Here is a 72,089-nt window from a genome sequence, read left to right as displayed (position 1 = left end):
AAGGCATCAACAGTTAAGATGCCTTTCTATTTTTATATTTAAAAGAGACATTTATTGTGAAAGGTTGTCTGCCGCTTATACCTACGAGTAATATGATCTCAAGAAAAAAAAAATTTTCTTTCATGTTATCTTCTTCTCTCCCACCTTTTCTTTCTCGAGCGACAGGAATCTAGATCTGAGGATGGAGCGCATCGGCGTGGTTCGCACATAGAACCACCCCTCTCCTAAGAATCTGCCTCGCCTGCAAAAACTTTTTTTCATTTTCAAGCCAACATTGTAAGTGCACTATACTTCTTAAATAAATTATATATTTAGGTTACAATTCTTCTCTTTTCTAAAAACTTTTTATATCTCTCTGTATTTTTTATATTTATTTACATTTTCTTCTATATCATATTATTATTGAAATATTTTAAAGTTTCTTTTACATATAACTTTTATTCAATATCGTGTAATTATTACATGAAAGAGTTTCTTTATAAAACTATCTCTATCTTTCTATGTACATACATTTTTGTCGTTGCTTCGTAATAAGTTGACAACACTGCCAATAGTAGATAGAGTCAATGTTGCGATTTTTTATTTATAGATAACAATTTATGATTATGATATAATTTTAGTGTTTACAATTATTTGTAATTTTTTTTATTTTGAAGTATCGTACAAGAAATGTTTTAATTTAAAATGTAACTGTTCAATTTACATTACTTTCAGAGTGACAGATATCATAAAAACACAATTAAAATAAGTGTTTCAATTGAAAAAGGTCACTAACTCATTATTTGGTTGTTCATAATTAATCAATTTTATAAATGACCTACCAGGTAACAAAAAAGCACATGTAAAATAACTAAAATTATAATTAAAACATTGATAAAATAGTCAAACACTGAACGGACTGCGTAGATAGAGAAAAAAACTTTTGAAAATTCAATTTCTTTTGTGATGAGTTGTGTATTTTAGATTTTTTTTTTAAACAAGATATATTTGTGTAATTTATGATGTTATACTAAATTTTTGAATTCATGGAATATGGTAAGGGGAGGTGGGGTTCCCATTTTTCTTAGAAGTATGAAACCTTCTTTGCTATTCAATTTGAATTTTTCTCCTTCTTTAGTTTGTCATAATATCACCTGGAGTATTGCTGCGATGTTTTTGTGATAATAATAATTAATAATTTCCATCCAACTTTTTTTAGCTAAGTCGCACTTGGTACGCATTTGTCCCAATTGGCATGTTGCACATGTTCCTTGCATCATTTATGTGGTAGACCTACGTATTAATAAATTCTTCAAACTATACATAATAAGTACTATTAATAAAGGTGGTGATATATGATAATTATACTATGCAATATTAAGATTCTACATAGTTATTGATAAACACTATTTTTACCTAATGTTATCTTTTTAGATATGCATGTTTTCTTTAGTAATCCATTCTTTCTTTATTATAATGTGTTCTAAATATTTTCTTGATTAGCTACGGTTTAGTGGCATTACCACAGACAAACTAAGGAAAACTTCTTGGTTAAATAAAAAGATTTCTTCTCTTCTAAAGCTTTGGGCATTTGATATTTATATCTAAGACCTTGGAATTCATGCTATGGGCTTTTTATGATGTCTATGATCATATTTTGGATGCTGAACTTTTTTCACTATAAATTTCTATGTATTTTTTTTCACTATACTGATCAAAAAATTTCTATGCATTTTTTTCTTTCTCATGTATCAATAATTATATACTGACTCTCTTTATCACTTCAAAGTTTTATTTTTTAAGTTATTTATTATTGATTGTTTACGTAACTTAAAAAATATATATATAAAAATAAAATAAAATTAATGAGTTACAGTCTTAACAACAAACACACATTTTAAAAGTCATCTCCTTAATGTAAAACACTTCTAATATTTTAATAATTAGACAGAAAGATGATTAAGATCCTCATATAAATCATGTTGACTTTTTAAAATTCTTTATATTAATAGTTATCACTCAAAAAATTAATAATACTTCTAATTAAATTATTTTCTATTTGTATACAATTTTATTAATTAAATATTAACTTAAATAAGTTAATAAAAAATAATTAAAGAGATTTTAAATTTACATTATTATTATTAATAAGTTTAATCCGAAACAACACATCAATTATTGAAGGACACAAACGTTCATGTAAATAACACAACCTTTCACAAAGGACACATATGTCGAATAAAATAGTAAAATAACAATTGTCCAACATATTCAATACAACAACTAAAACTAAATGATCATGAAGTAAATAACAAGATTAACATAAATATTAGCAAAGGATAAATTAAAAAAAGTCGCATCACCATTCGGTAAAAATCAACCAAAAAAAATTAAATACCAATTAAAAATGATTTTTCTGCTAAAAGGAGTCATTGTGATATAAAAATATTATTAGTTAGTCAATATTCCGTGATAAAAAATACTTTCTTCTTTCATTTTTTGGTTTGGAAGATTCAAAATTAAAGTCAATTTTATTTTATTTTGAGATAAAATAATATATAAAATACAATTATTTATCCAATATAGATTTTTATTTACGTGCATTGCACGTGTCCATTTTCTAGTATATATATATATATATATATATATATATATATATATATATATATTAGTAGGCAAAAATATTTTACTATTTATTATTATATTGATACAAAAATACATCTATCTAAACTTTTACCAATTTATTTAAATAAAAATAAAAACTAGCTATATAAAGAAACTTTTTATCAAAAATTCTGAACAAAATACAAATAAGATTTATGCCAAAATTATAAAAAAATTTAATTAAACAATTAGATTTTAATTTATAAAAAAATAAGAAATTAATGTAATCCTTGCACAAATTAATAATCATTCCACAATATATCAATAAAAAACAAACAACAATAAGTCAATTTTGACTAACTTAAATCAAAGAATATTGGCAAATGAAAAGAAAAAAAAAAGTGATAAATAAACATTGTTACTTTTTTAGAAACTTATTTGAGATGCAAAACAAAACTATACTACAGTATTAATATTAAAAAATGCATATATTGGATCAGGAAAGAATGCTATGTATTCTTATAAACTAAAGATCAATACAATAATATACCAAGTAAAATTTCTCAAAATTCAACTTTTGTAGAGATTAAAAAAAATCATAACTAATTAGTCTAATCCAATCCAAATTTAAGAAAGCTAAAAAAAAAAACAGACACATACCCACACAAAAATACATATATACATACAAAATTTATATAGAGAGAGGAACAAAAAAAACTTTGAGCTTAACCTGGAATGCAGTGGATATAAAAATCATCTACATCAATAAGAAAGAAGTGATTTCTTTGTGTGTGGTGAAACTTGTCTCTCTACACTTTCTTTTTCTCCGGAGAAAAAGGGCAAACAAATTCAAGTGGGGAACTAGACAAAATAAAAAGGTCAAAAGTGTGGATGAAAAGCATTAAATAACAGTGTGAAAATAAGTAATTTAAAACCAAAATACAAAATGCATTTCAAAACAAAAACTCTCAAAAAATAAATTAACAAAAATAACTCTCGTTATTTACCGAAAAGAAAAGCAAAGAAAAAAAACAAAAATAACTTTTAAAAAAAAAAGTAACAATTGAAAATTTAACAAAACAATAACAATGATAAAAAGACACAAACAAATTATTAAAATAGGAATTTAGATTCTTCAATTATTGATTTTTGTTGATATTCAAAACTTCAAATGAAATTTTTGTTCTAGATTTGGTAAAAATTAATTTCTTATAGAATTCTTATAAAAGTATTCCAACAAAAATAAATAAAAAGAAAAAGAAAAAAGTGATAGAAAGAATCATGTATGAGATGGAATTTTAGGATAATAAGGTTATGGAAAGATGAGTTGAAAGGATTTTAAGATAATCACATTATGGACAGAACGTTGTTTGACTTAAAATTTTAAGATAGCCCCCATTAAATTTTTATGTGAGCCAGTTTTTATCGGGGTTATATAGCCGTCAATCAAATCACTTTCTTTTAGATTATATATAAACTATTTTTTGTTAAATGCTAATTAAAGAAAGAAAAAAGAAATTCTTAAGGGGGGTATAGATTTTATACCATACATGCTATATTATTTTTATTTTTACCTATACTGAAAAAAAATCCAAAAAATTAGACGGGCCATGGCCACCCCCAGCTCCCCCTTCTCTCCGCCCGTGTCTTGAGGTGAATTGTAAATTCAGACGTAATGTATCGATTCTCACAAGGGCATTCTCACAAGGGCATACAAAAACTCCTCTACATAATATTTGTGGTTTGTGGAATTTATGCTTCTTATGTAGCTGTCAACTAGTTGCTCATAATACCAAATCTAATACAAAACCCACCTAGTCCACTTCTTCTTTAATTTGAAGGAATAATATCATAATGTATAATATGAGTAAGAAAAATATTTAAATAATTAAAATTTCCTGCCTGCCCAACCTTAATTTTTTGTGGTGCGCGATGGAGGTTTGCAATCAGGGATGGAGTCAAGAATTTGACTCAAAAAAGGACACGTTAACACATGATAAAATAATTTTTTTAGTTAAAAAAAAAATTATGGAAAAACTTTGAAAGGATAAAATTATAATTTGATTGAATAAAGAAAATGCAATTTTCTTTGAAGTAAGAAAAAAAAAATGAAGAAAAATACTAGAAGGGGAAAAAAAAAAAAAAACCAGAAGGATTTTTTTAAAAAAAGCATAATCTAGGGTGTCATTTTGTATAATTTAGTAAATTATATGTATAAAATGTAAAAGTAATTAATAGGCTAGCATCGTATAGAGGGCAACTTTGAAAAAAAAAAAAAAATTCGGGGGGGACATTTTGTATAAATAAACAATCTAAAGGTATAAAAAAAAAATAATAATAATAATAATAGAGAGTCAAAAATTTTGTGTGAGTAAGAAATGATATTATCATCGTAAACATCATTCTTTAGTTAAAGTACTGTGAGCAATATTTGTTTCATAGATCGCACACCATTGGAGAGGAGATAATCCCAATCACAGTAGCTCGATTTCCAGATTGGCGCTCTCTTCCCTTGTCTATAGTGTTTGGAACGAGCGTAACATGAGGATTTTCAAGAAGAAATCCTTATCACAGAACTTTATCCTCCATCGCACTCTTGATATGGTCAGAGTCAAGCTTGCTAGCCTCCCCATCTCGAACTCTATTAATGGGAAGCAAATTGTTGGAATTTATATATATATATATTTAAATAATAAAAATTATTTTATGGTCCTATGCACTACTTTTTAAAGTAGGATTGCAATGTAATTATTGATATTTAATGGATTGGGTTTGTACTTTCTAATTTGATGGTCTAATTGAGAGTGATTTTTATACCGTTGGTTATGGTTTTCCAACTTATTTGGTGTGATTTATTTCTAACCATTCATATTTAAGTTTCCATGATAGGAAGAGAGACTTAGGTATGCTTGTTTGTAGAGAAGCCGTCCTCCCCTGTTATTGTTATATATAAAGATTTTAAAACCCTTATTCAGACCTATCGTATCGATAATTTTCAGAAGGAGGTAAAACTCTCTATTTTCAGATCTCTCAAAGGGCGATAAAGAATTCTCAAAGGTATCTAAAGTTTAATTTTTTAATCATGTATGATATCAAAAACCTCTCTTTAATTCATGATCAATTTTGATTTCTACTTGTTATTTGTTATTTAAGCCCAACAATTGGTATCAGAGCAAAGTTAGGATTTATAAAAATCAAAATAGTAAAGATTGATTTATGGTATATTTGAAATCAAATTGATTGCGTAAATTCTCAATTTTCATGCGTGATGAATCATACATGGGTTAAAAAACTGTGTATGTTTGTATTGGTACATACATGGATATATAATTAATTTATATATAAGCATATAAGGTTTTATCTTAAAATGCTAGCATATATTGTACACGCCGAACGAGAATTAGTTTAAGCAGAATAAGTTTGTTATGTAATTGTAATCCAAATTGGTTTCCTCCGTAATGTACGGACGTCGAACGAGGAAACAAAAAGACAATAACTTTAAGAATCTTTTTGTTATGTAATTGTAACTGAATGTGTTTCTTTCATAAACTGAATGTGTTTCGCACGCCGAAAGAGGATAACAATGATATAAGTGTGGAAACACGTGGGTTTTGCTAACCACAGTTGCCTTGCGCGACTGTAAATTTATAATCGCTTGTTCTATTTCAGATTTCATTTATGATTTGTTTAGGAATTAGTTATCATTTATAACTTGTTTAGGTGTAAAAACCTATTACCACTATAACTTCTTTTACTTTATGATTTATCAACCACACATTTGTTTATTTTTGGATCATATATTTTACTGTTAAATAAAATATATACCATTTAAATTTACACTTCAATTTTTATCAATTCTAAAATTTTTGTTCCAATTACAGACTTTACATAAATATAATAACTCCACCAATACAACAAATTTGATTATTTACTCTATTTTTTTTTTTTCTTAAATGTGAAATTTTTTATATTTATTTAAAGTGAAAAATATTATATAAAAAAATGAACATTTAATGGCCATGATCTTTTGGGATATGATTAGATTTTTGGTCATGATCTTTTGGTATATGATTAGATTACATTTAATTATATATATATTAACATAACAAACTTTTGATCATGTAGTAATCTTTTGGGTTATGATGGGATTACATTCAATTAGATATATTAACATAGTTACTTTTGAACATACAGTATTCTGTGTGGGATATAATTAGATGTAATTGACATTTGATTATGGATGTGGATAAATTTTACTCTTTTGTTTCTGAAAGTATTATTGACAATTGATGTACTTTATTGTATTTTGGTTTATAAAAAAATTCCACATTCCAGTGTTGTTGCTCTGTTGCTGCTATAATGTCGCAGTCCATTCTATTGCTATTTAGTTAGCTTTCGGTTCATTTGTTATTAGTTGCTGCAATTTTGTTTTGCCCTCCTATGGGCTCTTTGTTCTTCTTGATTTCTCATAAGTATAACCCTTATTATTTATCTCGTACTATTATGTTCATTTTTTTATATAATATTTTTCACTTTAAATAAATATAAAAAATTTCACATTTAAGAAAAAAAAAAAATAGAGTAAATAATCAAATTTGTTGTATTGGTGATGTTATTATATTTATGTAAAGTTTGTAATTGGAACAAAAATTTTAGGATTGATAAAAATTGAAGTGTAAATTTAAATGGTATATATTTTATTTAAAGGTAAAATATATGACCCAAAAATAAACAAACTCGTGGTTGATAAATCCTGTGACTTGCCATTAGGATAAAGTAAAAAAAGTTATAGTGGTGTCTACACCTAGATAAGTTATAAATGATAACTAAATCCTAGACAAATCATAAATGGAATTTGGAATAGGACAAGCGAATGTAAATCCACAGTCGCGCAAGGCGACTGTGGTTAGCAAAGTCCAACACATATATAGATGTTTACTTCTGCTGTATTATATTGTCACCCAAATGTTTCCTTTGAAACTAAATTGAAAAGAAAATTATAAATACTTGAATTTATAATTTCAATTTGGATTTGCAGAAATTTCTCTAATTAATGAATCGCTGTTGATTGCATGCAATATTACTTTTTCAGCATATTTATGTTGGACACATTATTTGGGTTTCGGTATCTTGATAACCATACTTGACTAATTTAAAAGATTTAACAACTTTTGTTATTGTTTTGAAGAAACCCACCGTGATACCTAATTTTGTATCAATTTTTTGTCCAATGATTTTAATTGATTATTGTTATTATAATGATCAATTAGCGTTTTCTTTAAATCTAGTTAAAGAAATGAAAATTGTACGCATCAAGATAGTTTTTATTTGAAGCAAGAATAAATAATGATTAGGAATTGTCCTTTTGGATTCCATTTGCATGCCAAAGGAACAAAGTTCTTTTTGCATAAATATATATGCATTATTATATATATATAACAGTACAGTTTTGTAGCAGTGTTTTACTAGTTATATTGCATAAATCATGTGGTAATTGATGAACACTAAAATATAAATGTTATAAATTCTTCTTGGAATTTATTTTTGTACATGAATTAATATGACTATTTTGTGTACATGGAATTTGGCCAACATGTGTATGACTATGTTAATACTTAAATAATTTATATACACATGATATATATACTGTGCAAAGCAAATTAAGCTTCCTCACATATGGTACGTTGCGTATAATTGATTTATACATATTCACACGTGTTAGACCTGATAAAGTACAATGAGATTGAGAATCTTAATTTCTCTGCACCATAATGGAGCCAGTATGGAATGATTTATTTGACCAGTATATATTAATTATGAATAAATTATTGCATGTAATATATACATGTACAAGTGATTTATTGGTTTAATGTGAAACTGCGTGGCGGTTTAGTCACGCACTATGTCTAATGCTTTTATTGAGTAATTCATGATATTTGTTCATTTTTAAGTTGAAAAACTTATGGGGGCTTATGTGCCGTAAACAAGTATTTTTAATCTAATTGATTTAAAGATTTAAGTACTTTAAATTGTTAACTGAATATATAATATATATACATGCATAAAGTATTTATAATTTTCTTTCAATTAAAGTATAGAAAGAACTAAGATTTTTTAAATCTTGATTGATGTGCATGTTATTATATTGTTCACTGTAATTTCTTAAGATGTATGAATGGGCTTTATTTTATTTGTGTTAGAGCCATTTGTGTTACAGTAAAATTAAATGTTCCTAATTTTGGATTTGGCTTATGTGCACTAAATAAATAAATAAATAAATATGAACATAAATACAATGGAACATCTACAGTTTAGGTCTTTCCTTGGAGTTTAGGAAGACCGGTAAAGTGACCGTTTCAAAGGTGGTTGTAATACCCCAATATTTTAAAGGATTTATTAAAGTGTAATTAATTACTTTTGTTTTATTTTTAAATAATTTATTTGATTTAATTTTAATTAATTGTGTTTATTTTAATTTTTAAATGATTTTTTTTTTTATTTAATTGAGTGCTAGAGTAATTGTCTTATTTTAATTAAGTTAGATTTCATGATTATGTATGATGATTGATTGTTTGTGTACTTAATTATTAATTGAATTATTGGCGTGTTGATTTTATTGGTATGGTGTGACTTAGTTGTAAATTCTTATTTGTTTATATGCTTCATGTAATTAGTTATTTTAATTTAAGTGTTTATTTAATTATTTTATTTATTTAAATTAATTGAACTAGGCTTAAGGAAAGTTGGACCAAAGGATATGGTCTTGGGCTTGGATGAAGCCTTGTTGGGTTAATTAAAAAAGGCCCATGGTTAAGTGATTATTTTTAATAATCATTTTTGTATAATTATAAATATATATTTCATTAAATATTTATAAGAGTTATGGAAGGACACACACACACACATATATATATATATATTCATGGATATATATAGGTATATAGGATTTAATTAACCAATAGGATTAGGTATTAATGTGTATCAATATCATTTGAGAGTCCTAGTTGGAACAGGATTAGGTATTAATGTGTATCAATATATACTTAATGTTTTATCGATAAAAATTTATCACGTTAGAAAAACAAAAGAGAGAGACGGAGAGCGAAGAAGAGAAGGCTGACAAGGAGGAGGTCAAATCTGAGAAAGAGAATAAGATTTTAGCGTCGGTTTCGTTTCGAAATCTTCAGGCAAGTTTTCTCTAACTTTCTTCTTAGAACCCGTAAAGATTTCACCTTGAGTATCCAGGTTTTAATTAAGTTATTAATTTAAATATTGGTTAGAATGGATTAATAAAAAATATTAAGTTAATTGTATCTGATTTAATTAGGATTAAATCGGATTAGCAAAAGCATGTTTTGTTATTATTTTATTTTATTTTTTGAATTGTGGGATTTTAATTATATATATATAGGTTGTATATATGTAAAATCATTGTTATGCTTGGTCAGGGTTAATTAAGGTTTCTGAATTTTTTTTAGAATTTCTAGGAATTTTCTATAATTTTCTGAACTGATTTTATATTTTTAGAGAATTAATTGAATTTATTTTAATTTAATTTTCTGGGCATTATCTACATTGGTTTTACTTTATTCATTACTGGAGGCTGGCGTTAAAACAAAAGGAATTTGATTCTATGCGGCGCGGCACACAACCCATTCGGTGAGCCCAAATCAGGACCCTAGGATGGTCCTAATGATATGCGGATGATTTGATGTAGGTGTGTGCATAGGAAGTTGGTGCAACCGCTGATCTGAGCCATAGGATTAATTTAGTTTAAATAGATTGATCCGGTGTGATGCGGTTTATGGGGAATGGGCGTGTCATGGATTTGAGCCTTAGATAGGGTTGGATCAAAAGAGAGATTGATATGGTGCAGCGCAGATGCATGGAGGTGCGGTGAGATGATCTGGTGTAACGTGCGCATAGGGATAAGTTACATTCAGTGAATAACAGATCGCCACATCATCCAGAAGAGAATCAGGCGCGTGGGCAACGCGTGAGAGCGCGTGTATGCTATGTGGTTGATTGTGGTGGCACGTGGAAGAGCGTGCAGTGAGTGTTGTAGAGTTTAGCGGCGCGTGGGGGCGCGTGAGGCATTGTTTGGGGTTCCGGAAGGTTGCTGTGTAGTCCGGGGAGGTTCCAATTTTGATTTCAAACCTGTTAGGGTTGGAACCAACCACTAAAGAAGATATTCTTAGTGTTCTGAGAGCCAAAGAGTATCACTGCGGTTTTTATTATGCATATATATAATTAATTATTATTACGTGATGGAAGGAAATGTATATATATATATATATATAATTATATATATGTATATATGGTTTACTTAATTTGTTATTAGGATGGAAGGGAGCATTTCTATATATATATATTATGGAAGGTATTATACACATATATAATATATGTGTATATGTATATAGTATTTAAGATAATTAATGTTAATTATTCTTATTTAATCGGTATATCTGGATAGGTTGATTTTTAAATTTATGTTATGCGTGTGATATGCGTGAGATGTCTATGGGTGATATAGTTCATCGTTAAGTTTAAAGTCAATACATGGTTGAATTGTAGGCATGGATGAGTTCCCAAAGGCTTAAATATATTGCCTAAAGTATTTGTATGAATAAAATACATACATAGAAAGCACGGATGAATTGCTAGTTTAAATGTATAAATAAATATACGTAAAGAAGGCATGGTTGAATTGCCAATGTATAAATAATATATTTTTAATGGGATGGTTGATTTGCCAAAGCATAAATTAATGACTATGTGTATTAGATGGTTAAGTGGCATATAGGGTTATTGTATGTACAACTTGGTGTTGATAGATACTCTTATACTAGAATAATCTAGTATTTAAAGGGTAGTTATATTATTTTATAATATTAATAAAATAATAATAGTGAAGGCATGGATGAACTACCAAGGCAAATATCTTTGCTCTGTGATTTAAATAATTAAAAATTATTTTGTAGTTTTGGATTGAAAGAAGTATGCCTTGAGGTAGGTTTTATTATTTAAGTGATTTAAAAATCGTTTGGGATGGAATTAAGGTTTATGGAACTTTTCTTTAAAAGAAATAATGGATTGGTAAGTATGGTTTTAATTTAATCATTATTTAATAGGTTTGGAAATTTAGTGGATGCGCTTAGTGTAGTATATATAATTAGTTATATACATGTCTATCATGTTTTATTAAAATAATTAAAAAAACTTTATTAGGATTGGTTTTGGTCGGAGATGATCTTTTTATTGGTTTTCAGAGGACTGATAGAGTGAACTTGCTCGTATGGTTTAACCCACGATTTATTTTTCAGGTTATTAGAAGTTCCAGTCTCGAGGTTGAGGATCCGTAGTTGGGAGGCTGTCATTCATCTATTCATCTAGTGTACTTATAAGTTGTATTGTATTATTGGATAATGTTTTAAGGGGTCCTGGAGTTACGGGATTCTCGAGTTGTAATTGTTGAAGAATTATTAATTAATGAAAATTTTATTTAATAGATTTTGCTTCAGCGAATTATTTATTCTTTTATATTCATTTTTTGTACTCTGTGCTTGTTTGAAATACTTTAATTGTTTTGATATCCCTTAATTTTGTGCGCGGATTTGATCAACCCGTGTTCCGAAATTAGGGGGTATTACAGTGATAGCCAAAATTAGTGATGCCTGCCAAAAGGTGACACGCTCACGAATGTTATTATTTTTGAAATTTTAAAACATTGGTCTTATTGAGGTCTCACAGTGCACTTACCTACATGAGGGCATTAGTTCTGCCAAAAGGTGATCAATGTTTTAGTGTGGGATAAGGGAGTAGAGTATTTGAGAGTACTTGAATTATTTCTAAATAACCCTCTTGCCAAAAGGTAGTGGAAGTGTTTAGTAATAATTCAAATATAATCAAATAGGTCTATGTGTGATTTTTATCATAGGTTTGGGGGTAAAGTAAAATCTAAATTTCTGCCAAAAGGTGATTTTTTGATGGCATTTTATCTGTTCTCGCAGGGTGGACGGTTTTTGCACATAAGTAAAACATCCTAAGAAAAGAATTAAAATAATAATCCCTAAAGTTGTGACATATTATTTTATATGTTGTTTATGTGATGCTATTCAATATAACATTTATTTAGGTTATAGACGCTTTCGCAATTTTAAAGATAGCTCATAGGGGTTGAACCATTGAATGATTAATATTTTATTGCCTAGAAGATAGGTTTTGATATTATATTGGGTTTCTTAGACCACGAGTCTATGTTTTTGGAGGAAGAAACCCATATGCCCAGTGCAGAGTCTTCTTGGGTAGACAAATTATTGCATTTTTAGGTGGACTAAAAGAACTACCATGCCATTAGGTTAATTTATGATTCTATTGGTGATACTATTCAGGGTGGTATTCTGGTTTTTGATACTGCCAATGAGCTTCTTGATTTTATCAAGAAAGAGTTAATGGGTATTAAGAAGCAACTACAGTACTATTATCTGACATGGTTTTGTTAGTCAGATATGATGGCAATGGTTTAGTGAGGGAGTACATTTATAAGATGTGCAAGCTGGTTAATAATCTGAGGTAGTAGGGAATCATATTTGATGATAAGTTATTAGTCCACATGGTGATCTATTCTCTGCTTAGGTTTTTTCAATTTTTCAAGATGAATTATAATTCACAAGAAGTTAAATGTAGCATTAACCAATTAACACTTTGTGTGATTGAAGGGGAGCGACTCAAAGGTGTTAAAACTGAGTCAGCTCTTCCTGCCATGACAACAAGAATAGTTTTAAGAATAAACTAGGTGGCAAGAAAGTAAATAAGGCTAAACAGAATAAAGAAGGCAGAACAATACATTGAAAAAACATTGATCATGGAATGATAAATGTTGATCCAGTAGAAATAAAAGGACATTAAAAGAAAAGGTTATTGTGGTAAAAAAGAAAACTAAAGTAGGAAAGAAAATTGCCATGTTGAGCTTAACTTGGTAAAAGTATAGGTATAGACATGGTGAACGGACTTGGGTGTTATCCTACTTGTTTCTTATTTTTCTATAGACTCGATACCTTCTGAATAAAATCGTGTTTTGGTTAGAGAAGATTCATCTATGCTATGCATAGGCTATTGGAGAATGTCTCTCAAAAGAGACTTGAACGCTTGGTCAATGACGAGATTATTGGGCCACAAATTTTATGCGTTGGTTGTGTCAAAGGACGAATGCTAAAAAGCGCAATTTTGAGGCTAATCGGTCATTTGGTCGTTTAGACTATATTTATACCGATATTTGTGGTTCATTTCTTATTGCAACTCGTTTGCAGCAAATATATTTCATTGTCTTCATTGATGGGTTCTCAAGGTATGATTGTGTACTTAATCCACCAGAAGTCCGAAGCATTTATATGTAAAATCTTCTAGACTAAAGTTGAAAGTAGTTGGTATAAAGATTATGGTTTTAAGATCGGATTAACGTGGTGAGTTTAATAGGAGAATGGTAAGGAGGGTGTAAATCGTAGTACTTTCAGTACATACTTAAAGAGTAGTGCATTGTGCCACAGTACACCACTCTTAGTTTTCCTGAATAGAATAAAGTTGTAGAAAATAGAAAGTATAGAGATGTCTTATAGAGACAGAGTTATATAATGTAGATATTAAGGAGCTTAATACTCATACTACTAATGATTATTTTATTGGGCATCTTGAAAGAGTAAAGGATTCGAGATTTTACTGTCCTGTAAACCTATGGAGATTATTGGAATATGTCATGTATATTTAATGAGAGTGGTGAATCCGGTGGGAGTTTAAGATATTATAGTTTCTTTTACAGAAAAGCATTTTTAGTAATTATTTTATTTATTTCAGGCTTCATTCCACTTTCTTTAGTGGTTTCAGTTAAAGCTCATAGTCCCATTCTTTCAGTTATTCTTACTCAATTAGTTATTTCATCTTTGCAGGCTTTTCTTTTAGTTTCCAATCTAGTTCTTAAACCTGTTTAGCTTGGGAGATCTTCTAGAGCTTGGAAGTATGCTGTAGTTGGTGATTTTGAGGTGTCTGGTGGATATAAGACAAAAAATTGATGGCCAAGTGCTTAAGCAAAAGTGAAGTGTTGATTTCTTTGAGATTTTTCTCCAGTTTCATTAAAGGACTCTTTAAGAGTCATTTTTTCATTATCACTTATTTAGGGCTTAAGCAAGTTTTACAGCAATAGTATCCAAAATTTTGATACAGTGGTTACTAATTATAGGTTCAAAGAGAATGTTATGGATAAATGCATATACCTCAAGTTCAGTGGGAGTTATTTATTTATTTATTTTTCTGTTTTCCTTGTCCTATATGTTGATGATATTTTGCAAGGTAAAAATGACATTCATGTGATACATGATATTAAGAATTTTATGTAAAGTTTTTGACATGAAAGATATGGGTATGCAAAATATGTCCTTGGCATTAGGATTTATAGGGATTACACTACTGGAATACTTGGACTTTCTCTAAAGGCTTATATTAATTAAATATATGAAAATAATTTAAGGGTGACCAAGCGTAATAAACCCATTGACATAAAGTACATTTTTCAAGCGTGAGAAGGTTAAGGTTTAAGTGTCATTAAGATTTCCCTATATGGTTATAGAAAAATTGTTGCAAATCCTCTTACTAAAGTCTTCAGCCGAAGATAGTAAAGTATTTAAAGAGCACGTAATTCGGATAGGTGTTCGAGAGTCATTATGGTATGATGTTTGGTATTTCTTTTGTATAGGCTACATTACAGTTAGTTTCTTTACGTTTTGTGGTGACAGTTATTTTTCCTCTAGTTTATACCTTATGGTGATAGTTATTTGCATCCAAAATAAAGTTACGATGCATTATTATTATTATCTTGATATATATGGTTTATGCACGTGCTATTATGTTTGTCTGGGAGTGGTATTTCACTCGTGAGGTTGTTTGGGTTATATGTGAGATTGGCACCACATCGGTAAATCCAAAATAATTATTAAAGGTTGTCTGAGAGTGATATTTCATACGGTTGTTTGGGCTAGATATGAGATTGACACCATATCGATAAATCCTAATACAAGATTTGTCTGGGAGTGGTATTTCACTCATGAGGTTGTTTGGACTAGATGTGAGATTGACACCACATTGGTAAATCTAAATATAAATATTAAAGTTTGCCAATGGGAGTGTTAACGCTCTATGAGGATAGCTTGGGCTAAATATGAGATTGGCTCCATATTGGTAAACCCTCACATTGAACAGAAGGTTGGCGATTTGCTGTAATATGTTCAGGTGGCATACCGCAATGGTATGAAGCAGGACGGATAGTGAGGTGTGCGTTTAGACCACATGCAGTTTGCACATCTCATGAAATACAGTAAAAACCACTATATTTGCTTGAATCCTAGATGGAATCGGTTTTAGACTATGGAATTATTTAAACTAATATATTACTTGTCTATGCATTCATAATCAACTATTGAGGAAATTTATGGAGAAGAATGTTCTAAAGTTTCAATCCATCAATTTCGATAATTGTGTTTTCTAAATAAAAAATGAGTGGCCACTCGACTTTAACAAAATGTGTTGCAATCCATAGTGTCATTTTATAAAACTTAGAGTGCATGGACCAAGTGGGAGATTGTTGGAATATATATATATATATATATATATATATATATTTAAATAATAAAAATTATTTTATGGTCCTATGCACTACATTTTCTAAAGTATGATTGCAATGTAATTATTGATACTTGATGGATTGGGTTTGTACTTTCCAATTTGATGGTCTAATTGAAAGTATAGTTTTTATACCGTTGGATTATAGTTTTCCAACTTATTTGGTGTGATTTATTTCTAATCATTGATATATAAGTTTTCATGATAGGAAGGGATACTTAGGTATGCTTGTTTGTAGAGAAGCCGTCCTCCCCTGTTGTTGTTATATATAAGGGTTTTAAAACCTTTATTCAGACCTATCGTATCGACAACTTTCAGAAGAGGGTAAATCGCTCTATTTTCAGATCTCTCAAAGGGCGATAAGAAATTCCCAAAGATATCTAAAGTTTAATTTTCTAATCAGGTATGATATCAAAAACCTCTCTTTAATTCATGATCAATTTTGATTTCTACTTGTTATTTGTTATTTAAACCGAACACAAATTGCCAATCAGTGGGACCTTCCCATGCCTCCTATTCGTCCGCCGGCAGAACCACTAGATCACTGACTGTGGAGTTTAATCTCCTTGCTCTCACCGGACCGCGGACTTTGGCAGTTTGTCTTTCTCCTTTTGATTTCTTTGTTCAGTTGGAATCCTTGGCAGCTTGTTGGGCTACAATGTATCTTTTTGTTTGGGCCTAACTTGGGCCTTTTCACATTGGGCTGTATATCATATCCTCCTATATCAATAAAATTGAATTTAACCTTTCAAAAAAAAATATATTTATTTAATTTTCATTTCCTAAACATCTGATACATTGGGTACTTACTTTTTTAGAAATAGTAAATAGAAACATATAATTCAGACAGCCAAAACGAAAGTACAAAATACGAAATAGATATATTAGACCAAAAGGAAAGTACGAAATGTATTAGATTAAAGTGAAGGCAGAACAGAAACAAAAGAACACAAATTACAAAGCAATTATAGTAACCATGAGAGTTCCATGTATAAGTGATATAGGAAATGGGAAAAATGAAACTAGTAATAAAAAATAAGATTATAGGCTCTGAGGAAGGAGCAATTGATGAGGTAACAAGCCTGTTACAAAACTTTGTAAAGTCAATTAACATTTATGAAATTTGAGCACCTTCTCATAATAGATAAAAGCCATACAAGGTGCTAAAATCATGTTCTTTAATCTGCACCGGTGGTCTAGTGAATAAATGAACTCCTTCGACGACCATAGACTTGAATGTTTTGAGTTTAACTTGACCTGTCATGATTATTCTTCTTCTTCTTATTATTATTTTTTTTTAATGAAATCTTGATTTTTTTTTGCTTTGAAGTAGCAAAAAAATATTTAGCTAAAATGGCCATTGTTGTAGTGTGACGAGTGTAAAATTATGGATTCTATTGTTGTTTTTCTACACTTCGTGCAAAAATAAGAAAAACCTGCAAAAATTAAATTAAAGATGGTATAAAATAAGCAGCGTCGAACCATACAAGATTTAAACTCGTGAATCAAAATTAAAACCAAAATTTAAGGAAGAATAACTTTTAAAACAATTTAATGATTTTTTTTTTCTAATGAACTAAAAATAAAATAACTAAATAAGACAAATAAATTCTGATCAAATAATAAGAAAAATCTCAAGGAAAGAATCCACCACCACAGCTTACTATAAATAAATTTGCATATTTTCTCTTTATGTAAATTTTACTATTGTAAGCAAATCACTACACCAGTCCAATTACAACTTGGAAAGATGAAGGGAGATAATAATAATTGCTTGAGAACATATTTTACTTAATTTGATATATCTTTGAAAAATAGAAATAGCCATTCTCCGAATTACCATTAATTGGCAAACATGAAAAATCGTCTTTCTTATTTTTTTTTATCAAAATAAGAACATAGAATAAAAGAGTAAAATAATGCTCTAAAAAGAAAATTTCATAAAAGAATTAAACTAAATTTACTTATATTTCAACTATGGTGGCTTCATCACTCCCTTGAGAAGGGGTGTTTAAGCTAGCATAATAAGAAAACAAAATAAAGAAATGAAAACAATCTTTATAACAAAAATTATAAGAAATAAATTGAAGAGAAAAATTATCTCTAACTTTTATTATTTTATCTCACAAGCAATGTACATCAACCTCCTCTACATATGTCCTTATTTATAGAGTTTGAATGGAACGATTGTGAGGAGAAAATTCTAATTACAGAAGTGAAATAAAATAAAAAAATTTCTTCCTAAAATCTTGCTACTTTTCAATTTGGTCTGATCTTTGACTTGATGTGATGGAAAGTCAAATTTGAATTTGACTGATCGTATAATCTTATAAACTTGTTATTATTATTTTTTTTTTCTCTTTTCTTCTTATTGGGAAATCAACTCCTACAAATCATGAAAAACAAGGATAAGAATATTTATCTAATAAAAAAGATTAATTAATAATTTATTATTAAGTATAAAATAACAAGTTTTGTACACTTATCAAATTACACTCAAACAAGCTTTTGCTAGTCCTCTAGCAATTAAAGGAAAAAAGAGATAAGTTTACAAAATTATTACCTAACTAAAAATATGCCACTTTCGCATGCTACTTTCGATTGCATTTACCATATGCAATAAGGCCTTAAACCCCTAGATTACCCTAATGGACGAGCTATAGCCTCGTGAGGGTTTCCAGAGATGATACCCACAAACATTCAAAATTATGCACACTTTGCACTTAACTCAATTACTTCCATGGGATCAGAAACGATTGCATACACATCATCATCACGTTAGCTATTATGTCAAGTATAAGAAAGATTAATATTCTCAAGCAATCACAAACCTCTAATTACATGCAATAATACTATGGTCCCCACACAAAGTTCAATTTAACATATTTCTAATAATAATCAATCCATAGTTTCCTTTTGAAGTGAACTAGCATTCAATTATGTGTTTTACCCTTTTGTCCTTATATTACACATTACAATAGCTTCAACTCATTAATATTCCCTTCCAAGTTAAAGTACCCAAGGCATGAATTCATGACTTTACTTATGCATGCGAATTTTTCATCTTTCTTTCTTCCATTTTCTTCATTTTTTTTTTTTTTTTTTTTCAAAGATGGCAAGCTGTGCAATGTTTAAGTCTTTTAAGTTTTCTAGATGACCCATGTAACGAGCTTTAAGCTAATGACTCTTAACTAGATGGTTTTAGGGCATTAGGTGTGAAGACACCCCAAAGAGCTTATTAACTCAAGTTAACTAGGCTTCGAACCTAAACCAACACTTTCATTTTTTCCAAACCCTCCACTTTTTGACGCGAACACTTACTGCTTATTGAGGCAAGAGGCCCGGTTACTTCATGAAATGTATTAACTAATCATACATATTTCTTTATCATCATGCCAAGGACATCTACTTTTCAAGGTCTACTAACTTGTATCCAACACATGTAATATATCACATAAGGTTAGGCCTATACCCCACAAAAAGATACTAGTGTGCATCTGTGAGAAGTGAAGTACGCTAGAGACTAATTATCATTAACAATAGTCAAACTGGACAATGATGTGGATCACTTATACCAAAATATGAATTAAAGATTCAGAACTGCCCTAATATACCAATTCCTAGTCATACATGAACAATAATTCACCCAAATTTGACATGACATGCAATTCAATTTATAATTTCCATAAAAGCAAGAACATTGCCCCACCCCCAAACAAAAGACAACAATGTCCCTAGTGTTGGCACCAAAGAATATGGAAACTAAATGGACAAGTATAGGTGGTGATATATAGAGAAACATTGGAACATATTACCTCACTTGTTTCGATGGAGAGTAAAATTTCTGCAAAAGAGGTTATGGAAAACAATCGAAAACCATATCAGACAAATATAGTACCCCCAAACAAAATATAACCATATTCAAAAACTAAACAGTTATGGAGCTAACGAGTAGTAGTGAGATACAACTGGTTAAGACTCGAAAATCAATCCAAGATAATTGAATAGACACAATCGATTGGGTTGCTTTTCAGGAGCGCTAAGTTTAATGTCTTCAGCCAAACGGAATGGGGGAAGTTCTCCCAAAAGAGATTAGTCCAAATAGACCGGATCTACGAAGAAAATTTCCTCAATGATGTGAGCCTCAAACTCAAGGAAATGTTTTAAATGATGAGCATTGACTTTAAACAGCTTTCCAGTTTTGGGATCTTGTACCTCAATGGCACCATGACTAGCAACATGGTGTACATAATATGGACCAGACCATCGTGACCTCAACTTCCCAGGAAACAATGCAACCCGGGAGTTATACAAAAGAACCTTTTGGCCTTGGAAAACTCCTTTCTTAAAATTTGTTTGTCATGTTCCAATTTAGTCTTAGCTTTATAAATCCTCGAACTCTCATAGGCATCATTTCTGATTTCTTCCAACTCATTAAGTTGAAGTCTCCTCCGTTCACTTGCTTGATCATAAGCAAAGTTCATGGCTTTGATGGCCCAATAAGCACAATGTTCCAGTTCGACAGGTAAATGACAGGCTTTGCCATAGACCAATCGGTATGGAGACATTCCTATAGGGGTCTTATAAGCAGTACGATAGGCCTATAAAGCATCATGAAGGCGGAGACTCCAATCCTTTCTTGTGGGTTTAACCGTTTTCTCCAAGATATGCTTAATCTCCCTATTGGATACCTCAGCCTGACCATTGGTTTGTGGGTGGTAAGATATGGCTACCTTATGGGTGATCCCATATTTGGACATTAGGCTAGCAAAGACTTTGTTGTAGAAATGTGAAACATTATCACTGATTATGGCTCGAGGTGTACCGAAGCGAGACAAAATCACGTCTTTCAAGAATTTCACCACAACCCTATGGTCTGCTATCTTGGTGGCTAAGGCTTTTACCCATTTGGACACATAATCAACGGCCAGAAGAATGTAAGTATACCCATATAAAGAGATAAAGGGTCCCATGAAATCAATACCCCAGACATCAAAGATTTCAACCACAAGTATGGATTGTTGGGGCCATTCATTCCTTTTGGTAATTTTACCTAAGAGTTGGCATCGAGGACATGCTAGACAGTAGGTATGGGTGTCCTTAAAAAGGGTGAGCCAATAAAAGCCTGATTGTAAGATTTTTAAAGCGGTCCGTTTAGAGCTAAAATGGCCACCACAGGCCTGGTCATGACAAAATAAAATGATGGACTCTTGGTCTACCTTAAGGACACACCGACGGATGATTTGATCTTGACAATACTTAAACAGGTCGGGGTCATCCTAAAAATATTCCTTAACTTTAGCTAGGAATTTATCTCGCTCTTGCTTGGACCAAGTAGAAGGGGTTTGACTTGTGACAATGTAATTGACAATATCGGTATACCATGGTGCAGGAGATATCGCAAAAAGTTGCTCATCAGGGAAATAATCAGAGATCAGAAGAGAATTGATAATCGAATCAACAACTAGACGAGACAAATGATCAGCGACTACATTCACAGAGCCTTTCTTATCATGGATTTCAAGGTCAAATTCCTAAAGGAGTAAGATCCATCGTATCAACTTAAGTTTGGCATCTTTCTTGGAGAAAAGATGTCCCAACGTAGCATGATCGATATAAATGATGACCTTAGATCCTATCAAATAAGAGCGAAATTTGTCAAATGAGAACACTACCGCCAACAATTCCTTCTCAGTGGTTGAGTTAGGCATCATTCAGGGTCTTACTAGCATAGTAGATGACATAGGGTGCTCTTTCAACTCTTTGCCCTAAAACAGCCTTGACTGCATAATCTGACGCATCACACATAATCTCAAAAAGGTAGGTTCCAATCAGGTGACCGGATTATGGGTGCAGTAGTGAGTGCAGATTTTAATTGCTCAAAAGCAGAGTGACAAGCATCGGTAAACTCAAATGGGGCATCCTTAGCTAGAAGATATGTCAAAGGTCGTGCTATCTTACTGAAGCCTTTGATGAAGCGCCTATAGAAACTAGCATGACCTAGGAAAGCTCGAACGTCGCGGACAGTTTTGGGAATGGGTATTCCCACCTGTCACGCGGGTGACCCAGGTTCGATCCCCAGCAACGACGCCATTTGACGAGTGTAAAATTATGGATTCTGTCGTTGTTTTTCTACACTTTGTGCAAAAATAAGAAAAATCTGCAAAAACTAAATTAAAGATGGTATAGAATAAGTAGGGTCGAACCATACAAGATTTAAACTCATGAATCAAAATTAAAACTAAAATTTAAGGAAGAATAACTTTTAAAACAATTTAGTGATTTTTTTTTTTTTTTTTTTCTAATGAACTAAAAATAAAATAACTAAATAAGACAAATAAATTATAATCAAATAATAAGAAAAATCTCAAGGAAAGAATTCACCACCACAGCTTTCTATAAATAAATTTGTATATTTTCTGTTTATGTAAATTTTTCTATTGTAAGCAAATCACTCCACCAGTCCAATTACAACTTGGAAAGATGAAGAAAAATAATAATAATTGCTTGAGAACATATTTTACTTAATCTGATATATCTTTAGAAAATAGAAATAGACATTCTCCAAATTACCATTAATTGGCAAACACCAAGAATCCTCTTTCTATTTTTTTTATTTTTATTTTTATTTTTTATTATCAAAATAAGAACGCAGAATAGAAGAGTAAAATAATACTCTAAAGAGAAAATTTCATAAAAGAATTAAACTAAATTTACTTATATTTTAGCCATGGTGGCTTTATCACTCCCTTGAGAAGCGGTGTTTAAGCTAGCATAATAAGAAAATAAAATAAAGAAATAAAAACAATCTTCATAACAAAAATTATAAGAAATAAATTGAAGACAAAAATTCTGTCTAACTTTTATTATTTTATCTCACTAACAATATAAGAAATAAATTGAAGACAAAAATTCTGTCTAACTTTTATTATTTTATCTCACTAACAATGTACATCAACCTCCTTTACAAATGTCCCTATTTATAGAGTTTGAAGGAAACGATTGGGAGGAGAAAATTCTAATTACAGAAGTGAAATAAAATAAAATAAAATCTTCCTAAAATCTTGCTGCTTTCCAATTTGGTCTAATCTTTGACTTGATGTGATGGAAAGTCAAATTTGAATTTGACTGATCGTATAATTCTTATAAACTTGCTATTTTTTTTTTTTCTCTATTCTTCTTATTCTGAAATCAACCCCTACAAAACATGAAAAATAAGGATAAGAACATTTATCTAATAAAAAGGATTAATTAATCATTTATTATTAAGTATAAAATAACAAGTTTTGTGCACTTATCATAGTGACCTTCAGAAAATTTTACAAGACTAAAATGATGCCCGTATGTTCATAAATTTCAGACACACACGTACTCAATTCAACGGTACGAGAACCTATAGTTGTGTTTGATTAAGTCATTTTCTTAGAACTCTTAGGCTCCGTTTGTTCGACCTAAAATATTCTTTTTGAAAAATATATATTTTTTTTAGGTAAAATATTTTTTATTTTTATTTTGTCAGAATTTGACAAAGGTTTACGTAGAGGTTGAATTTGTGACTATCCGGCGGGACATGTAAAATAACTTGTCAAAAATTTATAAATAAATATTTTACTGAAAAATATTTTACGTCAAAACAAACGGAGTCTAAATATTTTTTCAAATTCGTTAATGTTGTGTTTAGTAGCATTAAATTAATGCTTTAGATTTGAGATTAGAGGAATTTTAGTACAAAGTTTGAATTAAATTTTTTTCGATCTCAAATTTAAAATATCGATTTGGTGCTCTCAAACATAACATAAACATTTTTTTTTTCTTTCCCTAATTTAATACAGGATTTGGAGAGTCACTTCAAGAAAATCTTGGTTTTCTATATAGCTATCATTTTTGTTTAAAGATGACTAGTGTTTGGATTGTCCAAAAATTCAGAATTTCGGAAACAAAGGGCAAAGAGCAGCAAGTAGTAACACAAATTTTACAAAAAAACTATGCTTCAAAAAAAAAATCAAAATCATTTATGAAAAGGAAAAAAAGAAAAAATTCAAAATCATTTATGAAAAGGAAAAAAGAAAAAGAAAAAGAAAAAATTCAACACCATAATCAACCTAAAAAATTGTGAAATACCATCAAGGATAATCACCAAAATCTATTTGTTAATTTGATTATAGATCAATCAAATAATCAAATTTCAGTACACCCATCAAGAGGAAAAAATTACCAGGCAGTAGATAAGGGTGTAAGTCTCAGGAATTAATAATGTTTTATGCAGTTTTGTTCTGAGTTGGATAAAAGGCAGACTCGGTAATGACTGTTTTGGATTTGGTGAGTGGATTCAGGGTTTAACATAGTGAAGCCAGTAATAATCAGGTGTTACAAAGGAGGATACGAAGCCAACGCACCTTATATAATAATGGGGCCTACCACCGTTGAAGACCAGATTGTGCCCAAAAATATATATATATATATATATAGGCTTGTCAGACAAGCGTGCGACCATCACTGCCGCGTTTAAAGATGGCTGAGAACGATCCTCTACCGTTTAATGATTCCTACGAATAGGGTTTCTTTGAAGCAGTTGATCACGCTCTGATCGCACGGTCACGATTCATCCACCAAGCTTAAGTTCCTATCTCCTTCAGAAATTAAGGATGCAGAGGTACAATCCTATAAGAAAGATCCTGTACAAGTAAGGTCGTGCAATGAAGGCCTTGTGTTTGGTTCTTAATAAACCTCGTTTTTGTTTCCTCCTGTTTCGATGTGGGAACTTAGAAGTTGCAGCCTCTGGCTAGTTTCAATAAACCAACTTTGCCGATGTAAAGGACGATAATACCCTTCAAAAAAGCTATTGTTATGCGCGCATTGGCGCTTTTTAAGTTTATTATTATTGGCTTTTTAGTACCAAGGACATGTTTAGATTTGGGCATTACAAATTTGGATAGCTTCATTAGGTTATTGGTAGTATTTTTCAGGTTTCTTTACTACATAATATTTTTGCAATTTCATACAGTAATTAACATATTTTCATAGGAAATTGTGATTGAATTGTTTTTTGAGCTGGTATTATTATTGTCTTGACTATCTTATGGTGAAAAGATGTTCTATTGGGCAATGCTCTAACAATAAAAAACATCTTATTTTCGATACGAAAAATTAATTTTGTACCCAATTCCACAACCCTAAAATATGAGCAAATGGTGGAATAAATTGCCTTATCTTTTGACTAATGAAATCGGTATATGTAGCCGTGCTCTTTTCGAATTTTCATAAATGCAAAGTTGTTAACTAATTAAATTACTTCGGCATAAATATATTCAAAAATATGTTTGTGATAAGGATTCTTGACAAAATCCAGTATATATAGAAAGTGGTGAAGCAAATTCGAAGTGAAGTATAGCAAGGAGAGATGGAATATCATGATGGTGTAGGCATAAGAGTCAGAGTAGCAATGACTAGGATATCGAGAGGAAACTTGATGCAAATGAAGAGGAACAAGAATAGGATGAGAGGGTGAAAGTTCACAATACCCCGAAAGTTTCCAACTTTTAGATGGGGTAGCGGTTACAAAATACCCATGCCAATGAAAACTCTACATTGAATGAGTGCAATCCTTGAAGTATACTTTACTACATAAATTGTTCGATTCAATCTCCTTGATCGAGATTTAGGGGTTGTTATCTTGAATAAGAGTGGAACCCTGTTAGCTGCTAAATTGTTCAAATCTTCAATCTTTCCTCCACTAAAGAATAAAATAATGAGCTGGAAGATTTAAGTTAACCCATGAAAGTGGGCCTAGGCCAATTGAATGATTTATTTTAGGGCATGGGAGTGGGTTTGGGCCAACTAAATAATTTAAGTTAACTCATAACCCATATTGTGTGGCGGATCCAATTTAACATGTATAGAGGCCCGACTGAGTTTGAATTTTGATGATATATAAACGAAAAATCTTGACTCTTGACCGATATAATGATGAACAAGTTTACAAAATTGAGGTTGGTTTTTTTTTTTTTTTTTTTCCTTGACACCATTTTAATATATATATATATATATACACACACACACACACTAGCATAATGCACGTGCGATGCACGTGATAAAATACAATTTTATATTATAAATATATAATTTCTTTGTACTTAAAACTTTTGTATTTCTTTATATTTAAAACTTGAATGTAATTGTTAGAAGGATAGAATATACAACTTTTTTGTATTTAAGATTTAAAAATATTACTTTATACAACTTCTTGTTATTTAAACTTAAAATATTATTTATAACTCCTGCATGGTCTTATTTATATTTCAAATTTAAAGTATTATTTATAAACCTTGACTAACAACTTCTTTGTATTTAAAATTTAAAATATTATTTATAACTCTTAAAATGATCTTCTTTATATTTAATATTTTAAATATTATTTATAACTCTTGAAATGGTAGAATATGCAACTTGTTTGTATTTAAAAATTATAAATATTATTTTACAATTATTGGAATCTTGAAATATACAACTTCTTTATATTTAGAACTTAAATTATTATTTATAACTTTTAAAATGGTGAATTTGACAATTCATTTGTATTTAAAATTTTAAATATTATTTGTTAATTTTTTTTAAATATATAGAAATAAATAAAAATAGCTTACACTCATAATTGTATGGAAGTATTTGATAAAAATATTATAAAAATATAAAAACATTCAATAATTCTTACACTTTTATAGTAAATATAGATTTATTGTAGGTGAAGATATAGATTTATAGTAAATATAGTAATTGATATTTAATAAAGAAAATTTGAGTAAAAATGTATAGAAATGACAAAAAAAAAAAAAAAAGAAAAAAAAAAAAGAATTTTTTGTATCCCACATAAATAATCAAATAATTATTTCATTTATTATTTAATAACTATAAATAAAAATGGTTACAACAATGTTCCCTCTTTAAATTTCTTATTAAATACTTTTTAAAAATTTCATATTTCTAGTCACAACTTCAAATATTATCTATCAATCTCCATGACAATCCATCGAAATGAAACACTGATTTTTAATCCATGAAAATATTATATCTTTTTCTCTCTCTGTATGTACATATATATATATATATACACACCAAAAAAAAAAAAAAATCTAACACAAAATAATGAAAGAGTGGGAATGTCCAAATTATATAATATAAGGGAGTATAGTTGATTAAAGTGCTAAGAAATAGATATACATGTAACTCTTGGGAAATTAAATATTAAAAGGTATTAACATATTTGTTCAGGAGTATTTAGCCTCTAAATAAAATAAAAAATAATACAAGTTAAGATAATTTTTTTATTAAATTAATACAAGAAACCAGTGGTATAGGTGCAACATTCAAAATGAAAAAGGGAAAAAAAATAATAATAATTGTTCTACATGAAATTTTCTATTAACCACCCAATTATTCTTTTTGATGTTTTTGGAATTTCTTTACCATGCAATTTCCACTTCTCTTACCTTTCAAAAAATTAAATATGTTAACTATACAAATTTAACTTGAGCAAATAATTGGGCACCACCCAATTGCCCTTTTTGATGTCTTTGGAATTCTTTACCAAGTAATTTTCATTTATCTTACCGTTCAAAAAATTAAAATATGCCTTCAAAAAAATTTTCCACTTCTCAGGCTTTTTTTCCTTATGCATGACATGTTCATACAAAAGGAAATTAAAAAAATGAAATAAAATATATATGTTCGAAAAAAAAAAAGGTTTAACAAAACAAACTTGCTGAAGCCTTGCTTCAATATTTTCCTATAGTTTTCCCTCTCATCCTCCAAACAATCATTTGCAGTGTAATTAAGCTTAAGTAAATATTCTGACTAAACCAATAACACATAACAAAACGATCAATCTTCATGACAATTCATCAAAATGAATAGTGATTATTAATTCATGAATAAAATAAAAAATAAAACATATCTACACCAAAATAATAATAATAATAATAATAATCTAATAAATACTAATGAAAAAGAGGGAATGATCAAAATATATAATGTAGCAGAGTATATTTGATTAAAATGATTAGAAATAATATCTTCTGAAAAAAAATTCCACTTCTCAAGCTTTCTTTCGTTATGCATGACATGATTATACAAAAAGAAAATAAAAAATAAAAATCAAAGTTTAACAAAACAAACCTTTTGAAGCCTTGTTTCTATATTTTCCATCTATTCTACTTTCCCCTCTTATCCTCCAAACAATTATCCATAGTGTAGTTAAATTTAATTCAATTTTCTGACCAAAACAAGAATACATAACAAAATGATCAATATTCATTACAATTCATCAAAATGAAATAGTGATTTTTAATCCAAGAAAAGAAAAAAAATCTAACAAATACTAATGAAAGAGAGGGAATGCCAAAAATATATAATGTATGTTTGATTAAAGTGATAAGAAAGAATACCTTCTGAAAAAGGAAAAAAAAAAAATTCACTTCTCAGGCCTTCTTTCCTTATGCATGACATGATCATACACCAAAAAAAAAAAAAAAAAAAAAAATTCAGAGTTTAACAAAACAAACCTTGTGAAACATTGCTTCATTATTTTCCCTCTACTCTACTTTCCCTTCTTATCCTCCAAATAATTATCTGCAACGTAATTAAGCTTAATTCAATATCCTGACCAAAACAAGAACACGCAACATAATGATCATTAGCCATGCATATTCATCAAAATAAAATAGTAATTTTTAATCCATAGAAAAAAAATTCTAACAAATACTACTGAAAGAGTTGGAATGCCCAAAATATATAATGTAGCAGAGTATATCATATGTAACTCTTGGGCAATTTAAAAAGTTGTAACCGTTGACTATTCAACTCCCAGCCTTTTTAATACACTTATAATACTGAGTATACACTTTTTTCATTAGAATAGTATGTAAATATATATATATATATATATATATATATATATATAAACTAAAATTAACCTTTAATTATACTCTTATTGGGCACGTTAATGTAAATGAGCTATAAATCATCCGGTATAGTCAATAAGACATTTTATGAAAGACAAAATATATATATATATGTTAAAGAAATTTCTTAACATTGTATAGATAGATAGTACAGATATATAATAATTAACTAAAATAAATTGCTATTTAAAATAGATAGATAGATATAGATGTCGTGAATATGTATTTTAACAAAAGAAATTTCTAAAATAATAAAATAATGATTAACTAAAATAAATTGCTATTTAAAACATATTAATAAAAGTTTAAACATATTTTTAGTTTTCTATTTAAAGAAGAGGAAGAGTTTTTCACTAATTAAATATGCATGTATAGGTTTACATGTGGGATATAGTATATACGTTTAGAAACGGATACAATTAATTTCATGATTAACTAAAATAAATTGCTATTTAGAAGAGATAAATAAAAGTTTAAACACATTATCAGTTTTCTATTTAAGTAAGAGGAAAAAAATTTAACTAATTAAATATGCATGTATATATTTATATGTGGGACGTTCTATTTTTTTTTTTTGGAATTAATGTTCACGGTTTGAATTATTATAGATTAATAAACTCTTTTATGTGAAAAAACAAAAAAAAAAAATCAAATGTGTTAAGAAATTCCTTACACTGTTTTAGTAAAATTATAAATACTATTGTTTACCAAATTTACTTGCTTTCTTTTTGTTATATATATTTTCTTTTCTTTTTTTATATCATTTTTTTTTTTTAATTTTTATCATTCTATGTTATAATCTTGCTATATATGGATATATATGTCGTGAATTTGCATTTAAACAAAAAAAATTCCTAAAATAATAAAATAATGATTAACTAAAATAAATTGCTTTTTAAAATAGATAAATAAAAGTTTAAACACATTATCAGTTTTCTATTTAAGGAAGAGGAAAAGTTTTTCACTAATTAAATATACATGTATATATTTATATGTGGGACGTGATATATATATATATATTTTTTGGAATTAATGTTCATGTGTGGTATGAATTATTATAGATTAATGAAATCTTTTTATGTGAAAAAAAAAAAAAAAAAATCAAAATGGTTAAGAAATTCCTTACACTTTAATTTAGAATAGCATAGATATATATGTCGTGAATATGCATTTTAACAAAAAATTTCCTAAAGTAATAAAATAATGATTAACTAAAATAAATTGATATTTAAAAGAGATAAATAAATGGTTAAAGACATTATCAGTTTTCTATTTAAGGAAGAGGAAAAGTTTTTCACTAATTAAATATGTGTGTATATATTTATATGTGGGACGTGCCTTTTTTTTTTTTTTTTTTGGAATTAATGTTCATGTGTGGTATGAATTATTATAGATTAATGAACTATTTTTATGTGAAAAAAAAAAATCAAAATTATTAAGAAATTCCTTACACTGTTTTAGTAATTATAAATACTAATGTTTACCAAATTACTTGCTTTCTTTTTGTTATATATATTTTATTTTCTTTTTTTTTTCCTTACACTTTTAGAATAGTATAGATATAGATAGATATAGATAAGAAGAGAGAACGTTCCTTCATTGAATATTTGAAATAATATATATATATATATATTCAAATAATGTATTAATTAATTTAATTAGTTAATGATCATTTAATGGAATCTAAGAATATATTAGTTAATTATCATTAAATATATGAATTAATGTTAGATAAATTAAAATTTAACTATTGGGCTATGGTTAAAAAATAAATAGTATTGGACAATTTAGAAAAAACCTCGATCCGTGGATCTGATCCGTCATTCCACGGATTTAATTCTATCCAATACGTTATTTCATGGATGGATGACAAATTAAGATTTTTTTAATTCATTACGAATGAATCAGATTAGGATTGATGCCTAATCCGATCTGTGGGCCACCCCTAGTAAAATGTAAGACATTCCAGCTCGGAAATGCCATATAATTATAAAATTACCTTCGGCCACGGTCTAAACTCCTAAACCCCTAGTAGAAAACATATTCCCTACAACGGCCAAGCCCCCATTTTTGTTATAGTCGTTGAAATGAATTGGATAAGAAAATTTCTAGTTATGGAGAAACAGAGTTACAAGAAAAATAAGACACCCATGTGAGCAACCAATTTTTAATAAAGACTTTGCTGCATCCAACAAAACAATTCCTTAAGCAAACTGTTCAATGAAGCAATCATTTATACACAGACATTTTAACTGAATAAAGCATAAATATTTGATATGGCACATTATACACACACACACACATACATATCTAAGAAAACACACACACACACACATTGTAACTTTTATGGGTTCATCATGTTGGGTTTTAAATAAATAATTCACAGGTAGAAATCAAGAATATTACAATTAATTAAATAGAGAATTTAGTCTCATACCTGATTAATGATTAACGCACATATACCTTTAGAATATCCATATAATCCTCTGTGAGTTCCTGCAAAACATTAGAGCGCTTTACACCCTTCTAAGAGTTGTCGATACGATAGGTCTGAATAAGGATTTTAAAACCCTTATATATAACAACAACAGGAGGGATGGTGTGATACCCCCTGATTTCGGAACACGGGTTGATCAAGTCCGCGCACAAAACCAGAGGATATCAAAACAATTAAAGTATTTTAAACAAGCACAGAATACAAAGTGAAATAAAAGAATAAATAATACGCTGAAGAAAAACTAATAAATAATAATTTCCATTAATTAATAACTCTCCAACAATTACAACTCGGGAATCCCATAACCCAAGGACCCCTTAAAACATTATCTATAATCCAATACTACTTAAAAGTACACAAGATGAATAGATGAATAACAGTCTCCCAGCTGCGGATCCTCAACCTCGAGACTGGAACTTCTAATAACCTGAAAAATAAATTGTGGGTTAAACCCTACGAGCAAGTTCTTTCTACCAGACCTCTGAAAACCAATAAGTAGATCATCTCTGATCAAAATCCAACCTAATAAAGAATTTAACTTTAATATAGCATGATATACATATATATAAATAATTATATATACTACATTAATCACATCCACTAATAGATTTATTAAATTTCCAAACCTATTAAATAATGATTAAAATAATAATCATACCTAGACCAATCCACCATTTCTTTTAAAAAAAAACAGTTGTTTAATCATTTAAACAATAAATTATAATAAAAGAAATACTCTATTTAATCCCAACCCGATAATGATTTTAATTGTTCAAATCATATATCCAAAATCCAAGCTTTGGCAAATCATTCATGTCTTCCCCAATATTATTTTATTAATATAAAATAATACACTAACCAGTAAATACTAAACTATTCTCATTTAAGAATATCTAACCCTAATCCAATCCATACATACAACAATCATAGATGATATTTTAATCATCTAACACATAATAACGTAATTATACTTTGGCAAATCAACCATGCCATTACAAATATTTTTATTTATATATTAGCAATTCAACCATGCCTCCACAAGTATATATATTTATACATTGGCAATTCAACCATGCCTCCGTGTATGTATATTTATACATTGGCAATTCAACCATGCCTCCACAGGTATATTTATTCATACATTTAATTAGCAATTCATCCATGCTTTCCATATATGTATTCTATTCATACAAATATTTAGGTAATATATTTAATCATTTGACAATTCATCCATGCCTACACTTTAACCATGAATTAACTTTAAAATTAACAATACGCTAAATCATACATAGCCATCACATGCATATTATACGCATATCATTAATTTAACAACCAGCCTATCAAGATATGCCAAATAAGAATGATAATATTAATCATCTTAAATGATTTATATATATATATACCTACACATATATTATTTAATATATATATGTGTTTAACACCTTCCTTAATAATCCTTGATTATTTAAAATCAATATACATACATACATATCTATATATATATATATATATATATATATATATATATATATATTCATCATTCCATACAACTCATAAACAAATTAAACTATACAACTCATAAACAAATTAAACTATACAACTCATAGACAAATTAAACTATATATACACATATATAAATAATTATATATATATATATATATATATACACACACACACACACACACTTCCTTCCATAATAAATTATTAATTTATTATATTTACAAAAATTAGTGCAACTAAGTATGTCAGAAATAGTTTCCTCTAAATACTCCATATTAGTTTAAATAGTTTTCCGACACTGTCTCACTAAAACATAAATATTTCCTAGTAGGATGGGAATCTGATAATGAAATTGGTACCATTGGAAAGAGGACGAAAAATTCTTGAATTTGAGCTCAAGAATGACCCAATTTCGATTTAAAATGGCTAAGTTATGACCGTTTTAATTTATAGTGTCGAATTAGGCCAACATAGTTTCCCAACCGCGCCCACGCCCTTACCATGCACTTGCACGCGCTGGATTCAAGCCTCCTTGTGTGATGGTATTGGCTGAGCTCATGCGCTACGATGAGCTCGCCCACACTTAATCAATCCGCTTCCATCATAACAATTTGATTGCCCAGATCATTGTATACACCATCCTTCCATGTACCGTACTACACTAAATCCCTCCTTGATCATCAATACCATCCAACCATCAGTAATCCGTGCGCACCAATGTGATTTGTACTGTACCGCACCGAATAACAGCCCTTTCTTGAATGCGCCGAATTAATATAACCCCCAGTGCGTATAACAGTATAAATTTATACCAAAATAAATATTTAAAAAAAAATTACTAAAAATATAGAACAAATCCAAATAATTTCTAAAAAAATCCTAGAAAAATTTCAGAAAAAACTTAATGAACCCTTTTTGGGTCAAAGATCAACCTACAACATGATTTTAAAATTTATATACAACATTTATATATACAATTAAAGTCCAACAATTTCAAAATAAAAATTTATAATAATTCATACTTTTAAATAATCATATCTAAACATGATTTAATAAAATAAATTAATTTAATACTTTTAAATAATTCGTTCTAACTGTGATTTAAATTAATAATATAATTAAACCTTGATACTCAAGGTGAAATCCTTATGGGTTCTAATAGGAAAGATAGAGAAGAACTCGCCTGAAGGTTTCGAAACGAAACCGACGCTTTAAGCTTTAATTATCTCTTCCAATTCCGACGTCCTCCTTTTCAGATCCGACCTCCTCCTTGTCAGCCCTTCTTCTTCCTCTCTCTCTGTCTGTTTTATTTTTCTAACGTGTAAAACCTTTAACCCTAAAGCCTTATGTGTATTTTTATACACCTTAAATTCCAAATCCTATTCCAACTAGTATTATGAATTAAAATAATAATCTTTAAATAATTTATATCTATAAACATATATATATATAAATATATATTCCTTCCATAATTAACTCATTAGTTAATTAAATCATATATACTTATAAATATCAATAAATATATATCTATATATATATCTTTCCATAACAATTATTAATTAATTATATTTATATATAATTATATATATATATATATATATATATATATATAATTGATACAAAAGTGATCATTTAAATAATTAAATAACCACGGACCTTCATTAATTAACCCAATAAGGTTTCATACAAGCCCAAGACCACATCTTTTGGTCCAACTTTCCTTAAGCCCAATCCAATTAATTTAAATAAATAAGATAATTAATTAAATACAGAAATTAAAATAACTAATTACATGAAGCACATAAACAAACAACAATTTACAACTAAGTCATATAATACCAATAAAATCAACACACCAATAATTCAATCAATAATCAACCACACAAACAATCAATCATCATACATAATCACGAAATATAACTTAATTAAAATAAGATAATTAATCTAGCACTCAACAAAATAAAATAAATCATTGAAAAATAAAATAAAATAATTAATCCTAATTAATAAATCTTTTAAAATTATCGGGGTATTACAGATGGCTTCTCTACAAACAAGCATATCTAAGTCTCCCTTCCTATCATAGAAATTTAAATATCAATAGTTAGAATTAAATCACACAAATAAATTAGAAAACCACAATCCAACGGTATAAGACCATACTCCCAATTGGACCACCAAATTGAAAAGTAAAACTCAATCCATCATGTATCAATAATCACATTACAATCCTATTTTAGAAAACATAGTGCATAGGACCATAAAATAATTTTTATTATTTATATATAAAAATTTCCAACACATCATTGCCTATTACCTATAGACGTTCGTCAATCACAACTATAGTCGCTTCCAAAGCTTGGCTGCTCCTGCATGTGGTACCCTTCAATATCAAATACGTAATTCGATTTCAACTGGAGGAGCTCCTTGTTCTTGGGTGAAGACGATGGCGTTGACAGTAGGAAAGGATTGTAAAACCTGATAAAACCAATACAAGAAGTGAAGAAAACTGATTGAAAAGTGAAGCATACCAAGGAGAGTTGGTTGTGATGATAGGATACGAAATCTAAAAATGTGATGGTGGCAAAAAGATTGAGCACAACAACCCAATTGCCACAGCTGCCGAGAAGTCTCTAGCTCGTAAACGAATGGCATCGATAGCAACTGTAATAGTAAATGGTAGTTTGATGGAGGCGAGGAGGAAAATCAATACGAGGATGACAATAACAAGTAATGAGAAAGCAATGAAATGATTTTGATGAGTACTACTCAATGGACCGTCATTTCCTACGTACCAATTAGGGTTGACATAGGAGGAATGTAAGAGCAAGAAAAGGAGGTTTATCAATGGCGGGACAAGATAAGCTCTATATAGCACTGCATCTTTCTCTATCTTTAGTAGGGGTGCACACGGTTCGGTTCCTGCTGGAACCGGAATCGGAACCAGATCGGTCTCAACGGTTCCTAAAAAATGGAACCCAAACCGGAACCGTGGACAGTGGAACCGTTGACCAAGCTGACTTTTTCAATATTATTTTAATTTATCTTAAACAAAAAATACAAATACAAATACAATAACAAAATTATAAATATAAATAAACACAAAATATAAAAATATTACATCCCACAAATTCAGTCACTCCACTAGAATTACAAAAAAGAAAACTGAATCAACATTCAACATTCAACAATCAGAGTTACAGAATATGGTGAATTTGAAATAGTCCATTACGCAGCAACAACATCATCAGCAATAGCAATGACTCCTCATTACAAGTTTCTGAGCTTCATTTTGTAGGACAACAAAGCTCAGGGAACCACTCAAACACATCATCATATACGCCACAGAGAAGATCAAATATGGATTACTAACAAGCAAATGTAATTTTAGAAGAGCAAACACACACATACACAAACACAAACACACACCAGTTTGAAGTATGATGCCAATTTCATTTTTCTTCTATATATAAACAAGAAACTAAAGAAAATTATTTACCCAAAAAAGAAAAGAAAAAATAAGTAAAGAAACTAATATATGCATTCATGGAGTTATATATAAGTTATAACAAAAGAACTGAAAAAATATGTGATTAATTCAATTAACAAAAAAAAAAAAATTATTACGGAACAAAACAACTTAAGATTGAAAGGAAAAGGTAAATAACACAACTGAGACCGAAAATATAAAGAAAATCTGTCAGATCTGAAATACCTACCTACTAAACTGAGACCAGAAGCCGAAAATCTGTCAGATCTGAGAAGACACCACGAATCCACGAATCACCGAATTAGAGACAAGTCGGCGCCGCAAAAGTCGCGAGTGTGATCTGAGAAGTGACTTCTGAGTTCTGAGACTTGAGATAATGAGAGGGCCGAGAGGCTGAGACTAAAAGGAGAGGAGAGGAGAGGAGCAATGGAGTGAGTTTGAGAAATTGAGAGGTTTAGGTAAATTTAGGTTTTGAGTTTGTTTTGACTTTTGAGTTTTTCAACTTTTGATAGACAAAACAAAATTTGATATCTTATTATTATTTGAGCAGATTTTACTAGTAGCCTAGCCCACACCCCACAAGTAATCATTGATCAAGTACAATTATATATATATGTTCAGTTCTAGAACCGAATCGTGAGTTAGGAACCGGAACCGATATCAACGGTTCCTTATTTTAGGAACCGGAACCAGAACCGTGAGAACTAAAAAATCGGTTCCGGTTCGGTTCGGTTCCGATTTCGGTTCCGGTTCCACAGTTCTTTTATGCACCCCTAATATTTAGTTTATTACTAATTTACTACACCGTATATAGACAAGTACTTTGGATTGCAATATATAGAAAACGTCTGTAGAAAGAAAAGTGGGAAATTTTGAGACATGGCGAGAAATTAAAAAACATTTGGACTTTAGGCAAATGTATGGCATCTGCAAATTAAGCGTGTTTTGGATGCGAGACATCCGTATGAGCAAAAAACGTGGCAAATTTTGACGGACGAGGCAAATGACGACAAATTTTGCAAAAAAAAGTGCTTGTTGGAAACTATACATTTGTAAGAACCAAAAAGTGGCCTCCACATGGACATTGAGACCATGAGATGGATCAAAGTGACCACGAATTCTTTATGCGGTTAGAGAAACAGGAGTTAAGGTCGTCTGCACCAGCTTTTAAAATTTTTGCTTTCTAAAAATGTCACTTCAGTTTTTTTAAGAACGTTAGCAACTTTTGCTTTTCAAAAATATGCATTCTATCAGGCTCTAAAAATAAATAAATTAATTAAATTTTAAGATTAAAAATAATAAATTGGAATAAGAAAATAAAGATTACAAAATCCTATGGAAATAAGAATATGAAATTTTAATTTTAATTTTAATTGTTTTTTTTATATAAAAAAGGTTTTACAAAATTAAATTTTTTTTTTTTTTTTTTAAATTATAGTCGTTAAGGTACTATTTGTGTCAGCCAAACAATGTCTTAATGGCCAAATACATTATTTGTGGCAGCAATATAAAATTTAAAGTAATTTTTTCTTTTTACTACACCGCAAATAGACAAGTTTGGATTGCAATATATAGAAAATGTATGTAGAAAGAAAAGTGGCAAATTTTGAGACATAACGACAAATTTTAAAAAATTTGACTTTAGGCGAATGTATGGCGTCTGCAAATTAAGCGTGTTTTGGATTGGTAGACATCCGTATGAGCAAAAAGTGGCAAATTTTGACAGACGAGGCAAATGTATGGCATTAGGGGTGGCAATATTTGATACGACACGCTAACACGACACGAGATAAGCGGGTTAGGGTTTGGGTTAATTGTGTTCGTGTCATAATCGTGTCGATACGAATTGACCCGTTAACTAAACGTGTCGTGTTCGTATTTAACCCTGTAAACACGATTATGACACGATTAACGCGATTAACTAAACGTGTCAGATAAACGTGTCGTGTTCGTGTCAAAAATGAACCATTTAGCAAAATATGTCGTATTCGTGTCAAAAATAACTTAAATGTGTCTTTTCGTGTCGTGTCAAATCTTGACCCATTTATTAAACAGGTTATGCATGTCGTGTCGTGTTACACGTATAATAATCGTGTCGTGTTCGTGTTAAGTGTCTTAGACACGATTAATAATCGTGTCGTGTTCATGTCAATCCTAATCGTGTCTGTGTCGTAATCGTGTCGACACGAACACGACACGCCAACACGAATTGCCACCTCTATATGGCATCTGCAAATTAAAGTGCTTGTTGGAAACTAGTCATTCGTATGAACCAAAAAGTGGCCTCGACACGGATGAGACAGTGGCATTAAAAAAGTGACCACGAATTCTTTATGCCGTGTCAAATGCGGTAAAAGAAACAGGAATTACATAATCTATATATAGTATTATTGAATGACAACAGTATAAGAAACATGAGTTAAGGATCACACAGATAGGAGTTAAGGATCACATAGATAATGATTGTTGGATGCAGAATTGAAATTTGGGGTCAATTTAGGTTTTCTTTAAAATTACATTTATTTTAAGTTTTTTGTTTTTTGTTTTTTGTTTTTTTCCTTTTTTAATTTTCAAAACATAGAAATTTAAGAAATTTCGCACAATTAAAGTAATATTATAATGATAAAAATGAAACTTAATAAGTTTAAAAAAAAAGGGGAAACTACATATAAGTAGACTTAATACCCTTAACTAACAAAATAGTCTAATTTTAAAATTCATTTTTCAATTTGATTGAATTAAACAAAATAATTACAAATACATCAACAATAATTATTAAGGTCCAAAATACCCTCCAAACTCTTATTCTAAAATACCTAAATATCCTATATAATTTCAAAATACCAAAAATCACTTAAGAAACTATAGAATCTTGACGGTGGATCCTGTGTTTGGAAGGAGCGTGAATGAAGAAAATCTATGACGAAAATGAAATCTATTAAAACAAGCATGACAAATGATTAAAGAGTATCTTATAAATCCAAATTTATTTTACACGGTATTTTCTCCCTCTGTATATGTACTATTTGCATGTTTATACATATACTTTTGAATCTCCTGCTATTGATTGAATAATATTTTCTTGTTCTGAAACAAGAAAGACGCTTTGTTTATAAATATGACAATTTAAGATGTATTTGTTGTGTCCGGAGAAATTGTAGAAGTTTTGATTTTATGCAAATGAATTGTTTGATTAAATGCACAATTGAAGAAACAAAACACTTTTTGAAGACACATAACACTGTTTTTCTGATCAAGTTGAAATTCGTTGAGACTAACATTGCCACGTCATCTAAGGCGATTTTAGTCAGACTCGAACGCGGCATTGCCACATCATCTCCTTTATTTCTGCGAAAAAACCACACACACACACATTCTCTCTCTCTTTTCAATTAGATATGGTCTGATTTTTCCATTCTTTTTTCTTCTCTCTTCAATAATAAAATTTGGGATCAACCCTAGATGTTTAGGGTTCAAGTTGTGATGCTTGTTCTTAATTTCAAATAGATTATTACTCTTCAATGAGACTTTCTCTCTCTTCAATTAGATCTGTCTTATTTCAAAATTTTCTATATATATTTTTTCTAGGTTATATATGTGACTATACTGGGTATAGATCAAATTAACCCAAGAACCAAAATTTTTAGTTTATCCTTTATTTTTTTGGGTAAGCAAATCATTGTAGATAAAAAGATGAAGCTTAAGCCATTGTACAAGAGATCTGAGGAAGACAACAAAGACAAGCCAATTAAAGTTTGTATAATAATCCTCTGGACATGGTGGTCATGGCGGTCTAGGTCGAGTCCATCCTGTTGGGCATTTAAAATAACTTGTCAAAAATTGATTGATAAGTTTTTTTTGTTAGAATTTAATATTTTTTTTCTTCCTAAATATTTTACAACAACCAAACACCAAAAGACACAAATAAATATTTTATGTGCAAATAAATAGAGCCCTAATAAAGTGAGTCTTCACCCACCTGACCCAAATGCTAGTACGATTTTTGGTTCTGGTTTAATTAATATTGTAGTACGTCCAAGCAATTTTAGCTCCAGGATTTTTTTAGCTCACTTCCTTTCCAAAAAAAATCTTCTGAAAATACAATTTAACTTAGTGATGATAGCTTTAGGAGAAAGAAGAATGCTATACCAGTAAATATGAGTGCTCATATAAGTAGACTTAATACCCTTAAATAACAAAATAATCTAATTTTAAAATTCATTTTTCAATTTGATTGAATTAAACAAAATAATTACAGATACATCAACAATAATTATTAAGGTCCAAAACACCCTCCAAACTCTTATTCTAAAATACCAAAATATCCTATATAATTTCAAAATACCAAAAATCACTTAAGAAAGAATCTTGACGGTGGATCCTATGTTTGGAAGGAGCGTGAGTGAAGAAAATCTGTGAAGAAAATGAAATCCACTATAACAAGCATGACAAATGATTAAAGAGTGTCTTATAAATCCAAATTTATTTTACACGATATTTTCTCCCTCTGTATATGTATTATTTACATGTTTATACATATACTTTTGAATCTCCTTCTATTGATAGAATAATATTTTCTTGTTCTGAAGCAAGAAAGACGCTTTATTTATAAATATGACAATTTAAGATATATTTGTTGTGTCTGGAGAAATTGCAGAAAGTTTGGTTTTATGCAAATGAATTGTTTGATTAAATGCACAATTGAAGAAACAAAACACTCTCTGAAAACACACAACACTATTTTTCTAATCAAGTTTAGATTCCTTGAGACTAGCATTGCCACGTCATCTAAGGCGATTTTAGTTCGACTCAACTGTGGCATTGCCACGTCATCTCCTCTATTTCTGCAAAAAAAAAAAACCACTTTCTCTCTCTCTCTCTCTCTCTCTCTTCAATTAGATATGGTTTGATTTTTCCGTTCTTTTTTCTTCTCTCTTCAATAATAAAATTTGGGATCAACCCTAGATGTTTAGGGTTCAAGTTGTGATGCGTGTTCTTAATTTTCAAATAGATTTTCACTCTTCAATGAGACTTTCTCTCTCTTCAATTAGATCTGTCTTATTTCAAAATTTTCTATATATTTTTTTTTCTAGGTTATATATGCGACCATACTGGGTATAGATCAATTGACCTAAGAACCAAAATTTTTAGTTTATCCTTTATTTTTTTTTGGTAAACAAATATTGTAGGTAAAAAGATGAAGCTTAAGCCACTGTACAAGAGATCTAAGGAAGACAACAAAGACAAGCCAATTAAAGATTATATAATAATCCTCTGGACATGGCAGTCATGGCGGTCGCTCCCTCATCAGCGTGGTTGTTCAGAAAAGTTATCAAAACCAAAAGCAACAATAATAACAAAAATCAAGTGAAAAAATAGGGCTAGAACGAAAGGGAAGATAGAGAGAGCGAAGAAGATAGAGAGGGACATAAGAAGAAGAAGATAGAGGGAATGGAACCCAATCTAATCGAAGAAAGAGATAGAGGGAGAAACGTCATTTTGGAAAGAAAAAAAAAATGGTAAGAACGATGATGTGTCCATGCCACGTAGGAATCAGACCAAAATCAGCTCCAAAATATTGGACCAAGTATCATTATTCTTATATAATTATAAGGATATTTTAGTATTTTAGAATAAGAGTTTGAAGGGTATTTTGGACCTTAACAATAATTGTTGATGTATTTGTAATTATTTTGTTTAATTTAATCAAATTGAAAAGTGAACTTTAAAGTTAGACTATTTTGTGATTTAAGGCTACTAAGTCTACCTACACGTAATTTTCCCAAAAAAATAAGGTTTTCTGTAAAACAATTTTCATTTTAGGTTTTCTCACCATTAGAATGAAACGAAGTATTATAATAATGAAAATTCCTTAATTTAAATTACAAAAATTAATGTTTACTTTAAAATGATATTTATTTTAAAATTTCTTTTTATTTCCAAATCGTCACAAGGTATTTTCATTTTCTTATAAACGTATCTTTATTATATATATACACATACAAGCATAATCAATTTAATTTAATTTTTATTTTTGGAAATTATTTTTAACAACTATACTGAATGAGTTATTTGTATTAAAAATAATTATAAAAAAATGACATAGTTTTGTAAAATACTATTCTATACAATAGATTTTTTTTTTTTTTTTTTTTTTTTTTTTTTTTTTTTGTGTGTGCAAATTCCATAAAACCCCATTTTTGAGCAATAATTTTTAACAACCACCCTGAACCGGTTCAAGTGTTAAAGTTGATTTGTCATAAAAACTTACTGGCCAACTTGAACTGGTTCAAGGTCTTCAAATCTGTTTTGGGAACTTACCTCCCTGGTCTCTTTTGATTCCTATTTGGTTTAGACTTCTTTTCAAAAACCTATGCACAAATTTAACTTAGTTTTCAAGTATCTTTAGGTCTTTTAAACTTCTATATAATGTCTCTTTTATTTAACATTGAGGTATGGCTTTTTGGAACGAGAATTCATTATTTTGAGAGATATTTTTCTGTTTCTGTTTTAAGAACACACGCATATAAACATGAGTGATTTGGTAGCGTTGTTCTCTATCTCATCAGAATTGGAGCATAATTGAAGATTCGAAGATTTTGAAAAGTAGATTTATTCATTCTTAATCAAATTAAGAATTGAAGAAAATGGGTGAAGCGATCACACTTTAAAGGGGTCAAAACATTCGTGGAGTGTTGTTTAATCTACCAGCAATCCTTCTACAGAGATCAAGAGTAAGCCAGAGGTCAAGAGCTATTAGATGGGGGAGTCACAAAGCCAGGGATTGTCAACGGTTGATTTTTGGTAGGATGAAAGGGTGTGAGCTAGCCTGAGTCAAAATTCAATGTACTTTACTTCAAACATATTGGATCTTTTTGCTTTGGATTGCACAGTCCACGAGATTTTTTCCATAATAATTGATTTCTTCTGTCAATTGGGGTTTCCTCATTAAAAATCCTAGTGTCATCTCTCTAACTTTACTTACTCTACTTTTTAGTATTTATCTTTGTAATTATAGATGTTTAATTGATCATATTGTTTAGGTAAATTAATCAATTACAAAAATTAGGCAAGTTAACCTAATAATCTCATCTAGGTCATTTAGGGATCTAATCACAACTAAATCAACTAATAGCTTCCACATCACGTAACTCACTTATATGACACATATATATATATGTGTGTGTATATATATATATGTGTGTATATGTACACACACCACACACAAACATATGCACACGTATATATACCCATATATATTTGCATAACAAAACCCAATAACTCGAAATCCAAACAATTGAGATTAAGTCTCTTGATTAGGTGTTTAATTGGGTACCATTTGTACTTTCCGAAGGCGATTGAAGAATGAGATTTGCTTGATTAGACTTCGCTGCTTCGTCATTGTCGAAGTCGCCTATGGAGAATGAGGAAGAAGAGTAGTCGTTCAGACATCCTTGCATCGACTAGAAACTCACTAGTAAGTTCAGTTCTTCATCGCCGTTTGTAGGTATATCCCAAGCTCCAGCCATCATCCGTGTTCACTAGAACTATTGCCATATATCACCGAGCAGAACTTTACTTGCCCATATCATCCCTGACCACGCTGTCGTGGAGCTCTCTACATTGTTGCCGATAAGAACATCCTTACTCAATCACCGTTCAATCCTCATTGGGGTAGTCGTTCGTGCCCGCAGTTCATTTTTTCTCGTCGAACATCCTCCGCGATTTAACATTTATTGCCGGTAAGTCACGTTAGCGTTGGCGTTGAATATCACAAATACATTCCATGTCTGTCGGTACATTTCGAGCTTATCAATCCATTATCGGCAGTTCTATCCTCCTTGCTCATCATCGTGAGCACATCTCGTCGTCCTAGTTATCGGCGGCGGCGAGTGCATGGAGTTGGGATGAGGCACTGCTAGCTAAAGGTGGGACTTAGAATGTGTTGGGCGGGCCAAGTAATTAGACCACTCCAAACTCAAGGTTCTAACACCTTAGCCCGCGCCAAGCCCAAGTCCCTGAAAACCCATCACGTTTCATCCTGCGTCATACGCACGAGTTTCATGGATTTTTCAGGTTTATCAGGTCATCCCAAATTTTAATAACAAATAAACACTAAAAGAAGATAAAAAAAAATATATGTTCATGTGACTAAACTGTCCAATGGTGTGACAAAAATTAACTAAATTTTGTGTAATGTAATCTTATAACAATATGATCTCATACGATGAATCCATGATTGATGATATTAGAAATAATCTAATTTTAAATACAAATAGTATAAACTATCCTTATATTTCGGGATCTTCAGGTTACTAAAACATTTGCCTAAATTCTGGCCAAAATAAGTTTGGGCTCTAAAATTTAAACCTAGTACCATTCCACAGTCTCAAGTACCTTACTCACTCCCTTAATAATTTTGGACGGGAATTAAGTTGCTTGGGTTAACCATACCCCTACTGTTAGCGGAGGTGAGAATTGGACCATCGAGGCGGGTGAGGATGTTAGACTGAAGGAAGTTCAGGTGGACGGCGACCAATGTGGTGGCGCAACCTTCTTATGCCGTGGCGGTGGCTGCAAGTGTTTTTAATGTGGTGGCGCCACTTTCTTATGGTTAATGGTAAGATGATTGGGGTTAGTTTGGTCATTTTAACTAAGTTGATATTTTGGATGAAAATACAATATTTTATTGCATGGCATATTAGACATTTCATATCACTTAAGGCTGTGTTTGGATCTCATTTATGAAATGGGGTGTCATTGTCGTTGTATCTACCCATCTTCAACCTAAAGGGATTTTGTGCCAATGTCGGATAGTTAAAAGCGTTTTTTATTTTTATTTTTGGACGATTTGCTCGATGTTCTTATTTACTCTGAGATTATATGTGATAAGAAAATGATTCTTGCACCGAATGGTTATAGTGAATTGTTAAAACTACTCTTTTAATTGGTCAATTATGAAACAAATAAAGAAGTGTAGCTCTCCACTTAGGTTTTTTGTATAAATAGTCAATTAAAAATTATTCAGTTAGGCAATTTAGTATAAATATTCGGTATGAGTATCACTACTCTATGAAATAATTAAGTAATTTTAGATGTACATTAAAGCAACAAATTTCAAAACATTTAAGTGCATTTGGATTTTATTAACTTATTAGGCAAACATATGGGCTTTTTTTTTTTTTTGGCCAGCAAACATTTGGCATTTGTAAAGTGCGTTTTGGATGCTAGACATCCACATGAACCAAAAAGTGGGCTTGACAACAGTGACATGGACATGGATCATTGGTTTGTCAGTGAGAGAATCCCAAATCCCCTCCGATCCTCCAACCTTTATTCCAAATTTGATTGAGTTTTCTTTTCTCTATTTATCATAGTTGTTTTTCCTTCTTTGCATAAGAGATTTCTCTTTTCTTCGGAGATTCTCTGCTTGTCAGAGTGGTTTTTGGGCCTCTATCGTGGTTTGGTTTTTTCTTTCCCTTCTTTGTCTTTCTTTCTTCTCTGGTGGTCTACTTCGTATTCTCTGGTGGTCTGATTCCATGGAGGCTTCAGCGATGTTGATGGCGCCGGAGTCCACAAAGGGTGTGCTGGTTGGTCGGTGAAGAGAGATGTTCTATGGCTCTATTGAAGGTCACCGGCGTTGGATTTGGTTGTACGATCCTTTATGGCGGTTCTTTTTAGGAAGAGATTTGCGATGGAGTGTGGATTTAACGTTTCTGAGTACCAGACTAGCGGTTGCTGTCACTAGTGTTAGCGTTGTGATGGTCGACGGTGTTTGCGTTGTGGTGGTCGGTGGTTTTTTGATGGGTCGGCTTTGGAAGTCGGCTCTTGGGTTTTCGGATGGTGCTATTTCGATGTCACGGCTAATTGTGGGGGACCGATATTTTCAAAGTTGCTTTTTGGAGTTTGGTGGCTAGTTACTTAACTTTGCTAAGATTTTCTATAAGACGGTGCAACAGTTTCTTTTCCAAGGTAAGATTTTTTCTTATTTGCGGTTCATTTACTTACTTACCTTAGTGTTTCTAGTTAATGGCGGTGCCTACTTGAGTGCAATTCAGGACTTGTTTAACCTATCGACTTTAAGTGGGCCGTGTTGTATTCTGCCTTCTAGGCCCATTTTATGGTTTCCTTTTGGGTCATTTCTTGGAGAAGCTGAGGCCCATTTTGTGTTCATTTTCATTGGTGGTTTGTTGGATATGTCTTGGAATGGGTTGTTGGCTTCCTTTGTAGTGAGTTCTTTGGTTCTCTATGCTTGCCGATCGATGGATTTACATTGGGTTCCTCCTGGGATCTTGGTGGTGTGTATTAATGGTGTTGCTTTTTGTCCTTTTGATATCCGTAATGTACTCCAGGTTATCCACTCGAATTGGGTTCCCTCTGTGTATAGACAGAGGCACGAGGTGGTTAATGCTGTTATCTAGCTTTCCCGGAGTCATGCTCATATGGATTGGTGGATTGCCATGGTTTTGGATCTTGGAGTGCTGTTGGGATGGGCTACTACGTCTGGTATGGTGCTATATAATGTGGTAGCAGTTCTCGCATGCCTTTTGGGTGTTGTCAGTAACATCATACCATTTTATATTGTCTGGTATCGTCATGTACAAGCTCCAAGCAGTCCTATGGTAGAGATGATTAGGAAGGTTGCATGCACACATTTATGTACTTGTCTCTATGCTTGAAGTGTGCCCCTCTTCATGTATTTGTGACTTTGATGAATATAAAATTTCTCTGTTTGCGAGGTTAAAAATAAAAAATAAAAAAAGACAATGACATGGATCAAAGTGAGCACGAGTTCTTTGTGCCGCGTCAAAAGCGGTAAGAGAAACAAGAATTAATTACAGAATCTATCTATAGCATTGTTATCGAATAGCAACAGGATGAGAAACAGGAGTTAAGGATCTAGCTATAGTATGGAATGACACCAAATTCAGCAATCACATAGATAATGATTGTTGGATGCATAATTGAAATTTGGGGTCAATTTAGGTTTTCTTTAAAATTATTTTTATTTTAGGGGTTTTTTTTTTTTTTTTCCTTCTTAATTTTCAAAACATATAAATTTTAGAAATTTCGCACCATTAAAGCAATATAATAATGATAAAAATGCAACTTAATAAATTTTTTTTATAAAAAAAAAAAAAAAGGTTTTCTTTAAAGCAATTTTCATTTTAGGTTTTCTCACCAGTAGAATGATATTATAATGATGAAAATGCCTTTAATTGAGATTACGAAAATTTATGTTTTCTTCCAAATAATATTTACTTTAGATTTTCTTTTTATTTCAAAATTGTTGCAAAGTATTTCCATTTTTTTATAGACACATCTTTTTTTAGTTTTGTACAAACAAAATCCTTTTTTTTTTTTTTTTTTTGGAAATAATTTTTAACAATACTATATTGAATGAGTTATTTGTATAAAAATTAATTTTATCATTGAAAAATAATTCTAAAAAATGACATAGTTTTGTAAATTTCAATTCCATACATTTTTTTTTTTTTTAGTACAAATTGCATAAAGTGCAAAGTATTTTGCTACTTTTCCATATGTTAGGGGGAAGTCTTGCAACAACTGGATACTAGAGAGAGGGTTTAGATCAAATTATTAAGTTGGATATCATTGGTGTTGAGGCTGAAATTCGCGCAGTCCGATACGATACCGTTTTCCTATAAGGAAGAGAGTAGAAGATCGATGAACCTTGACGGCACCGGTGTGGTGCCTGCCAAGAGCTCTCTGACGATCAAATTAGTCACGGAGGTCTAAAAAGAAGGCAGAGATTAATAATAATTTTTACGTCGTACCTTCTTTAATGGCTTGGTGTCCTATTTATGGCTGTCGATTGGAATCAAAATCGTTCCGCCAATGTTGATGGTTGATCTTATCTTCCGCTTGTGCGAAATCATAGGAGATTTGTTACCAGATTTGTCGGGGATATGATTTAATCCTTTTGACCTCCTCCAGTTATAATAGGATTATTCTTACCTGTTGAACCACGTCAGATTTGATTTCATCATCCTTGATAATGAAATCTAATCAATCTTATCGGGGGTATGGTAGGTTTATATTTTTCCTTATCAATTGACTTTTGAGTAACTGGAATCATTTGATCAAATCCAAGGAGATGTTTAGATTTGGGCATTACAAATTTGGATAGCTTCATTAGATTATTGGTAGTATTTTTCCGGTTTCTTTACTATATGCATAATATTTTTGCAATGTCATACATTAATTAGCATATTTTCAAAGGATAATTAACATATTTTCATAGGAAATACTGATTAAATTGTTTTTCAGCTGGTATTATTATTGTCCTGAATGTCTTACGGTGAAAAGATGTTCCATTGGGCAATGATATGACAATAAAAAAATATATTTTCGAGATAGAAAACTAGTTCTCTAAGAATTCCACAAACTTAAAATATAAGCCAAATTCACATTAAATTAGGTGATTGTGAGATAAATTGATTTATATTTCCACTAAATAAATATAGCAATGCTATTTTCGAATTTTCATAAATGCATAACTATCAACTAATAAAATTACTGCTGTATAAATGAATATATTCAAAAGAGAAGTGATAGATCTTCCAACTTTAATTGCCGAAAACTCTTCCGAATATGACGTAGTTGGGATTCCAATGAAATTCAACCACGTTGTATTCAGAGCAAGAGTCGATAATTAACATCGAAAAATCTATCATTTTTCTATTCAAAAATATGTTTGTGATGAGGATGTTTTCGTGACAAAATTCAGTATAGAAAGTGGTGAAGCATGAAGAGATAATCAATGATTTCTTAAAATATAGAAAGGTGTGAGAAGTCACAAGTGCATGTGATCTTAGGAATTTTGTTCTTTTTTTTTTTTTTTTTTTACCTCCACCACCATTGTTACTGTCATTCACCATTTTTTTTTTAAATTTATATATATGTATATATAAGAATGTTATTTTGTTAATTTAATTTATTTATCACTAAGAAGAGTATTTTAAAGAATTCAATTTGAAATTCATTTTATTCTAAATTTTAAACTGGTCAAATCAAACACTATAAATAGGTAGTTATTAATATTCTATTTTTACACCTTTCGCATTTGCAACCAAATAATATAATAAAAATAACCATTTCATTACATTCGTATCCTATTTCCATTAACACTTGCATTCCTGAATATAAAACGCAACAGATCTTGCCTTTTTCGATGCTTGCACAATTTTTAACAATTCTACCCTTATAAAACTTAATTACTCTCAATTAATTGAAATGTCAAAGGATTTACGTGGGTCAACTTCACCACGAATAGAATTTCTTAAGGTATAATTGGTTCACTGATTTTAGAATCATTTATTGTTATTTATGGGTGGGCCGTTGGGTGAGAAACACAACGGCCCAGTTTCTATATAGTGAAATAAAAATACAATGTAAATAGTTAAACTAAGTAGATACAAAAGAGGCCTTGATAAAAAAAAATTTTTAAAAAAAAAAAAACAAAAGAGGCCCAATGAAGAACAAGCCCATTGGCCAACAAAGCCCCAACGGCTGATTCAAAGGAAACTCTATTCGTGAATTTTGAACATGAACATGCCCTCATCATAGATTTGCTCCAACCCCGGTCAAAAAGTGGTGAATTTTGAATTTGACAAATGAGACAATTGATATTACGTGTAGAGTTGAGAAAGATAGTGGAAAGAAAAAGACCAATTTCAGTTGAGAATAAAGTATGATTGATTAATTCTAGGTTGTTTGTTAGTCTCCCGATTCAACAACACAGTATAAAACGGAGTTAAACAAGTCAAAAAAAGCGTGTATATATATATATATATATATATATATATATATATATATAGTGGCTGAAGCTTTGATTCTTAGAGAGGGGTGGGGGTTGTTAAATCAGTGGGGTTATCTTTTGGTGGATGTGGAAAGTGGGGTTCAATCAAAAACGTCCAGTCTTAAGCGACAAATAACAGCAGTTCCCAGGTGCGGGCGTTCGGCGGAAAAAATACATATAAAGTTGTGGAATTTTTACTAATACATAGGTTTAAGGTCTAAATAATACAATATAACGAGGTCAAGGTCTTAATTTATCAAGAAAATGACGGGACCATTCAAACTTTTTCTTAAAAATGGATGGACCACATAATTATTTCTATAAAATGGACTTAAATTTTATTTAGGACCACACAACAATTTATTTTACTATAATGATCTAAACCTTATTTTATTATAACATACAAGCCTTAAAACATGTAATAAGCTTACGGAAAAATCCTTATACAAACTTTTTGATGTTTTTCTCTAAATTAAAATTTCACAGTAGATTAATGTGGACTTATAGACTTCTTTAGACAAAAGATCTTATATATAAATTAAATTTAACGAAACAGTATAGACTCTGATACCAAAATTAAGTTCAATCTAACCGGATAGAAGCATGCAAATAACGTAGAGATAAAAGTAATAATTAAATCACAGAAATGATTACCGAACCTGATAACGCTCTGATAACGCCCTGTAAAAATGCCTGAACACCGGCAAGAACGGGTCAACAAGCCAACAGTTTGAGTCAACTCACAGAATAAATTGTTAAATTAAAACTAAGGCTGTTTGTACTAGTTAGATTCAAAAAAATTCTAGGATCTACACTGTCTGGCTAAATAAAATCTATATATTTGATCTTTTGTCGATCGAAGTCTTTTGCCCAAAGGTACTTAAAATACTAAATAGAGATAAAGAAGTTGTGAATAAAAGCAAACGGGATGATTTATTTCATAAAAAATATATACATGGATACATACTGTTTATTATGGATACACTCTCACACAATATTTTATAAAAAGAAAATATTCTAAAATAAAGAAAACACACTGAGAAATTATAGCTAAAGGCTGGGATATTATCATAACGTTTACGATGTGTGGTCCACGTGTACATGTCTGGTATGTTTTTTTTTTCAACATATATTTCTTGTGTGGGTTGTAATATTTGTACAGTACTATAGTCATTTATTCTATTAGTACTACTAGTTGCATTATGCATTTCTTAGTCCACTGATCCTGTAAGTTGAGATGTAGATCTTTCTGGTTCTTTTCCTTCTCTATGCTCTACTTGGTCTATGATATTTAATTCCTCTTTTAGGGTGTTTAGTTCATGTTTAGTGTAGAAGGATTCAAACCCTACTTTTAATATGTTTCTCTTAATATCATCATTATTTCTTTCTACTAAATAAATGCTTTCGATGAGTTGGTAATTTGGCTCAGGATATTTTTATTTCAAATCGTCTAGCTCAAGATTATCAAAATCATGCATTATTTTATCTAAAATTTCATCTTCTAATCTATCATAAAGGACATTTATTTCTTCAGGAGATTCTATTTCTATGAGTGTAGTTAAAAAGTCTTCTTAGGTATAATCTACTAAATTATCTTGTCTTTTATAATTACTAAATCTTATGTTAGCCTCTCCTCTATTTTTTACATATATCATATTACTTTCGGGAATTTTTTTTAATTGTAGTAGTAAGATTAGGTAATTGTCATTCTGTTCCTTCATGGGTAATACTGCTTACTTTCTTAGTTTCTATCATCTGAACATTTTTGCTACTAAATGGTTTAACTATTTCACTGAATTGGGTTTTAAATTTTAAGTTATATTGGTTAACCGCTTTTCCCATAAATAAAGTATTAACTAAAAGGTTTTCAAATTGTCCTGTCATATTGTATCCTTTTGTGGATATAGCGATCTTGATATGTTTACTGAATTCTCTAGTGGTCATCGTATAATTGGAGATACATCCTACGATGGCTGCGTTGTCTGCTAAATCTATTTCGGCACTGGCTATTTGTACTTGTTGATGGTTATTCCATCGATCATCATAAATATAAGCAAATGTTCTAGTTCCTATTTCTGCTCTGTTTAATTCTACTAATTCTATCATTATGACACCTAAATGCATAAGTTCTAAATTATTATCATTTAACTCTTGACATGCTTTTGGTGTTATAAGGTTTAAAATAACTTGATTGTTAACTATGCTTATTCTTCGCTAGCTAAAATGATTATATATCTTACTCTGAAAGTCTAATAAATTATTAGAATAAAGGTTGACTTTATTTTTTACCTTCTTCATTTTTTGTTTTATATATATATTAGCATCATGTTCATTGTCATATAAATCTTCTACTCTCATTATTTCTTTGGTTTTTCTAAGGATAATGACCATTGTGGTATTTGTCTATGTAGTTGTAATAAATTTACACGCTTGGTGGTTACAGGCGAGAACTGATTAGTAGTTGATAACTTTATATCCTTTATTTTATCTGATAATTCAGATATTTCTTTAGAAGAGTCTCTGAGACTATTTTCTTGTATTACTTCTAATTTTTCTTCAAGTTTATTAACTTTTTCTTATAACTGGATTAAAAATTTATTTTGTCTAATATGTATATTAGTTGATTGTACGTCTATTTTAAAACTTGTAAATCCTACTAGGTCTTTATCAATTTTATAAAATTCGGCTAAAACTGTTAGATAAAACTATTGTAATAGCCTTTGAATATCAGTTTTAACATATTTTAAATAGTCCATAATTATTTTTTTTATTTTCAGAAATACTTTTAATATCCCTATTTATATCTTTAATTGCAACTAATATTATTTTATTGTCTAAATTATTTGGATTAGAATTATGTGCTACTTATTCTTTAATATAATCAAGATTTTCTCTTAATCGTTTTATAGAATTATCTAAGTTATTAAAGTTTATTTTACTCATAAACTTAGCTAAAATCTTTGCCTTCTAACTTTTAAAATATTCTGTATTAGAATAATTCTAGATCTAAGTTCTTTTATTCTTCGCTGTAGGTTGCGCGTTGTGTCTCCTAATTCTTGTGAGATGTAACAGTTCCTGTAATACCCCTAATTTTAAAAGGATAGTCTCGGTATTTTATTAATTATTTTAGTTATGTTTTTAATTCATTAATTAATTTCTTGGTTATTTGTTAATTGTTTTGATGAATAAATTGGTTATGTTTTTTTTTTTTTTTTTTTAATTACATGTTTAGTTGAATTATGTGTATGTGTTTTCTGGTAATAAAATGGTTAGGAATTAAATGTCTTAAATGGTTGTTTTATTTTATTTTATTTCATTTTAAATTTTAATGATTATGGATAGTAATCATGGGCAACCAATTGGGTTCCATGGATTACTTGTGTTGAGGCTGAAATTCGCGCAGTCCGATATGATATCGTTTTCCTGCAAGGAAGAGAGGAGAAGATCGATGAACCTTGACGGCACCGATGTGGTGCCTGCCAAGAGCTCTCCGACGATCCAATTAGTCACGGAGGTCTAAAGAGAAAGCAGGGATTAATAATAGTTTTTACGTCGTACCTTCTTTAATGGCTTGATGCCCTATTTATGGCTGTCGATTGGAATCAAAATCGTTTCGCTGATATCGATGGTTGACCTGATCTTCCGCTTGTGTAAAATCATAGAAGATTTATTACCAGATTTGTCGGGATATGATTTAATCCTTTTGACCTCCTCTAGTTATAGTAGGATTATTCTTACTTGCTGAACCACGTTAGATTTGATTTCATTATCCTTGATAATGAAATCTAATCAATTTTATCGAGGGTAGAATAGGTTTATATTTTTCCCTATCAGTTGCCCCCCATTCCCAAGCTTGCACGTCTAGCTTTGGGAATGTAATAAATAATAATAATACTTTTTCTTTTTCTTTTTCTCTTTTTTTTTTTTTTTTTTTTTTTTTTTCAACCCCGGGGAACAGTACCCGCGGGTACTATTCCCGGGGGTACTATTCACATAAATAGTAACTTAGTGAATTTTTTTTTTTTTTTCACCCGAGGGAACAGACCCTCGGGTACTGTGCATGAACAGTACCCCGCGGGTACTGTTCATGAATAGTAATAATAATTTTTTTTTTTTTTTTTCACCCGAGGGAACAGACCCTCGGGTACTGTGCATGAATAGTACCCCGCGGGTACTGTTCATGAATAGTAATAATAATTTTTTTTTTCAACCCCCCGCGGGTACTATTCCCGCGGGCACTATTCATGTGAATAGTAACTCAGGGTTTTTTTTTTTTTTTTTTTTTTTTTTTTTTTTTGTTACCCGAGGGAACAGTACTTTTCCTTTTATAAGGAAATAAATTATACGAGTTTCATCCTTTTAGTAAGGGAATTGAACTTTACGAGTTTTACCCAGCTCACCTCTTTAATAAAGGATTTTTATTTACTATCCCTTATTGTAAGGGGATATTAATTATGAGATTCATCCAACCCAGGTCATTGTAGTCCAGGACATTCATTTATTATCCTTATATTACAGGAATATGGATTACGGGATTCATTTAACCCGGGTCCTGATAATACAAGATACTTATCCCCTATAGTCCAGGGATATGGATGACGGGATTCATTCAACCCGGGTCCTTGTAATACAGGACACTCATTTACTATTCCCTTATAGTACGGGGATACGGATTACGGGATTCATTCAGCCCGGGTCCTTGTAATACAGGACACTCATTTACTATCCCTTATAGTACGGGGATACGGATTACGGGATTCATTCAGCCCGGGTCCTTGTAATACAAGACACTCATTTACTATCCCTTATAGTACGGGGATACGGATTACGGGATTCATTCAGCCCCGGTCCTTGTAATACAGGACACTCATTTACTATCCCTTATAGTACGGGGATACGGATTACAGGATTCATTCAGCCCGGGTCCTTGTAATACAGGACACTCATTTACTATCCCTTATAGTACGGAGATACTGCACTTATAAACTAAAAGGAATTTTATTAAAGACCATCATTATTAAAAACAAAATAACACGTGATGGAGCTACCCTCCATTTAAACTGATTAACTAAGATGCCCCCAGTCTTTATTGTGAATGACTTGATATGGCTAATTCCAGCCGCGAGACAATTTCTAGTCGGTATACTCATCTGAGTCATTCTCATGATATGTGCTGTCACTCTGGCTAAAGAACGATTTCTTATATTTGGTATTATTTTCATCCCTAGCGAGAGGGGCTGGCCTCTTCTTGTCCTCTCCTTCCTTCCGTGCACTCATGGTGTCTTTAGCGTTGATGTGTTTTTGCGCTCTGACTAGCAACTCTATCATGCTGGTGGGAGGTTCTTTTGATAAGGAGAACAAGAATCTGGAGGTTTGGAGTCCTCCTATGAAAGCGGTCAAAGCTACCTTGTCGTCCGCCTCTTCTACCTGCAACATCTCTGCGTTGAATCGGGTGATGTATTCCCGAATCGACTCTTCCTTTTGTTGCTCCACAGTAAACAGGTAGGTAGCCGGCCTCCTATGCCTCTGACCTGCAATGAAGTGGCTCACAAACTGCTTACTCAATTCTTCGAAGGTGTTGATGGTTCCTGGCTTCAACTTGTTGAACCAAACTCTCGCTGATCCCTTAAGTGTAGTGGGAAAAGCTCGGCACATGATTTCATCTGGCACAACGTGTAACTGCATAAGAGCTTGAAAAGTTTCTAGGTGATCGAGGGGATCTTTGGTCCCATCGAAGCTTTCGAACAAGGGCATCCTGAACTTGCTAGGTAGTGGACATTTCATAACGGCGGGGCTGAAAGGCAAGTTGGTTCTTTGTACCAGGTCGTCTACGGTGGCAGGACGTTTCCCTTTCATAACCTGCATTACATCTTCCATTTTCCCCTTGAGATCCTTGATCTGCAAGTCGAGATGGGTAACTTTCTTTGTCTTTTCCTTAAGACAGAAGTCTATGGTTTCAGGAGGTCGGGAACTCCGTAAGAGAGATAGGTGAACCACCTCTCTATGTCGGGTTCCCACCTGGCTTTGTTCCACTTCAGTCTCATTTTGGGGGGAATGATTATCCCTCTCTTCAAGATTTTCATTACCTCCGTTTGGACCTGAGATATCTTGTCCTGGAAAGTTTTGTTGAGCTGGTGGAACAAGGTCTTGTAAGAGCGTTGCATTTTGTTGGATCAACTGGTTCATACCCTGACTCAGAGTTTGAACCTGTAGTTCCAACGCTGCAAGCCGTGCCTGGTCGTTTGGGACGTCTAGGTTTTCACCCGACTCTACCCTTTGACCAGATCCCTACGACGGTGTTCCTTCGGTAACCATACCGGACTGCAAACGTATATACCCAACGAGTAATTAATTGATTTAAGGAAATCGTGATTCCCACAGACGGCGCCAACTGTTGAGGCTGAAATTCGCGTAGTCCGATATGATACCGTTTTCCTGCAAGGAAGAGAGGAGAAGATCGATGAACCTTAACGGCACCGGTGTGGTGCCTGCCAAGATCTCTCCGACGATCCAATTAGTTACAGAGGTCTAAAGAGAAAACAGGGATTAATAATAGTTTTTACGTCGTACCTTCTTTAATGGCTTGATGCCCTATTTATGGCTGTCGATTGGAATCAAAATCGTTTCGCTGATATCGATGGTTGACCTGATCTTCTGCTTGTGCAAAACCATAGAAGATTTATTACCAGATTTGTCGGGATATGATTTAATCCTTTTGACCTCCTCTAGTTATAGTAGGATTATTCTTACTTGCTGAACCACGTTAGATTTGATTTCATTATCCTTGATAATGAAATCTAATCAATTTTATCGAGGGTAGGATAGGTTTATATTTTTCCCTATCAACTTGGATAAAGAGTTTAATGGGTACGGATAAATACCCATAGATAGGATCTATGTGTGTGTGTGTGTGTGCATATATATAATTAAATATACATATATTAATTTAAGAAAAATTCTTTGGAGATAATCTAATGTATTTATTTTATTTAGATAAAAATAATATACATAGATTATATGTAACTTAATTTTTTTTTTTAGTTACCTTTTTAGTGTTTTAATTTTATTTTTCTTTATTAATTAGATATGGATTGGGAAAAGGAATAGGGTTAATATGTAGCCTATAAATATACAACTATAGGGTTGGAAAATGGGCTAAAAATATATCACGTATTATTTTAGAGAGAAAAAAAAAAGGAGGGTGGAAGAAGAGGAAAAAGAAGAAGAAGGAGGCTAGGGTTTTAGCAAATCCTAAAGGCAAGTTCTTTGTTTTACACTTCTCTCTTAGATCTGTAATCTATATATCTCTAGTATAATTTTAGGGATGTTTAAATGATAATTAAAATTGGAATCCATATTTTAATTAATATAGAACTAGGTTTTATAAATTATTTTGTTCATGATTGCTCTTGTGTATAAATTGATAAATTTATTATTTGATTGGATTACTTTATGTTTTGTTACATGTAAAAAATAATGTATTTTCATATCTATATATTGATGGAACGTAGAAACATGCCTAGGATTCCTGAAACAAATGAAGAATGAATGTACAGTAAAGTTCTATGTTGATTCGCGTAACAGTGCTCGGACCGCTGTTACAGTGCTCGAGCCTTGGGGGCAAAGCTCGAGCTTTGGATGAAAAGCTCGAGCTTGAGAAGGAAAAACTTGAGCAATTGGTTGTAAAGCTTGTGTGATACCCCTCGGATCCGAGACGTGGGTTGATTAGGCCCAGGCCCGAACCCGAGGGATATCAGACAATTAATATGTTAAAACGACCACGGAATACAAAAATAATGAATTAAAGAAATAAATAATAACACTGAATGAAAACTAAATAATAAAATTCTCAACCATTAATCATTAAAACCAAACTTTCCAAAACCTTCAATCCATACAACTCGGGAATCCATCTTATGGACCCCTAATAAAATCCCAAACTGAAACTGAAACAACAGAAATGAAAACTAAAGCTAAACATAGAGAGTAGTCTTACGTAGTCGAAAGAATGAGTGACTGTATCTGCTCTGCACGTCCAAACTCTAACCTTGGAACTGACGAACACCTGGAAAAATAAAAGAGTGGGTCAGGCCCACATGCAAGTCCTATTCTACTACGATCCAAACAGTAATCCGATACGCAGATACATCCTAGATAACTCAACAATATCTAGAGTAGTCCATATATGTATATATAGTACACACTATAGGACGCTCGTTAGTCCAATAGGTCTGTCTCAGCTTGAATAGAAGGCAACATGCGAAAATGCACCCAAAGGTGGGCATAAGTACCTAGACCTACCAGGAAATAACACCTATGTCTAGTTATCCATCCTAGGCGATATACGCACCCTAACCATAGTCTTGAGACTCAAGCTCATGCCATGGCACCATATCATAAATATATAAAGTCCGTAAACTCCTAATACAAAATATCATCCATCTAGTATAGTGGTCTGATATATGTATAACAATCCATTCAGAAACCAACGTAACTCATTCAATTATTTTATTGACATGACACAAGTATGAGATAGACGTAATCTTTATGGTTAATCTATCTTAATCCAGATTTGGTAGGATTTAACTTCTTTGGTTAATCTGTCCTTAGAATGCCACCGTCCCATACCGGTGCATTAATCCATCCAGTCCAACAAATGATGCAACAAAATAATAACGCATCAATTAAACCAGCAATATTATGATACAACATTTAACCATCCAGTCCAATAAATGATGCAATATAAAAATAATACGTCAGTTTAATCCACAGATAATGTGATACAACATTAAACCATCCAGTCCAATAAATGATGCAATGTAAAAATAATACATCAGTTAATCCATAGATTATATCATACAGATAAGTATTGCATTTATTTAAGCAATACCACAGTTTAAAATAGTATGTAGCTAACTTACCCTCCAAGTCACTAACATACATCTTAGTTAAACAAAAATTAAGTTTCCTAAACATTGTTTAATCCGTTTAAAAATTAATTTCAATTGTCAAAGCAATTAAGCCTTACTTCCATCCGATCTAAACAACATATAAGTTATTTAATTTCCAAACCATCCACCTTCTTAGCATATATAGATATAAGATGCATTCTTGGATCTTCCTAAGTTCATTAAACCCATTTAGGTTAATTAAAATAGGTTTAGAAATCATTCTGGGCAATTAAAACCAAAATCCAAGTCGCGACCCAACTTAGTCGGCTCAGTTCCCAACTGAGTCGGCTAAGTTGATCTGAAGCCATCTTCTTCGTCCGTTCAGCCCCTGTAAGCCCCAGAACTCCATTGTTAAGGCCTCTAAGCTTCAACCTACATCCCATACATCCATACTAAATTATTTTAAGTATTTTAACATGCAAAGATTCAATTTAAACAATAGTTCCTGCATAAAGATCACAAAACTAAAAAAAACCCGAACAGGTATATATAACTCTGCAACCTCTGTTTTAGTTTGATTAAGCATACATAATTAATCTGTTTTAGCATTAATTAAACTCCTGGAGTCTAGCTAGGCATGCACAGAACACGAATTAAAGGGAAAGAGCAAGAATAGAAACTTGGCTTGAGACTTTGATTGAAAATCTCTAACTGTCGTCTCTGAAATTTCTATCAACGTCCTAGGCTGCCGTTCACCACCTCCGGTGCTCTTGGTTCAACCCAGAAGCACTCCACTCATTCCACCTTAAACCTTTTTGTAAATTTCTCAAGCTCCCTCTCTGTTTCTCTACCTTCACAACTCTCTGTAGGATTCTATTACGTGAATAGGGTTAACAAAACCCTTGGCAAACCTATACTTATATATTTATAGGTTTTAATTGAAACCCTAATTTAAATCCTACACCAACCCTAAGTCGGCTACGTTCAAACATAAAACCCTAGAATCCATCCACTACCTAAGTCGGTTAGCGTTTTTAAATTTATATGTGCTTGTAAAAGAGAAACACACTTTAACAGTTAATGTAAGAAAATAAATTTAAACAATCAATTAAAGAAAAATACACAATTAATTGAATTAAAATAAAATAAATCAAATAAGCAAATAAATGAAATTTAAACACCCAACTAAACAATTAAATCAAATAATTAAAATAATTAAGTCAACTAAAGAAAACAAAATCCACTCAAGTCAATTAAAACAAGCAAACAACCAATTAAATAATTAAAAACCAATTAAAAAAATTAAATAAAATTCTAGGACTGTCCTTTTAAAATTTGGGGTATTACAGCTTGAGCCTGAGAAGGAAAGCTCGAGCAATTGGGTGAAAAGCTCGAGCCTGAAATAGGATACTCGAGCCTGAAATAGGGTGCTTAAGCAATTGGGACAAAAGCTTAAGCCTTACCTGGAGAAGTTTCGGAGACAGCATTGTATTATTTTTGTATTTGATTTGAGGAGTCCTAAATATCAAATAAGGACTAGGAATGTGTTTAAATAAATTTTAAACAAATTTATATATATCAATGCATGCTATTCGAATTCTTTGAGGAAGGAATGAATTTAATCTTTATGTTGTTCTACCAATTAAGATTTAATGTTTAGCATGAATTATATGTGGAGAACGCTTACTTGACTGAATAGTGAAATATCAACATGTTTAAGACTAAGCTTGTGTAGGATATAGGATGTAGGAAACTTAAATAAATTATAAGTTGTTCCTATTTTGATATAACATGATATTATATTATTGTGTTTAATTATGGATTAATTGGCGTATTTCTATAATTGTTACATCAACTGTTGGATTGTGTAGATGTAATGCACCAGTATGGGATGGTGACACTCTAGGGATGAATTAACTTTTCAGTTAAGTCATACTTATTTTATAAGGGAACGGTTTAACTAAAAGGTTAAATCCTACTTATATTTATGTCAGGTCAACTAAATAAGTTGGATGATACATAGTAGATTAATTTAGATTTGATATATATATATATAGACATAAGCCGTGATATGAGATTGAGTCTCAGGATCATGGTTAGGGTGAGTATATTGCCAGGGATGTGTAGCTAGATATAGTGTAGTTGTTTCCCTGGTAGGTCTAGGTACTCATGCCCACTATATGTGCGTTTTGCATGTTGCCTACTATTCAGGTTAAGACAACCTTATAGTCTAGTGAGGTTCCTTTAGTGTGTATCTATACATATATATATATATATACGGACTACTTAGCTATTGCATGGGTTAGCTATAGATATATAGTTTCTCCAGTCTTTATTTGGGTTGTTGTAGAAAAAACTTGTTCGTGAACCTGACCTACTATTATTATTTTTCAGGTACTTGGTGCGTCAGTCGTCGGCAACCCAAAAAGTTTATGTTTATGTGGCCAAGTTTTACATTTAGAAATTGCCACTACTACCTTTCACTAAAAATATAGTTAGGGTGAGTAAGGATCGTCCCAAGAGATTGAGGGTCGTACTAGGTTGAGGAATCAAAATTAGGGTTAGTTGGTCGAGTAATCAAAATAGTGGTTGGTTGGTTGAATTAAACTAGATGCAATTTAAACTAAAGTAAATAATAATGCAATAGAGAGAATAAAAGAGAGAGAGAGATCTTGGGATTTAGAGATCACCACAAAGCATAGTTTTTCTACACCTTTAATGAATGATTAATGAGGGGAAGAACATGTATTGCAACAAGTATATGTGTGTGGTTGTTTCAATAAGCATAGATGTCAAATTAAGCATATATTGTCTAAACAACATAGTGGATAGCACAACATATCAAATTAAGCTATTAATCCTTTCTTTAAGCTCACAATCCGAACACATCACAAGGTTAGAGATACATGTTACTTGCTTTCATAAGAATGGAACATCAACAACAAGCATGGATTGTCCTCCTATTTAACAACTACTCTACAACTAAGCTAATGACATGAAATTAAGCTAATTAAACTAAGGGAGATGTACAATCCATCAAGTAATGAGTATGAACCATCAAATAAATCACAAGAACATGACATTAAGTACTATGTCTTGACAATCTCTAGATCTATAGCATCAATACACATAGACATGCATCAATAACACAAGAAATATAGACAAACACATGAACATCTATTCTAGCATACATAGACATATGGATAGAATGAAATGATCAATTGGAAGCATTAAACCACATAAATCATTGAATAAACAAGATCTATATATATAAAAGTGTCAAGACATGAATCACAATACAAATTCCCTCAAAAATACATAAATCAAGAAGTAGAAAGCATGCTTAGGGCTAACTCTATCCCCAAGAGGATGTCTAGCCACCAATGGATGATGTCCTCCAACCCTCAAGGGTAAGCTCCATGGAAGAAATCTGCTTCTTGGTTGATGAAGAGTCTCCAATGGTGTCTCTAGCCTCCTCCTCTTCTTTGCTTCCTCCCTAAGAGTTCTACAAGGTATGATATGATATGATACAAAAAGTAATCCTTATCCTTATATAGGTATATCAAATGACATCCAAAATGAGCTGGGGTCGTACAGCAAATATTCCCCAATGATTGGATAAAGGACAACTTTTTGTAAGCTAGAAATTTAACTTTTTCGCATTGGAGGAAGTTTGATCGATCGAACCTCGTACTTGGATCGATCGAACATAGCTGAGATCTATCAAACTTAGCCTGGATCGATCCTCAATGGCGGCGCCTTTTTGGATAAAACAAATCTGAATATTTTGAAGATATTTTTGGGAAAAGGACAAAAACGGTTGGTAGGGTGGTACAACTGGATAAGATCAATCATTTGGATAAGGACAAGAATGTTCGATTAATCAGAGAAGAAAGTTGGATCGATCGAACTTTTAAGATATTTGAACAGGGACAAACATGGCTCAGATCCATCTTAAAGTGCTGAGATCGATGAAAGTTGGATCGATCGAACTTTTCTTGAGATCGATCGAAGTTACTGAAATTCCACCCTTTGCTTCCTTTTGCTCTACTTTGCTCCTTTTTTTTATTCATCCCAGAATTGCTTCAATTATGCTCTTATTTGGCTGAGTTAGCTTATTTTGGGGATAAATACCTGAAAATGAAAATAACAGAAAATTAATACAAAACGGTAAAATAAAATAGATAAAGGTTCTAGAATACCTAAGCTTAAGGGGTTTAAATACGCACTTTTTAGCGCTCATCACACCCCCAAACTTAAATATTGTTAGTCCTTAGCAATGAACTAGAAAGTAAAGAACGAAATGAACAACTATACAACTATGAACTAGAAATCAATAAATGGATAACGCCACTTTCGTAGGGAACACAATTGCACTTAGAATATGCAACAAGCCTTTTAAACCCCTAGGTTACCCCTAGTGGACGAATGAAGTCTCGTGAGGGTTTTCAGAAATGATACCAACAAACATCAAGCTCATTCTTTCAAAAGAGGTACCAATATTGCAAACAAGCATTGGGAGAAAACTACCTCAAGTATGCAATTTTTGAAACATTTCCAAGCAATCTCCCAAAATTTCAGCATCAAGCAAGTAAGTATGGTCCTCCACACATCAAGAAAATGATCATGCAAATTAAAACAACTCTAGAATCCTTTTGAGTGGACTGGCATCAAATGTGTTGCCATCTAAGCTAACTAAAGAATTAATCGCATCCTTACCCTCAAACTAGTATACAAATCTAGTACCGATCATCAAAACAAAGAGTGGACATTTTATTAAAGCTTTATTATTCTATGTGCGCTTATTCTTTTCACTTGATTTTTTTTTTTTTTTTTTTTTTTTTTAGAATTAAAGATGGAAGCATAGTGCAATGTGTTAATCTATTAAGCTTTCTAGCAATTCACAAGGTCGAGCTTTAGGTCAATGACTTCCAAACCAGACGACTTTAGGGTACTAGGTGTTCAAACACCCCTACGAACTTACAAGCTCAAATCAACTAGGCTACAAATCAAAACAACATCCATCTAATCATTTCCCACTTCTCACCTTTTGGGAGAAGTCCTCACTTTTTATTACTTTTGTAACTTTTTTTTTTTTTTTTGGAATTCAATTATTAACCTAGAGTTTGGGCCCTCCAACTTTCGGCGCGAGAAGTTCAGTGCTTGATGAGGCTAAAATCCCGGCTACTTAGTGAAAAGGGGTTGTTATCCACCTTTATTAAGAATAAAAGCTTTCAATGCATTACTAGCTCAATTGGGATATAACCAATTTAATAATCAATAAAGCATGTACCCCACAAATGAATGCTAGTGTGCGCCTGTGCTAGTGTAGAATCCTAAAGTGAATCTCAAAACAATCACAAAATCAGGATGATGTGGACCACTAATGCAAGCAAGATATCAATCTTTCGAAAAATTTACTCCTAAATGGCATCCACAAGGCATACAAGGAGTATTGGACTCTCAAGTCAATCAATTTTTAAATTTTAAGCAATATAGTCCTCAAAAGATCAAAATCATAACTAATCATAGACCAATCATAGAAAATCTCTTCAATACACAAGTCATGCTCAAAATTTTGAATTTAAAAACAAACACTGCGAAACACCATTACCCCCAAACTTAAATGGCACAGTGTCCTCAATGTGCAAAGAGAACAAAAGAAAAGAGTATACCAGTGCAATTAAGGGAAAGAATGGCTAGGACAGAAGTATTCAAAGTGGGTGGCATAGCCCCCCAAATTTGGGATTAACTGTGATCCTGAAATTTGGTACTTGGATAAACTCATCAGATAACAAAAGAGATAATAACAGTGAACAGTGGACATGCAAGTGTAAATGGGATAGCAACTGAAAAATAGAAAGAGGTAAAAGGGTGGTCCTGAAAATTTTGGGCAGTACGCTCTCTCACTGAAGTCACTGGGATGCACCTGATGGAGTCAAACATATAGCTATAAGAATATAAAAATATGACATCCATAAAGAAAGCACATATAAACAAAAAATAAAGTACAGTACATCCAGTATTAGAGCCGACAGACACGGCTGCAAAAATAGTATAACATTATCAAAAACATGCAGACATGACAGATATATGAGATGACAGGAAAAAAGGGATAGAGAGATCAGGAAGAAGAGGTAGGACGGACAGGTCGCGCTCCGCAAATGTCTCTGGATAGATCTTTGAATGCGGTCATGACATCCGTACGGAAGGTAGCAATATCAGCTCTAATAGAGACAGCATCCTCTTGGAGAGAGATCGTGTCGGCGCGGATATATACGACAGCATCCTCCAAAGCTTGGAGTCGCTCTCCAAAGCTGGGTGTCTGTGCTGGAGCCTCAGGTGTGGCTGGATCGGGAGAATGATGATCCTGAGTCTGTTCCTGTGTATAAATGGGTGACCCAACTGGAGAGTGTTACTCTGCGTCCTCTGCAGGCTGCTCTAAATCAATGTCCATGTGTACGGCAGCCGGATCGACTGGTATATCGTCCGCTGCCAGGCCTGCTGCTACTGTCATCTCCTCTGCCTCTAAATCCTCTGCTTCCTCGGCTGCGTCCTCCTGTAATCTCTTGATAATAGCATTGTAGCTCTTATCCCAGTCCTTCTTCTTGAAGGAAGAGGCTCTTCTCTCAGGGCGCTCCTGTGGATGGAAAGGATAGCGCTGGTCTAGCAAGATCTGGGTGATGAGGTGGCCAAATGGGAGAAACTTAGCCCTTTTGGGCCGTTCCTTGCTAATGTGATCATCATAGAGTTTCCTCATCATGCTCCAGATGAGCGCAGGGATAGACAACCAATGCCCTGTATAGAAAGCGTACAGAGCTGTCAAGTAGGTGCCTCTCCGCTAAATCTTATGGCCAACCATGAAGACGTTGCAGAACAAGACTGAGTCAAAGAACTACAAGTCATCTGGCAAATAGGTGCGTGTGGCAAAGGTCTCGCCATCGGCATAATGTCCTGTAAGGAAAACGGCCATATCTGCATATGAAGGCCGGTATAGCCTGGGATATGTCTTATGTAGCTCTGGAGGGCAGTCATGTGGACAATGGCACGATCTGGATAATGTGTCCGCAGTGATAGAAATCAGATGGCCATCAATGGAGGTCCTCAGCTCCGCCGTGTTACGTGGGGCAGGCCGGAGGTTCTAGAAAAACATCCGTACTAGCCTCGGGTACACCGGGTATGCGACAGGGGCAAGAATGGCTGCAAGGCCCCTCCGTAGTATATCATCATAAGCTAATCGGGTAAGTACCGATCTGGAAAAGAAGTTTGTGTCAAAGACTGACTCGTGTGCCACTGGAAGGCGTGAGTATCTACGTAATGGCTAGTCTAACTCCTGGTCTGGCTGAGCTGGCTGTGGTGGTGGAGATGGTATGTACTCCGCTGGCTTCTCCTGAACATGTGAGGGCACTGTTGGCTCCTCCTGAACATGTGAGGGCTCCTTTGTCCTAGGCCTGACTCGTCTTTGTGGGCCGAGTTGTGTGATACCCCTCGGATCCGAGACACGGGTTGATCAGGCCCAGGCCCAAACCCGAGGGAATATCAAACAATTAATATTTTATAATGAACACGGAATACAAAATGAATTAAGAAATGAAAGTTTAAAGCTGAAAAGAGAACTAAAAGATAATCCTTAAATAATTAAATACTTAAATTTGATAAACCAAATATCCATAATTTGAACAACTCGGGAATCCATCTCTAGTGGACCCCTAATAAAAATCTCACACTGAATGAAAGTAAAATGAAAGATAAAATCCAAATCCAAGATATGGAAAGAAACCCTACATCGTCGATAGAATGGAAGATCGTCTCTGCTCAGCACGAACAAGCTCAAGCCTGGAACTGACGTACACCTGAAAAATAGGAGTGGGTCAGGCCCACGAACAAGTTCTATCCTACTACAATCTAAGCAGAGACTCAATACGCATGTACATACTAAATAGTTCAACAATAACTAATAATCCGTACATAAATATATCCACACTACTGGACTCTCGCTAGGCCATGAAGGGGGTCTCAACCTGGATAGAAGGCATCACACAATACGCACCTAAGTGGGCATGAGTACCTAAACCTAAACAGGGTATACCTCAACCTTCACAGTCAGCTACACATCCAACTGCATATACGCACCCTAACCGTCGACACTGAGACTCAAGCTCATGACACGGTAACATAAAAATATATCTAAACTCCGTTTCTAACCATCCACAAGAAATCCAGTAAGTCACTCGGCGTATTCAACCGTACCGACTTATATATATAAGGAGGATTGTATTTTATAACCCGTGCCCTTACTCCAAAATAGGTAGGACTTAGCAATTTGAGTTAATCCAAACCTAGTATGTCACCATCCCATACCGGTACATACAATCCAATCCGTCCGATAGTTGATAAAGCATATACAAATACATAACAATATCAACGAGTCCATATCAAGCATATCAGAATGTAGTAACAACCGTTCTTGAATAGTCCCAACAAATTGATTAACATTGGAAACATAAATATCAATATTAATTACTCTATTCCACGCATTTAAATAATTTATAAATGTCAAAACCAACAATTCCAACCTAACCATGTTAGAATAGATTAACCATCATGCTTTAATAAATCCAACCACTGATTAAGTACTAACAGTATCAGTGTCAAAACCCACAGTTCCAAACTAAGCACATTAAAGTATACTAGAAAAACATGCTTAATTAATCCAACAATAAGCCGTTACCTGATCACCCACAGGACTGTGTCTGTAAATATAAGTTTATTCCCGGTATCCATAATTAACAGAGCTTAAACAAATGTTATAATATTTATTTCCATGGCATGCATAATAAATCTAGACAATTTATCATACTGTTAAGCTCCTATTCAACAAAATTGACGAATTAAATGTTAAGTTTAATCATCAATTAATCTTTAGCAAAAATACAGATTCCTTGTATGTAGGTATACTCTAAGAATTTGCAATTAGCAGTGCACAAACTCTCACAAGAAATTTTACATTATAATCTGGAAGTTAGAAACTCCAAACCCACACAAGTCTACAAGACATTCGTAATTAACTCCATGTAATCCTAATGATTAATGCTTTGTGTCCAATTCTATGTTAATCTGATCGTTGCATATTTATGTTTACTCTAGACCACTCCTAAACCATCCATTACAGTATTTATTCTCCACTAAAACGTATTAAAACAATCACTAGGAAGCCTAATCACTGAAAATTGGAAAAACAACCAACAGAACCAAAAACCCACGAATAAACAACCTGGAGCCGGCTCCAGAATATTGGAGCCGCCTCCAATGGCCCTGGAGCCGGCTCCTAGACCATTGGAGCCGCCTCCAGTCCAAGGAGAGCCGGCTCCAATCCAATAGGAGCCGGCTCTCTCCCTCTTCTTCTTCGTGTTCTCCTCTCTAGTCGCCGTTTACGCCTCCGACACTTCACAGTATAGGTTTTCAGAGAGTTTAACTTAATCCCAGAAGATTCCAACCCTTAATTCAGTTCTTATTATGCTACTAATATGGATTAAACCAAGAATTAAGCAAGAAATTTCAAAGGTAAACAGTTTACAATTTTAAAACAATTCAGTTTCAGTTAAACTCTAAACATGAAACAGATAACGTTTTTTTTTAATTTTTAAACATGTAATTCTTCCTGGAACTATTGAGTATGCAAAGAACACGAGTATAAGGGAGAGAGTAAGGTTAGAACTTGCCTTTGAGATCTTTATCCAAAAATCTCTACGCCGTCTCTAAAGGTCCGACGAAAACCAACGTGAACCCTCTCTGTTCTTCCTTTGTCTCCACAGTCGTATACTTGGTTTTGTTATGTTTCTCAAACCCTAACCAACCATCTAACATATATTTATAGGATTTTACTAAACCCTAAATTAATTCAAGCCCCAACTGAAATCCTAACCGGCCCATCCAACATACTGAGAAACCTACGACGGCTTACAAACGGATTAAAAGTAAAACCCTACTTATTAAATCAAGACAATTACCAATTTAACCCTAATTATTAAATCAAGACAATTACCAATTTAAATTTACAATAAAGAATTAAATATAACACCATTACAATTAAACACATAACTAAACAATTAACTTAAATAATCACAATTATCACAAATAAGTCAAGTAAATCAAATAATTAAAAATTCAATTAAAACATAATTCAAAACAATTAATGAACCAAAAACAATTAATGAACAGAAAACAATTAAACAAAATACCGAGACTATCCTTTTGAAAATTAGGGGTATTACATGTTGCCTCTTGGCAACAGTCTTGTATCTAGTCATAACCTGCAAAAGAAAAAGAAAAACCTGCAATGGAAGTCAATGTTAGAATAAAGAGTTTAAAGCACAAAATAGAATCATGTATGTCAAGTAAGATAGACAAAACGGATAAAGACATGAATCTATACAAGTGACAGGATGTGAAGTATGCTAAGCAGTATCAGTATGAAATGCATCAAATGTGGAAAATCACAGGCATTGGGCATGAATGAGATAACATGGACATAAGATAAGATGCATGGAATGTGTAAATGAAATATGTGAAGTTCAATCGATCACAAAAAAGTTTAAGATCGATCTCACTAGATTGATCTGAGAAATATGTTCGATCGATCGAACTGTGTGAAGAACATGAGCAGTCACAGATTTGTGACGTGGATGGCACGGGGCCTTCACGAACAAAGTCGTGGGCCCATCAGCACAACATAACATCAATCCTAATCACCTAATGAGGCCCATACTCCCAAAAATCAAAACAAATCTCAACCATATATACAATCATATATACACATATATACATATATAAACAAAAAGTTTCAAACTTCATCAATGGAGATTTTCAACATTAAAATAGCTTGTATCTAACATTTAAAGCATGTATGTATCAAATGGATGCTTGAATCAAAAAGGTGGATTCGGATCTTACCTAAAAACCGAGAGAGAGAGAGAGAGAGAAGTGGAGAATCAAAAGGGGTAAGATGCGAAATCTAAGAGGAGAGAAAGAGAAACAACGCTCTAGATGCTCACCGGAGGTCTCGCCGGAGATGGGAGAGTGGATGGGTGCAGCGGCGATGAGAGAGTTAGGGCTTTGAAAGGGTTAGATCGATCTTTGAAATCGATTTTCAAACCCTCAGGTTCATTTTTTATAAAACTTCCCCGAACCAGTTCGATCGATCGAACTAAAACCTCAGATCAATTGAACTAAATTGATCTCTCCTTTGAAATATATATTTTTTTTTTGAAATTTTTAAGATTTTTGAAAAAAATAGAAAAATTAAAAACTAAAAATTGAAAATTTGAAAATATTTTTGGATTTTTGAAGAATTAAAATAAAATAAATTTTTTTTTTTGGGATTTTTGGAAAATAAAATTAAAAAAATAAATAATAAAAAAATATTTTTGAAATTTTAAAATTAAAAAGTCAAAACAAAGTCAAAGATAGTGAGATGAGGAACAGAGATCGATCTGAACAAAATGTTCGATCAATCTGACAGAGAGCTAAAAATATACAGGTTTTGGGTTCAGAAAATTTTCTAAGTGTTGGAACTCAAGATCGATCGAACTTGAAGTTGGATTGATCGAAGAACTTATAATCGATTTGTGAACACATTCGATCAATGGGATAGAGAGGTGATTTGGATGCAGGTGGATGTAGGTCAAAAATTTTCTAAGTGTTGGATGCAAGTTGAAGTTCAATCAATCGAATCTTCCTTAGAGATCGATCGAACTTATGCAAAATGCTCAATTTCAATATAAAAGTGCATGCAATCCTAATCAAAGTTCCTAGCAATGCATATGAACCCAAAGCCAATATCTAGACTTCGCAAGAAATGAAATTAAAGATAGAAATGAGGGAAGAATAGGGTTTTGACACCCTACGAAATATCTTGCTAGTCTTTAACGTCTCTAGCAAGACGTTGGGCTCTTTTAGCCCGGATCAAACATCTTGTAGTGCATCCCCTCCTCAATGGGGTTATAAGTGCTTTGAACTCCACCCGACAAATGGTTCTTTAAGGAACTTGTTGGATTAAGCTCAAAAAACGTTTTCGGTCTTTGGTCAAAAGAATCTTTGGGCTTCCACGCCCTTTCAAAACAGGATTTTGAAACAACTTTCTTTGGTTTCAAGTTTGAAGATGGCCTTTTTGAAACTTTGGTCTCACACAAAAACTCAATTCCTTCATTTTTGAGGTCATGACATTTCTTTACAACATTAATCTCTTCATGCTTGTCAAATGAATTGGGGGTTGGATTAAAAATATTCAACTTTACCTTTATATGGCCAAATGAGATCTTCATTATCCCCGTCCTATAATTAATGTTGGCATTCGCGGTTGCCAAGAAAGGACGGCCAAGGATAACGGGAATTTGGCTCTTAGGATTTGGAACCGGTTCCGTGTCAATGACAACGAAATCAACGGGAAAGAAGAATTTATCAATTTTAATCAATACATCTTCGATGATACTCCTAGGCTTTTTGATTGATCGGTCGGCAAGTTGTAAAACTACCAACGTTGATTTCAAGTCTCCTAAGCCTAATTTGACATATACCGAGTATGGAAGAAGATTGACACTTGCTCCTAGGTCAAGAAAAGCCCAATTAATGATATGATCACCAATGATGCATGAAGTAGTAGGTGAATCGAGGTCCTTAAACT

At 31.8% G+C, this 72,089-nt stretch overlaps 1 pseudogene; it reads right to left on the bottom strand.

Moving 5' to 3' along the window:
• Positions 1-24,719: 24,719 nt before the first annotated feature.
• Positions 24,720-24,944, bottom strand: LOC132305998 (small nucleolar RNA U3; annotated as a pseudogene).
• Between the last annotated feature and the right edge of the window lie 47,145 nt (positions 24,945-72,089).

This window comes from Cornus florida, unplaced genomic scaffold (genome assembly GCF_030987335.1).
Source record: "Cornus florida cultivar Cherokee Brave unplaced genomic scaffold, ASM3098733v1 CherokeeBrave_3.0.0_Hap2_Chr04, whole genome shotgun sequence".
Lineage (NCBI taxonomy): Eukaryota > Viridiplantae > Streptophyta > Magnoliopsida > Cornales > Cornaceae > Cornus > Cornus florida.
Note: the sequence above shows the minus strand (reverse complement) of the source record. Positions and strands in the feature narration are given on the sequence as shown.